The 52,250-nt window shown below is 35.6% G+C and overlaps 1 protein-coding gene across 1 annotated transcript; it reads left to right on the top strand.

Annotated features, from left to right (window-relative positions):
- Positions 1-15,303: 15,303 nt before the first annotated feature.
- LOC141629712 (uncharacterized) lies at positions 15,304-35,716 on the top strand. The gene is made up of 4 exons (XM_074442676.1): positions 15,304-16,191; positions 34,289-34,310; positions 34,462-35,141; positions 35,264-35,716. The coding sequence occupies exons 1-4, from the start codon at positions 15,304-15,306 to the stop codon at positions 35,714-35,716; spliced, it is 2,043 nt and encodes a 680-aa protein (XP_074298777.1).
- The last annotated feature ends 16,534 nt before the right edge of the window (positions 35,717-52,250 follow it).

Here is a 52,250-nt window from a genome sequence, read left to right as displayed (position 1 = left end):
CAACAAAACTTATGACTACAACACTCCCAAGGATTTTCTCAAAACACTCATGTTACTTCATCCTAATCCATTCCCTGAAACAAGGTACTCCACTATAAGTGTGACCACATCACTCCAAATCCTCAAACATCCACAAACAACTTCCACAAGATCAAGGTCAGGGTTTCCAACAAAGCTATACTCATATCCAAATAGTGTCAACCATGAGTTTCTCGAAATGGTAAAATCTTAAATCAAGGGTCCTAATTTCAAATCTCTAAATTCCCACATTCTAACACCATAAATTAAAACTATGTTCTTCAACTTAACAATTGGCGTCAAACATATCATTATCCTTTCTAGTTACTAAAACAAGCGCTAATACTTCCCAACAATGTTGCTTAGTCTCACCCTCATACCATACCTCAAGTAGTAATCAAGATCGCTCATTTAGACCAACTAATAATCCCACAATTAGCATTTATCACATGGTAACATATACATTATCAAACTCTCATATCCCAAGCGACTACGAAAGCCAATCACAAACTCGAATTACTTAGTCAATCCTAATTCCTCAAATCCACAATTCAATCTCATCCATTTTAAGTCAAGTACTAGGCACTAGCATCCCAAGACACGCCTCACTACACTTCCCAAGCCTTTCCAATCCCAAACATAAACAACAAAGCCAAGTTCTATAACCTTAGTAACATATGCAATTCCCACTTTACAACACTAAGAATTCCACTAATCAATCACACTCACTTCATGTCAAGCAACTAAGCATAAGAAACATCCGGGTATGTCCTACCACACTAGCTAAGTCTTTCTAACATCACAATCTCTCAAAAACAGGGTTAAGGGTCAAACACAAACAATCTCCTCAAAAGTCAAATTTTCCAACCAAGGTCAACATTCCTCAAAAGAAAGGGTACTATCCAAAAAGGCGTTAAGGGAGGATAAGCAACGAATAAAGGACAAGTTGGGAGAGTACAACAGTAACTTCCAAGGAAAAGAAAAGAGAGTTTAGAAGAAGAAGTAAGCATCAAGAAGTAAAGAATAAGACAAGGTACACAAAGAATGAAGAATATTTTCGAGGAAGGAGAAGCATTCTTCAAAGGTTGAACAAATCTTCAGTTTCCGGCACTAGGCACCAAGTCTTGATCGCAACACGGGTAAGCTCATGGTTTGTCGATCCAAGGCCACAAAAACAGATGACAATCAACAAACATGTTAGAACCTACCACGAAGCATGCACAAAGAGACTACCAACTTAGGTCCTTATTTCTACCCATCTCTCATTCATTATTTAAGGTCAAGTTTAAATTAAATTTTGGGGTACACGTGTGTGCGTCGGGAGCAACATAAGCTCTGATACCAACTGTGACACCCCGCGATAACGCGGAAATTATAACTTATAAAATTCAAGCGAAAATAAAGAATAAATTATACAAATGTGATAGTCAAAGGTGAGGGAAAATATATCCCTCGAATGACAATACAATAAAAGGTGAGTCTAAACAATCCTAATAAACCAACTACTAGGCCAAAGTGCTCGCTAGCTCACACATGTCTTAACCCCATGAATGCACCAACTAACACCTGTCATTCATGTAAACATGAACGCCACAGTCAGTGGGGAGTAACTCAAGGTTCTCCCAGCCACAAAATGTCAAAACGAACATAACAAAGAACTAAAACAGGTAAGTCATATAAGACACTTACGAAAGGCATGAATATCAAGTTTATATTTAAACATGGCAATTAAATGAGATAGAACAAGATAGACCAACCTTAGCATAATAAAGATTCAACTATTCATGTGAGACAATCAAATAACATGAAAGACAAGAATACGATCATTCATGCAAAAGCACGCATTTCAAAGAATTACAACATAGATATGAGATTGGAATCTGAATCATGTGAAGTAGTTAAGTAAGGGCTCAACCAATGCAAATTACAAGAATAAAAACTGTAGCCATTATTTGGAAAACCACTTAGCAAACATTGTACGGGACGTGGCTACTAATGTCACATTCATAATTATGGCTTGCATCTCACCATAAGAACGGATGGGAGCATCAATCCCAACGATCATATCGCAACTAGAGGGCTTATAGCTCACCCCTAGTATCTGATAGGACCAAGACACACAACTCAAGGCATAACTCTTGCCTTGAAAGACAAATACCAATATCTATAACCAAGCAAGACCTTTACTACTCATATATAAATATATAATTCCCCTGGTAGGACGACAATGGTACTCCCAAGACTCAGTCCTTGTCTAAATCGCCGGACTCTCGGGACAAAGACAGTTCCCGATTCGACATGCGGCGGGGACAGTCCGCATCCAAGACCCGAACCTAAATAGGAAATCGAGAACCCACAATCGGCGGGACAGATCCAAAGAGGCGGAAGATATAAGCTAAACCCACAATCGGCGGGACGGTCCAAAAAGAGGCGTAAAGATAAGTCAAGCAATACGGTATAGTATAAAGGCATTATCAAGAATACGACTCAACCAAGCGATACGAATCAACTTGGAAAGAGACTACTACATGTAATGAACCGATGATAATCCAAGTGAGACATTTCATGCCAATTCATAATCATGAATATGAATAAGTAACCCATTTCTTCAATATATGTCATTTGAATAAAAACGTAAACAAACGGAGATGAACCATTTATAATAAGCAAAACAAGCATTCAATTATAAATGACTCAATTTAATTAAACAAGTAGAATAATTCACTCATATTTGAGATACGATAAATAAATGAGAATGAACGGATTAAAAATTCATATTATAGGTAAGTGAGACATTTCATCGAATTTTGACTTGAATAAATCATAAATTCCACTTTTATGATTAATGGGAGAAAAATATATGAACGGACGATATTTAACGAATTAAGTTATATAAAAATGCGAGACGGTTATTTAATCATATTTTAAATAAACCATACTAGCGTCAAAATAATTTATAACCATGACTAGCCCAAATTACCAAATATAGCTAGCCCATTTACTAAAATCAAATGAGCCCAACAAACTAAATATGTGAAAGAATGATATTAACGAATTACGTTACATAAAGCATGAGACGGGATTTGAATAATCGTAACGAACATTCCTAAGACTACCCCATCTTATTAACTGGGCCAATATCCAAAGCAAAACTCAGCCCAACTTGGCAAGCCATAGCTCCCTATGGCCCGATGGCATCACAACAAATAGCCAAATACATTCAATCATAAAAACAAAAAAACGAAGGGGAAAAGGAAAGCAGAGGTGCGACTTGTGCACGCTCCCTGCCCCGAGACTAACCCGAGCAACCAGGTCGTGGCCACGCTACCAGCCTACGGTCGGTCACTACTCCAACTCCAACACAGCTAAATAGGGAATCCCCAAGGACCACCCAAACAACCACCAAACCCCAAGCAACCTCAACCAAAACGGGACAAGTTTAAGACGGGTTTTAAATGTATGAAAGAAACGTAAATTAAGACGATAATCCCATATGTACAAGTGACCCAGATTCCGTCTAAATATACTTATTTTTGCTATCCCGAGCTAGACCGTTACCACCTCTCATAAACCATTCAAATCAGCCTGAAAGCTGCGTTTTCCGACTCGAAATTCAGCATTAAGACCGCCTAAAACTGCCACGAGCAATCCCTAAACGATTACCATTCGCACCACCCTAATTTCCACCCCAAAACAGAATGTAACCCGTTCAAAGATCGTCCCTACAACCTCTACCACGACTGTCCCAAATCAGTCCTAAAAGGCTACACAAGACCGTACTCCCGGAGCACCAAAACAGTCCCGAATCAGGCTGTAAGCAGCACTCCATGCGACCATCATTCGACCGATCACTACCACCATTCACAACGCCCTAAATTCCGTCACAAACAGTACAAAAGTTCTCTGCTTTCACGTCTAAAGCAGCCCGGAAACGAGTCGTTATAAGACGACTCTTAAGACATGGACAATCTGAAATTTACACCACAAGATTTACGGTATCATACGAAATTAATGCGGAAATTTCATAAAGAATGAAGCTTTTCCGTAACTGAACATCCAACACACGAAAATCAGCACACAAATCGACATATTAACAAGTAAATTCGACATTTGTCGAGTAACCTATCACCGTTACCTTATAACTTTTCTCAATGAGCACGATTTCCGACTCAACTGCTCTGGGTCTTCAAATCCTTCATCAAAGGGCAAGAAAAAGAAAGGATTGAGGCAAAAATCGAAACTTTTATAAGACGACGAAAAACGAAACCGTCACAAAAATGAGACTTTATTACCTTAAAAGATGAAGGGGGAAATAAGGAGGAGAATGGAGCAAGAATTAAGGAAAAATGCTGAGAAATGAGGGAAAAATCTGAGTTTTGAAGGTCGACTAAAAATGGAGGTGAGTATGGTAAGTTGCTCTGCTGTTTGTTTTGTTTGAAAAGAAGAAGAAGACGAAATGAGGAGTGCAGGGGGTTGGGGGACACGCTACAATAACAATAACAACAACAATAAATAATAATAATAATAATAATAATAATAATAATAATAATAATAATAATAATAATAATAATAATAATAATAATAATAATAATAATAATAATAATAATAATAATAATAATAATAATAATAATAATAATAATAGCAATAATAATAATAGCAATAATAATAATAATAACAATAATAATAATAACAATAGTAATAACAACAGTAATAACAACAGTAATAATAACAGTAATAATAACCGTAATAATAACAGTAATAATAACAGTAATAATAACAGTAATAATAACAGTAATAATAACAGTAATAATAACAGTAATAATAATAATAGTAGTAATAATAATAATAATAATAATAATAATAATAATAATAATAATAATAATAATAATAATAATAATAATAATAATAATAATAATAATAATAATAATAATAATAATAATAATAATAATAATAATAATAATAATAAAAATAATAATAATAATAATAATAATAATAATAATAATAATAATAATAATAATAATAATAATAATAATAATAATAATAATAATAATAATAATAATAATAATAATAATAATAATAATAATAATAATAATAATAATAATAATAATAATAATAATAATATAAAAGAGATATTTAGAGGTAGGGTGTAAAAGTGTAGATGAGCATGTTGTCGATTTCTGGTTGGTCCGGATTAAAGCAGGTACAAAGTGAAATGTGACGGTCTATAGTTAGACGGAAACTAAGACGGGAATTATTATTATTACTGTTACTATTATTGTCCGAACAAAAATACGTATACATATATTCTTATATAAATTATGCCTTAAAAATATAATTTAATAATACGTATTTTTATATAAATGAGCTTTTATATATTACTTTTATAAAAATCATGTTCGACATAAAGTTAATTAAATTGAATAATTCAGAAATATAAAATAAAATAGTCAGATGGTTTAATAAATTTTAATTGTCAAAATGGGGAAATTCGCGGGTGTTACATAGGAGAGGACTTAGAACACTCATAGGGCAGGAGATGTTGTCCTTGGTACAAATCAGGAGGTTTTGGTTCCCTTGGAACTCCATGGGTGCTTGTTGCACTCCCTGTTTGCACATCACCTTCATACCCTTTTGTTAGAGCTTGCAACTTCACCATATCTTCTTGTAATGACTTGGAGATGTAACCAAGATCACAAGGCTTCATCTTTGAGCATGAAACATAGGGTACAACACCAATAGCTACTGATTTTCCCATAAAAAATCAGAATGACAACAACATGTAAAATCAGAATGACAACAACTTAAGTAAAACTGATTTTTCAAGAAACAAACCAAAGCTTTGATAACCTTTCTTCACTCATTGTGCTGTTTATGTATTTTTAAAGTAGTTAGGGAATGTAACGAACTCACAAAGGCTTAACCCAAGACTAACACAAGATGGAATTGTGTTAAAACCTTGCTCTGATACCAATTTGAAGTAAAACGTCAAAGACTCGATTTTGGACAGAATTAGACTCGAAAATGGGTTGTGTTTGTGAGTGAAATGGACACGAAAAACAATGAACTAAACAAGGATATGACTTAGGCGAGATCACGAAGCAAGCCTAAGCCTAGGAATCTCGTCCAAGATCACGAAGCAAGGACTAAATTCCGCCCCAAAGCACTAAGCAAATGGAGGGTTTTCCGCACTAAGCAAGAAGAATTATAAGTAGAAAAATCAGTTTTCAAACTCATAATTTTAATTCAACTCAAATCTGAATGTTTACAATAGGTATGCTTGGTTTATATAGACCAAGGCAATACAATCTCCACCATTCATTCTAGATCTAAGGGCCACGAAAGAGCCTTACAAAAGCACAAAATAACAGCTACTTTATCTTACACAAACTGAATATAAAGACTAAAAACAATAAAGCATAAAGTATAAAGTGAGTTCAGATTTGTTTGCTTGCTAAAGGTCAAATAAGATGTGTAAGCCTTAGGATAATGGCCCTTGGCAGCTGAAAATCTTCAAGCACAAGACGTTAGGAGTAGTCCCAAGTCATGCCCAGCCCTTGTTTAGCCAAAAGAAGGAAGTTGAAAGCGACATTTCACCCATTCTCTAAAACATCCCAATTTCTGATACACAAAATATGTCCTTAAGCTACTTCTTTAATCCTGCATTTTTAGGACTAATGACCCATATAAAGTTACTCCAAACTCTCTAAATTATCCATTCTAGGCTTTTGTTTCATGACTTTGGCATTTGCAAAACTCCTGGACCTCAAAACAGAAGACGGACCAAAACCGGGTTGGAGAACAACTAAGGAATTTAGATGCATCTTTTAGAACCCATATCTCTTAGCTCCAGATTAATTTTAAGGCCTATAATAGCTCATTGGAAAGCTAATGAAGTTAAATCTCACCTCAAAAAACAATCACCCTAAAATATAGATTAAATCTTGATTTATTCAACGTTTAGTTCACATAGGTCATGGGATGTCCAATAATGCGTAGTCTGTTTGCATCGGCCATAACTCAAGCTATTGACCTGATATGGAGGTGATTAAAAATCCATGGTTTTTCTAAGATCCCAAGCTTTCCAATGACATAAGAATCATCGTATTTGCATGAGTAAAACTTGTGATATAGAGCTTGGAAGTTAGGCTTGCTGTAATTGACACTTCAAAAAGCGATGAAATGCATTCAATTGTGAACCGCTCCTTGGACTGTTTCTTTTGGCTTAAAAATGAATCACAATGCAACAAATTTTGTTGCAAGTATGGTCTTGCTGCTGTTTTGTTTTGTTCTTTCGAAATGAAGAAGAAGAAGTGAGGGGGTGGGGACGGGTTGTAAGACCACAACAATAATATTAGTAATATATATAATAATATATATAATAATGAAAGGATTATAATAATATATAATAATATATAAAAGTAGAGTGTGGGGTGAGGCGGTGGTATGTGTTGTCGACATACGGTTGTTCTGAGTTTAGATAAGATTCCCAATCGAAATGCGATGGTCTATGTTTAGACGGAAATTAAGTTGGGAATTATTATTATTACTATCTCTATTATTATCCGACCAAAAATATGTATACATATATTCTTATAAATTATGCCTTAAGAATATAATTTAACAGTATGTAGTTTTATATAAATGAGCTTTTATATATTACTTTTATAAAAATCGTGTTTGAAATAAAATGAATTAAATTGAATAATTCAAAAATATAAAATAAAGTAATCAAACGGTTTAATAAATTATAATTGTTAAAATGTGAAATTCGTGGGTGTTACAATCACCCCACCTTTTAAAAAGTTTCGTCCTCGAAACTTGAAAGTAGAAATGCAAGGTTACATAAAATGAAACTAGAATTTTGAAATCGGTAACCAAAACATAAAAAGGTTACTTATCGTAAGAATTAAAATTTTTTCAAAAGTTTCAAATAAAATTTTCCGACGAAACCAGATTCTCATCATAGGAACGGAAGTGCTCTCGTTGCGTATTCAAGAACATCACATTCCAAGTCAAAGATAAGGTCAAAAGGCAAATCATTTGTTTAATAAATTATAATTGTCAAAATGGAAAATTCGCGGGTGTTACAAATTATGTGCCAAATCGCCCTATTTAAACCTTATATCGTATATAATCCAGTTTTATGAAAATGTGTGATAATAACTTATTAAAATCACAAATCAATACTTAAATCAAATTTAAGCCCAAGTTAATTATCCTTACCTTCTTAGGACTCAAAAATTAGTTTTCACTAAACATTTGACGATAATTCAACTTGGTTTTGTATTATTGCTTATTAAACTTCTTTTAATCATAACAATTATGAAATAATTCCCAATAAGTCATAAAAATTTGAAAAAAAAATTCAAAATTACATTTTTGCAAATAGTGGAATATTCCCAAGATTTCAAAAAATCAACAAAATTTGCCCACAAAATATTTATAATTTACTTCATTTATAAATCGTAAAAATCATAACTTTTACCATTTAATCCAAATTAAACATAAAAATTATGAAAAATCAAAATCAAAATTTTGAACATTCTTAAATAATTTCCAGAACCTTGAAATGGCAAAATTTCAACAAAAAATTTCAAATTAATTTTTTTTTATGACTAATAAAGTTGCCCTTTTATCGATTTTATCACATAAAAGTCAATAAACATACCAAATCAATCAACATAAATTATGCAACTTTAGATCTGATGTTCATATCATATATACAACATTAGGAAAAATTTTCATGCCATAAAATTCATTTTAGCTATTTTTGCTAAAAAATAGTCACTATTTATATCATTTTAACCATTAAAATTATAAATCATGCATAATAAATCACATTTATTTCAAATTTTACATACAACATGTAAAATATGCATGCGACATCATATTAAAATTTTATGTCCTATTTCGAAGTTTAACTATTTTTAGTCATTTAACCTCCATTTATAGCGTTTTTATCACATAAAAATCATAAATCATGCAATATTAATCACATTAATATGAAATTTTACATAAAATAAGTAAAATATGCATGTGAGGTCATACTAAAATTTCATGGTCAGTTTCAAAGTTTAACTATTTTTAGTAAATAAAAGTTCATTTTACTCATTAAAATGTAATTATTTCACTAAAAATCATTAAAATAAGCAATAATCATCCATAAATCATCAATATGACCTAAAAATAATTTAGAACCAAAATGTATAACATGCATAGAAATTTCGTGGCTTATCTTATATGTCACAAATTTTTAGTTTTTATTTTGTTATCAAATAACTCATAAAAAACAATAAAATGATATGCATGCAACACCAAAGCTCTTGATGCCAATTGTTAGGTTCATAAACCCCTATTAGACTCATCTAATAATATTATAAATTACCCATAATTTATATTTATGTGGATCTAGTTGCATGCAAGATTAAATGAACAGAAATAAAGAGAAAATCATATTTCTTACATACAATATGGACGAAATTTGGGCACAAGTGTAGGACTCCTTCCTACACTTGATCTTGAGCTAACAACATTAGGATGATCCTCCATGAACTCAAACTTTCAAATTAGAAAGTCTCCTCCTGTTGCACCCAAGATTCATCCCAAAATTCTAGTGAAATTATTAACTAGATAATGTTTACTAGAATCTTAAATAATAAGATCTAATATTATTTTACATTACTACTATAGTATTTTGAGGTTTTATTAGATCTAGAACAAATATTATACATAAAAAATTTTATGAGAGAAGGAGAGCATAAGAGTTTTTCTTCTAATGAAAAATAAGAACCAATCTCATAATAATATAGGGAAGGGGGTGCCGGTTTTGTCCCTTGGGAAGGGCAAGCCTACTCTTGCTTTTTGTCTTTTCAAAACATTAGGGTGGGTTTAGTGGAATAGATGTGATGATTATGTTTATCCCATAAAAATAATCAACTTCACAAACCCCTAACAAGCTACCCATAAAAGCGGCTCCCACACTTAAAATGGACTCCATTTTATTTTTGTCATTTTTCATTTGTAATATGTTTGTGACATGTGACATGTAATATGTCATTAGTAATGTAAATGCATATTTAACTAATTAAATATCATTATATATCTAATAAATTACAATTAACAAATAAATAAGTAATTCACAATTACATGTATATAAAATGGGTCACATTAAGTCTAGTTAATATAATCTACAACATTTTGCAATCACGATTAACTAATTACTCTTACCTCAAATGTTTCATAAACATTAATCAATTTTAGTAATATAACATATTAATTACTAAATTGAAACTTATTTAATCACATTACAATAAGATATATATAATTCTCACTCACAAATGAAATTTGTTCAATTTAAGGAATTAATTAATCTGTATCGACATACAATCAATTAACTTATCAGTTAAGGGAATTGTCCTATAGGTGTGACCTTAAGGGATCAACTGATCACCACCGTCAAACGACAGTAACGTCAAACTCTAGTTAGCCAATCATTACCGATTAATGTTGATCAGTTGACTATATAATTGAATCATCTCTTATGTATTCTTATTATGAGATTTGATAATGTGATCGCATTATTGTTGAGGATACATACTCCAACACCACATGGTTAATCAAGTTAAGTCAAGTGCCTACTTGAGAAATCAAGGAAATGGGGTCAAGAAACGGAATGAACAAGAGCTCCCATTTCGTGCTCAACTCAAGAAGTGCAAGGGAGGGCCCTTAAACCCTAAGCAAGGGATGAAATTCAGATTTTAGGACGAAGTTTGGGTCCGTTTATACAAGCTAGGAGTCCTCACAAAAGGGGACAAGCTCGTGACAAGAGAAGAGGGTCCATTCAAGGATTTGAGGGCAAATCCTTTTCAAGAAGGGGAGATAGAAGAGTGAAACGGGAGAGGAGACCGAGCTAGGCCACGAATAGGGACCTTCGTCCAATTTGAGGTCTAACTCAAATTATGTCTAAGAAGACATGGTAATTTTTGTCACGTCTCAGTTCTATAATGAATATTGAGACTTTTTGCCTGGGACTTTTATTTAAATAAGGATCCGAGCTGAGATGATTTCACAAGACAAAATCGAGTAACGAGTTTATCGGTTTTCAACAATTGAGCTTAGTTTGCTTCCAATCGGTCCCATCCTTTTTATTAAACAATTGAAGACAAGCCTAGGACAAAACCAGCTGCTTGGACCGTCCAAATCAGTCCTAGGAGGCTGTTTTATTATTTTTCAAATGAGCTCAAATGTCGCTTTCAAGGAAGGTCCAAAATATCACTTTCATTCTTACAATTGTGTAAGAGCTTTGGGGGCTGCTCTCAAGGGACTATATTAGGTGGAATATTGACTAAGGAAGCCTCCAATTGTGTGTTTTCGAGGTAGCTCTTATGTCCCTATTGTTGTAAGACCTTGAGAAGACCATTTGGATTGTTCTTATTGGGATGAGGCTCACGGCTACCTAGGAGGGATTTTTAGCATCTTTTTCTTATTTTCTTACTTGTTTAATGCTAGTCATTGGATGTAAAATAAGTGGTTAAGATTAGAAGGCTTCGTACTATATAAACCAAAGCCCTTGGTTGTAAGATTTCAGATTTGCTTAAGTTAAAAACCAAGTAAGAAACATGAGTTTTCTTCATTAAAATCTCTTCTTTACTTTGTGCTTGAAGAGCTCCTTTGCTTTGTGCTTGGAGTTTATAGTTTACTTGCTTGTGTGCTTTAAACTATCGAGTCTATTCCTATTGCTTTGTGTTCGGGTCTAGACATATCAACCAATCGTCCCTCAAGGACACGCCTAAAACTTCAGTTTGTTTCATGCAAACTTAGGCTCATTTCCTTAGTTTTCCACTTAAATTATCGAGTTAGGGGTTTCACTCCAACTTGGTTATCAGAGCTTTGGTTTAGTTTTGTGAGTTCATTTTCCTAACTACATTCAAAAACACAAAAACAACCCAATGAGTGAAACAAGTGAGGAGAGAATACTCGATCTTGAAAACAAAGTAAACCGATTAACAACAAATGTGGATTTGATCTTAGAATCCATAACAACCTTGATGTCCAATGTTCCAACACCACCAAGGCAGGGAGGACGACCACCACCACACCATGGAAGAGGGCGTGGCCGTGGGTTTGGAGCAAGAGGCCGAGAGCATGACCACATGGAGGCCGACATGCACTCGGATTCGGGGGATTCTTTGGTTGAGGCTTATCATGAGGAGCATCCTAAAGACTTAAAGGTAGAAATTCCAAACTTTCATGGTAGTTTAAATCCCGAAGATTTAATAGATTGGCTTAGAACTATTGAAAGAGTCTTTGAGTTTAAGTCATATTCGGATGCTAAGTGTTTTAAAGTTGCCATCTTAAAACTTAAAGGATATGCTTCACTTTGATATGAGAACTTAAAAAAACAGAGAAAAAGAGATGGTAAGGAACCCATTAAGTCTTGGTTAAAGTTGAGGAAGAAGTTTAATGAGAAACTTGTGCCTAAAGAATACACTCAAGACTTATTCATTAAACTCACCCAACTTAAACAAGACCAACAACCACTTGAGTTAAACATTAGAGATTTTGAGCAACTTACTTTGGAATGTGAAATGAATGAGAAACCGGAACAAAAAATTGCTAGATTTGTTGAGGGTCTAGATGACAAAATTGCTCAAAGAGTCCGATTACAACATGTGTGGTCCTTTTATGAGGCCGTTAACTTGGCTTTAAGAGTTGAGAAAGCGAGAAAGGGAAGGGCTAACCCACAAAAATACCCGACCAAAACAGGCCACTACTCAAAGCCTCACGCACCAACCGAGTCAAAACCCAAAGACACCTCAAACACACAACAAAAAACAGCCTATTTTGACAAAGGAAAAGCACCCGAAAACTCTCAAAAAAAAACCGTAGGCCTCAAGAAATGCTTCCAATGTCAAGGGTATGTGGTCATTTCATGAAAGATTGTCCAACCAAGAGGGCTCTTAGCACCCTTGAAATAGTCCATTGGGGAGAGGATGATATTTTTGTTTGTGAAAGATGAGAGTGATGAGGAACAAAAGGAGGCAGCCGAGGTAGTCATGCCGAATTCGGGACTTAGTTTGGTTACTTGGAGGGTGATGCACACACAACCACAACCATTAAAACTAGACCAAAGACAACAAATCTTTAGGACTAGATGTATCATCAAGGGAAGAGTGTGTAACTTGATAATTGATTGGGGGGGGGGGGGGGAAGTTGTACTAATGTAGCATCGAGTACTTTGATTGAAAAAATCTCCTTACCCACAATAAATCATCCTTGTCCATACAAACTAAGGTGGCTCAACAAAGGAGCCAAGGTTAGAGTTGATAAACAATGTTTGGTCTCTTTCTCTATTAGAAAGAATTATGTTGATGAGTGGTGCGTGCATTTTATATAGGCATTTTGTACTTCATTTGCACGCATTCCCATGCATATTTAGTATTGTCTAGCTTCAAATGTCCCCCGAATTGTCTACTTTGGTTTCTCTTGTCATATTTGTAGGAATGAACCGAAGAGAAGCGAAATCAAGCTTAATACATGTCCCTATGCATGCATTTAGGAGATGAGTTGAGGCAGAGCTTGGAAACTACTAATTGTGATGCACAAAGAAGTAAGATAGCTAGGCGAGCAAAGGAAGAACTTCAAATTATTAGTGCTAACTCCACCGGAAACACTCTATTTGACCAAGTAACGAAGAAATGGCGGTCGTTTGAAGTTCAGTGCGCGAAGCAGGAATTGTGCGCTGGAAAGTACTCGATCGAGTTCTATCTTATTCGATCGAGTCCTTTTTCTACTCGATCGAATGGTGCCTTCTTTATAAGTGTTCGATCGAGTACCTAAAGTCCTCGATCGAGAGGTTTTAGCTTGAATTTGTTCGATCGAGTGATATGAAAGTCCTCAATCGAGTATTTAGTTGTTGGACGCAGGCTTTTTAGCATTAATTTTGTGTTTTAGGTCAAATAACAAATCATTCTCCTATAAATAGGAGAAGGGTAATTAGTTTAGGGGGACGTCATACAGTAATTTCCCTTTTCTTTACTATGAGACGGTTGTTCTGCTCTCTTTTCAGGATCTTTTAATCTATAATTCTCCCTTTTACTCTTTCTCTTTCTTTACTCTTTCCTTAATTTGTGATGTTGATTATTCCTTTATCTTTCGCTCTTGTTCTATTTACTATTTGATACGATATTGATTGATGAGGAAGTTAACTTAGACTTGGAGCAGCTAAATGAAACAGTCCCGATGACTGTTCAGATCCATCAGCTATTTGGAACCAAGTCCGAGTCAGCGAAAGGAGTCGTGTGTTTACTTGGGCGCCAAGTATAGTCTTACGTTGGACGCCAAGCAACAAAGACCGAGTTTGAGGAAGCAAGGAAACGTGCATAGGCAAGCACAAAGTTGGTTGCCATATCTTTCCTTATTTAGGTTTTTCTAATTAGTAGTCTATCCGGTTTTAGGAAAGTTTCCAAATTTCTTAAAATCTGGTTTAGTTAATTATTCTATTGTTGTTATTTCCTATAATTATTTTTCCTAAAATTATTAGGATTATAATAAGGTAATTTAGCCATAGTTTGAGTCGTGTAAGGTTAGGGAAGTCGTTTGTTTCCTTAAGTCCTCCTAGGAGTCGGTCTAGCTTAGTATAAATATGGAGCTATTGTATCCTTATTTCAGATCCAAGAATTATTAATAAACTTGCAAAGTTTTCGTTTACATTGTGTAAGCATAGGTTCGAGGAGTTTCGTTCCGAATTTCGTTATTGTTTGAGGCGTTTTTGAACATTAACACGAGTTATAATCAATGGGTCTTGATTATAATTCACCATTGGTTGAGCTATAGGTCTAGCTCAAGCAAATATCCTTTTATTTTCTTGTTTCGTTTATATTATAAAATCACATAAAAATTACTAAATTCTCGTTCTAAATCAGACAGTTCAGTAATTCGTTCAAATCATAAAAGGTCGACAATCAGACAGTCTTCAGCACTGTCCAGTTTTATTAATTCTGCTGCAACTCTAACGAACCTTATTCTTTTGAGTAATTTTCGTATCATTTGGCATCAGAGACAGATTTGTTGATCAAGACGGTGATCATGGATTTTAATGATCCAAATTTTCTTCACAATCTCCAAGATGCTTTAAAGAACATCAACTTTACCCCAGGACAACGTATGCAACCACGGAGAGAACCGGTCAAGTACATGGATGAGTTCAAAATCAATGAACTTCCAGAGTTTGTTGGTGGCACGGATCCCGAGGAATATTTTGAATGAGAAAGACAGATAGAGAGGATGTTCGACTTCAAGGACATTGATGATGAGAAGCGTTGCAAATATGCTATCTTGAATCTATGCAAGAACGCATATTTATGGTATGAAAGTTTGAAGCCTGCTAGGGCACGTGAAGTGAATGAAAAGCTAGCTTCGTGGGAGTCTTTAAAACGTAAGCTACGAAAGAGGTTTGTTCCTAAAACTCATAAGATTGATTTATATCGTAAATTGGCTGAGTTAATGCAAGGGAGCTTGAATATTACTAATTATATTACTGAATTTGAAAGAATAACCCTTATGAGTGAAGTAGAGGAGATTGAGGAGCAAAACATGGCTCGTTTCTTTCGAGGGCTAAACCTTAATATCGCTCAGGCGGTTGAGATGCACCCTTATTCTTCTTTCGATATGTTGTATGATCTTTGTATCAAGGTGGAAGGGCAAAATAAGGCTAAACGTGCTAATGTAAGTAACTCATCTAGAGTTAATCCTTGGAGTAGACCTGATTTGTCAAAGAATACGGGAGCTAGTTCGAGTTCTAGTTCGAAACCTACTGTTCCAGCAACACCAGTCGCTCAAACAGCTTCTAAGACTGTTCAGACGCCTAAAGAAAAGAGTTTGGCTACTGTTCGTTGTTTTAAGTGTCAAGGTTTTGGACACTTTCAGAATGCTTGTCCTAACAAACGAAATTTCACATTGCGAGAGGCCGTGGATGTTCGTGATGAGATATTTGAAGAAGACAACGAAGATGGGTTGTTTCTAATGAATGAAGCCGTGGAGGGAGAGATAGATTTTGAGCCTTATGAACCACTTATATATGAAACTAATCTTGTTCTACGACGTACTTTGCAAGCTAATACAGAGCCTATTACAACGGAGCAACGAGACCAGATTTTTCATACAAAGTGTCAAGTGAAATACAAGTGGTGTAGTGTGATTATTGTGTGGGAAATATCAATATACTTCATCAAGAATTTCGGATTATAATGAAATTATAAATATGAAATTGCTAGTCATAAATGAAATTACATAAACAAAAAGAATAGAGATTTAGAATTAACCTTTAGTCCTAGCAAATTTGGCCTAAGAACAAATATCAAATCGATATTCTCCTAATTGTTGCACCCAAAATGCTTTGAGAAATGCCTCTCAATTTGCTAGAATGAGATCCCCAAAATTGATGATTTATTTTTAGGGTTTTTAGTTTTTGTGATGATAGAATTAGGTCAAAAGAATTAGGAGGAAAAATGAACTCCTTACCCTCTTAAAAACCGTGCAAATGAGAGTAAAAGGGGAAGATTTTATTCTTCCTCTTTTCTCTCTTTTTTTCGGTTTCACCAACCCAAAAATAAGGAGAAAAATCTTCTTATTTTTGGTTATTCTATAGATGTATAAAATGTGTATTTTATTTCAATTGTCATATTTATGTCGACATGTATTAATAAGTCTACACACAACAGTTTGTAGTCGATTTATTAATACCGGTCTGTCAACATTTTATTATGACAATTCCGCATAATATATACATTAACTATAAATATAACATATTTATAATTCGCTAATTAAATATAACTGGTTACATTTAATTATGAATTAACATCTTAATTCGTTTAAGCTAACATTTATATACATTAATTAAATATAACAGTTTATATTCAATTTACGAATTAACAGTTAATTTGTCTCAGCTAATATTATTTAATTGTATTAAATAATCGTCTCATCATCACATTGACTAACTGTTTAGTCAAATACATAGACTAACCTTTTAGTTAGGCATCAATGTGATTATATTTTCATATAATCACTTCTCTCAAACACATCCTTTAGGTGTGACGTTTAGGGACCAGTTGATCACCGCCATTAGTATGATAATAACGTCAAACTTCTAGCAAGCCAACCGTTATTAAGTAAACTTTAATCAACTGATAAAATACTAAGTATACCCTTGTGAACCTATAAGAGATTTATATATGTTATCACACTAACTGTGGAGGATACAAGCTCCAACAAACTCTCACTTGTCCTCACAAGTGTATGTGCGATAACTGATTCTCATATCCTAAAATTTCTCCCACTCAATGTAAAACAATTTCCAAAATCCGTATTCACAAAGGTCGTATTTTACAAGTGATTAATATCAAGAGTGGTTTTCCCGACTAGAGAGTAACTTAACTGATAAACGAATCATCATTCGAGCATGGCCATGCATTTCAGTTACAACTCCTCGAGTGGCCCTGAGAAATAACTAAACCTGATAAAGGTTGGATATTTTCTTCAACTCGAATCCTGCAGATATAAGCACAGATAAAATGACCCAGTGAAAATATGCTTAGCCTCCTGTTACGGTCGACCATGAGAAAGAAACCAAACTCGCCCAAAAACTGCCTTAATCTCAAGAGACAGTCGATAGGCAAAAGAATCGACTCTAGGAACACAATAGATGTCTAATCCACGACCTGACACCGAATGTTTTAAAACATTTAGGACTCCATTACGTTGTCACAATTTGTCCTACGAGGTATCGTTATAACTCGCATTTGTGATCGATCAGCCAACCGTTTGACTTATGGCTCGTTGAACCCACCATCAATCAACTTCACAAAATAATAGCCAGAGTTATCAGCTCATGTAGGCGATTACGGAACAAAACAAATATAATGTAATTCAGTTCACTTTGTGGCGTTCAATGTTGTCGTACAATCCACATGAAAAACAAAATTTTAAATAAAACGATGAAGTTATAAATAGCATATGAAAAAGATAATGTATCGAACCCATAATCAACTAGTACAACTCAGGAACACGTTTAATTCCCATGGAAATAACGTGCCCTTCATGCTTATCATATGACAATAGTTTAGTGAGAGGATCCGCGATGTTGTCATCCGAAGCTATCTTGTCAATCACTATCTCCTCTTGCTCCACGTAATCATGGATCAGGTGAGCCTTCTGATGTACATGTCTAGACTTGTTGCTAGACTTAGGCTCCTTAGCCTGGAAGATGGCACCTCTATTGTCACAATAGATGGTGATTGGGTCATTCGAACTAGGAACTATAGATAGTCCTTGTAAGAATTGACGCATCCATATAGCTTCCTTTGCTGCTTCTGAAGTGGCATAGTACTCGGATTCAGTATTAAAATCTGCTATAACACACTGTTTGGAACTCTTCCAACTGACCGCAGCACCATTAAGAGTGAAGACGAACCCGGACTGAGATTTTGAATCATCTCGATCCGTTTGGAAGCTAGCATCTGCGTAACCGATTGCACATAGCTTAGTATCACCTCCATAAGTCAATACCCAATCCTTAGTCCTCCGTAGGTACTTGAAAATGTTTTTAACAGCTATCCGTTGTGTTTCACCTGGATTGCCTTGGTACCGACTCGTCATACTAAATGCATATGCCACATCTGGACGTGTGCATATCATGGCATATATGATTGATCCTATTGCAGATGCATAAGGAACACGACTCATGCGTTCAACCCCTTCAGGTGTCGTGGGTGACTGAGACTTGCTCAAATGCATCCCGGACGTCATTGGAAGGTTCCCCTTCTTGGAGTTGGTCATGCTGAACCTCTCAAGAATCTTATCCAAATAAGACTCCTGACTTAGTGATAACATCCATCGTGATCTATCTCGATAGATACGGATTCCCAATATGCGTTGTGCCTCACCCAGATCTTTCATCTGGAAATGGTTCTTTAACCATCCTTTTACCGAAGATAAGAGAGGAATGTCATTCCCAATCAAGAGTATGTCATCGATATACAATATCAAGAAAGAAATCTTACTCCCACTCGACTTGACATATAAGCATGGTTCCTCGACCGATCGAGTGAAACCATACTCTTTTATCACCTAGTCGAAATGATGATTCCAACTCCGAGAAGCTTGCTTAAGTCCATAAATGGAACGCTTAAGCTTGCACACTGTCTTAGGATTTTCAGGATCTATGAAACCTTCGGGTTGCACCATGTACAACTCCTCCTCCAAATAACCGTTTAAGAAGGCGGTTTTCACATCCATTTGCCAAATTTCATAGTCCTGAAATGCGGCAATCGCTAAGATTATCCGAATGGAACGCAGCATAACTACGGGTGCAAAAATTTCATCATAATGCAATCCGTGCACTTGAGTGAAACCTTTTGCCACTATTCGTGCCTTATAGGTATCTGGTTGCCCCTCTAAAGAATGCTTTATTTTGTCAAGCCATTTACACTGAAGAGGTCGTACCTTGTTAGGTAAATCAACAAGATCCCATACGTCATTCTCATACATGGAGTCCATCTCTGATTGCATGGCTTCAAGCCATAGCTTTGAGTCAGAATAGGCCATGGCACCTTTATAAGTAGCGGGTTCATTACTCTCTAGGAGTAAAACGTCATTTTCCTCGACCATACCAATGTATCTATCTGGAGGATTAGAGACTCTACGCGACCTCCTAGGTTCCTGAGGAATATTAATCGTATCATCAGTTGAAGGAACAACTTCCTCCATCTGTTCCTCGGTTGTTGGTTCTTGAATCTCCGACAGCTCGTAGGTTCTATTACTTGACTTGTTCTCGAGAAATTCTTTCTCTAAAAACTTTGCACTAGCTGCAACAAAAACTCGATGTTCGGTAGGCCAATAGAAGTAATGACCAAACATTCCTTTTGGATAATCAATAAAGTATGTCTTGACCGATCGCGGCCTAAGCTAATCCTCGTGTCTCCACTTGACATAAGCCTCGCAGCCCCAAACCCGAATAAAGGACAAGTTAGGGACCGTTCCCTTCCACATTTCATATGAAGTCTTGTCGACAGCTTTAGACGGACTTCGGTTAAATATAAGAGCAGCTGACAAAAGAGCAAAACCTCATAATGAATCAGGTACTACCGTGTGACTCATCATGGATCGAACCTTATCAAGTAATGTTCGATTTCTCCGTTCGGACACACCATTTAATTGAGGTGTTCCAGGTGGAGTTAACTGTAAAACTATTCCACAGTCCTTGAGGTGTTGATCAAACTCATTTGAAAGATATTCGCCACCCCGATCTGAACGGAGTGCTTTAACCTTTTTTCCCAGTTGGTTCTCAACCTTATTCTGGTATTCCTTGAATTTTTCAAAAGACTTACTTTTATGCTTCATTAAGTAGACATATCCGTATCTACTCAAATCGTCCGTGAAAGTGATAAAATATATATAGCCATCTCTAGCGGTGATTGACATAGGTCCACATACATCAGTATGTATGAGTCCTAATAGGTCACTAGCGCGCATTCCAACACCTTTGAACGAAATTCGAGTCATTTTGCCGATAAGACATGATTCACACGTGCCAAATGTAGAAAAATCGAATGCGGGAATAGTCCCATTCTCGATGAGTTTCTTTACACGTTTTTCATTTATGTGTCCCATTCGACAATGCCATAGATAAGTTTGATCTTTGTCACCAACCTTTAATTTCTTATTATTCACATGTAATATCTCTGTGGTTTGATCTAAGATATAAATTTCATTCATGGAAACTGCTTTGCCATAAACCATTTCATTAAAAGAGAAAATACAGCTATTGTCCTTTATTGAAAATGAAAAACCGTCTTTATCAAGTACGGAAACATAAATAATGTTCTTAGATAAACTGGGTACATAGTAACAGTTATATAAATATAACTTAAACCCACTAGGGAGCTGGATTACGTATGTTCCCTTTGAGACTGCAGCAACTCGTGCTCCATTCTCGACTCGCAGGTCCACATCACCCTTTGCGAGAGGTGTGATTTTTTTTAGGCCCTGCAAATGATTACACAGATGAGAACCACAACCACTATCAAGCACCCAAGTTCTGAAACTTGCATGGTTAATCTCAATCATATGAATATAAGATGACATACCAACAGAAGTGACGCGGCCTGCTTTTATGTCCTCACGGTACACGGGACAGTTCCTCCTCCAATGCCCAGTCTTGTGACAATGGTGGCACTCAACGTTACCATCCTTGCTCTTTGCCTTGCCTAGTGAGCCACTAGTCTCACCAGGCCCACTCTTACCATTTCCTGACTTTTTAAACTTTGGCTTTCCTACAGTTAGGTCGCCGTGAGCCTTGCCCTTACCCTTATTCTTGTTGGAAATCATGAGAACATCTTGCTTCATGCTCCCACTCAATTTCATATCCTTCTTGGTCTGTACGAGAAGTGAGTGTAGCTCATGAGGACTTTTCTTCATGTCATTCATGTAGTAATTTGCCCTGAAAAGGGCAAAACCATCATGAAGTGAATGAAGCATACGGTCAATGACTATGCTCTCACTGATTTTGCAATCAAGTGCCTCCAATTTCTCGACATTCTCAATCATGTTAAGAATGTGTGGGCTAACCGGTTGGCCCTTCTGCAGTTTCGCATCAAAGAAGCGACAGGTATGCTCATAAGTAACGATTCTCGGCGCTTTTGAGAACTGATTAGTGAGCGTGGTGAAAATCTTGTTTGCACCTTGGGCAATGAAGCGTCTTTGCAAATTGGTTTCCATTGCAAAAATGAGTACGTTCTTTATCGCACCCGCTTCCATAACGAAGTCACTATAAGCAATTGACTCGTTAGCTCTTGCATTGGGGCCTGGGATTGGCTGTATTGGCTCAGTTAAGTACTTGAGCTTACCGTCAGCAATGGCCGCACTCCGTAATGAGGCTTCCCAGTCCGCAAAGTTGGACCCGTCATTCTTCAGTCGTGTGAACTGATTCATGTGGTCCATGAAAGCTTTTAGCCAGGACTCGCGTCCAAGTGTGGCACTTGGCATAGGGATTTCGTTATTTCCAGCCATCTGTTGTAACAGTATTATCAATATAAAACGAATTCTACACTGCGAAAGAAGGAAAAAATATAATAAGCATACTCATCGTTATGATATAAGTCTAATGCAAAACTGTTATAAGCGAAGATTCAAGCATTTATACAATTGACCTCCCTCAAGAATTATATAAATGATCCCAAGACTCAATTATCTGTAAATTGATAAGCCAACCTCTTGGCTAATTCTACTATTAGAATTCTAGGTCAATAAATTTCTGTAAATTCTATCTATAGTCCATCATAATCACGAGAAACTCTTCGGATTATAATGTTGAGGTAAACTAAGTCAACACAAACTACTTACCCAACGTAGAAGGGGTCATATGGAGAGTAAGGTCCTATATGCCTACCGACGAAGAAGGGATTCATAGCTGTTTGGCCTATAAAGACTAGTCTCAATTTCAGTTTTAGAGGAAGATCCCATCAACTTTATTTTAATTCATTTTAAGTGAACTAATATCTAGCATTCGAGAATGAATAAACTAAGATGATGGCTTAAAATTGTGTGACATCTGTATGTCTATGAAAACTAACATCCAAACTATATGAGTCAATTTTCATGCATTTTAGTAGTAGGTGGTTTGGTTTAGGCGGAAAATGATGCACTAATTATCATGCGAAGAAAAGCAATAAGAATGGAAAAACGTAAAACAAAAATAAAGTCATAGTGTGGCCTATCTACCAAAATGAACATAAATACAACTTTGGAATCCTTCCTAGGACCCGAGAAGCTTGTCTTGATGTTCCATCTTGGTCCATGTAGCGGGAGTGAGCAATCCAATCTCCATCTTTAGTCTTCTAAAAATTACAATTAATAAATTACAAAATAAACCTATTTACGTTCTAATTTCAAAACCATAATACTAAAGAAAATTAAAGGAGATTCGAGATCTCAAAATTACATTAAAATTATGTTTCCATCATTACGAAAACATAATTAACTAAGGCCACACTAGGTATTACAAATTACAACCGATTGCAAAAATACGTAAATTAAACCATTCAACAAAACATTCAACTAAATAAAAATGCATCAACTATAAATTAATCATTCAAGACATAATTCCTTAATTATGTAGAGTAATTTATCCAAACCACCTATTTAAATTATCAAATTATGTGACAATTCCTCAATTACTCACAATAATTCCAATCTTAATACATATTAACTTGTAATATGAATTAATCCAACATTATTGTAAACCTCTTTAAAATAATTAGGTATCTTAAATTTGTGAACCTTTTCACAACAAACAATCATACATTATTGAAATAATGTATAATTATTATTGGCCAAAAACTAACAAAAACCGAAACTGTTTTATATATATATATATATATATATATATATATAAAAGCTCACGGTATTTTAAAAAAAAATAAAAAAAAAACAGAATTTTCCTTTTTGTTTCCTCTCGGCATTTTGCCCAAAAAAAACAAAAACGGTTTTTTTTTATTTTTACTCGGCAATAAGCCCTAAAAACACAAAAACGGTTTTTTTTTTCTTGTTCTCGGCTGAATTACAAAACGAAAACAGCCCCCTTTTTTTTCTTATCAAAAAAAAAATAGATGAACAAATTTGTTTAAAGTTGCTATTAGAACAAGATTGGCATAATCATCAACATTTAACAATTTAACATCATGTAACACCCACCATTTTAATAAATCTCATTTATTTGATTTTCGTTAAAGAGGTTTATTTTTATTTCTTTTTATACTAATTTTGGTTTAGTGTTTTATTTAACACCATTTTTATTAATTTTAGTCCTATTTTATAAATGGACCGACTTTTAATTATATGTCACTTTTTTTTATAAAATGGGAAAACGATTCTGGTTCATCACTTTTTTTTTACCGTGTATTTTATATCTAGAAAATTTATTTTGAAAACTTTTTTTTTTTATATCTTTTACTTTAAGTCTTTGATAAATTGTTTTTATTCGACTTCTAATTATTTTACAATAAAAATTAGAAGGTATTTTCTTTGACTTATTCCCTCTTGTGGCTGGTTTTTCTAGAGCTTTTCAAGGAGATTTTATTACTTATAATTATTCTTTCCCTCTTAAACACTCTACTTTATGACTACATTCATTAGGTCATTTATCATTCACATATCTATCCCTCTTGCAAAAAAAAAATATGGAACGTAAACCCTCTTCCGCTGTTCTCTGTTTCTAAAGAATAAAATTTACGTACGTGCTTGCCTTCTTGCTTCCTTATTTACGTTTTACAAATCATTCTACGTCGTGTGCTTGCCTTCTTGCTTCTTTATTTCGATCGACCTTCCCTCATCATCCGTTCATCTTTTTCTAAGGGTTTGTAGAGGAGATATTGAAGGCTAGCATATGTGGATTCGGATTCGTAACAAGGTAACTACGACGTTACTCGGTATTGCATTGATTAATTGTTGTAGTTGTATGTATTATTGCTTTTTTTGTGGTTTTATAAAGATTTATTGATACATATGATTTTTGAAACCTTTACTTTCTGATCTCTTGATATCCATAATCTATTTTGACTATGTATAAATTTTATTTTGTCAATAGGAATTTATTTTGGTTGATTTACAAGTTTTATGATCAAATCGATTGTTTTGATATTAGGGTTTTAATATTTCATTTTTATAATTTAAACAGATGTAAATTATTTTTCTGGAATTAATAGTTGATTTTAAGATGCCATGAATTTTTGTGGTAATTATTTTGGAGTTTTAGTATTTATTTCGTAATTTAAAGTATTGACGCAGCGATTATAGCGATTCTGTTCGGTTTTAATTATGTTAAAAATACTAAATAAAATTGTAAATTTACAATATTTTAGTATATGGCAGAGACATGGAGTATTAAGTTGTGTATAAATTTGTAGGTCTTCAATCATTATTTTCGATTTATGGTGTATTTTACAAGTTTGATGAAAACCGTTGTTAAATCTGTCAAACATGTTCGTCTGTTTGTAAAATTCATATCACCTGTTTTTATTTCGAATTTGAAAAAGTGTAAAGAATAGACTCCTGTTATTTTAAAGTGTAGAGTCTGTATAAAAATTTTCATAAGATTTAGACTTACGGTTTGGTCAGAATAAATTATTTGTGAACAGCTCGTCTGTAAAACGCGTTTCTGACTTCTCTCAAAGATTCATTTTTTAAAAGATATTTTGCTTTTGATACAGTAGCTAATCTTTTTCTCAATGAAGATTTATCATGTTTAATTATGTTTAAAATTATGCCTTGCCTTAAAATGTTTTCTAAAAGTGGATTTATGAACTGAAACATTATGGGTGACGTTTTCTGACAGTTTTTAGAAATGAATTTTTAGACCCCTGATACTTTCGTAATTTAACGTTTGTCAAAAAATGAAAGTTGTAGCTAAAAGCTACAGGAAACCAGGAAAATTGGCCTTGCGTCATTTCGATTTTTCTATAATTAATTATGAATTTTACAATACTGCTGTTCAGTTTTATAAACTAATGTAGAACTCCGTCTCATTAAAGCCTAAGTAATAAGTCTTTACTAAAGTACCTTAAGTCAAAGGATGGTCTTTAAAGTTTGATTTCAGTAACTTAATTTATTTAAAGTCCTTAAATAAATTTTATACTTTTGGTTTTAAGTTTAAGTTTTCTAATTCAAGAAAATAAAAGTGTAGTTCACTTACGAACCATTTGAATAATATACTATATCACTTGGAATACTTTTAAGTTTGGAATAATGAAAGTAAAGGCAAAGAATAATAAACTAAGGCATACGGGTTCTTATACAGCTATAAGATTGGGTATCCTGCGGGCGGTACAGATTGTCGTAGAGTCATGTACATGTACTTAGACTAGGACTTCGCACTGCGTGGTAAGACGTGTCCTATTATAGCTTGTTGTCTAGTGAGCGAACTTGGAGTTGGTCACCTTTGCGTGACACCGAGTTCCCAAAACTAGTGTAAGATGTTGCGGTGTCAAGGAGTATAGCTAAAGTGAATATCTAGCCCGAACTATATTATTTCCATTCTATCATTTGAGGAATTTTGCTTTTAAGCATGCAAAGACGTTGGTTAACGTGATTTGGTAATCATATTTTGTTACTTATGTTTTATAACATTTCAATTTACTTTGATATATTAATTGCATCTCGTAACACTTATATCATGTGATATGGCTGGGAGAACGCGAGTTACTCCCCATCGATTGATTGGGTCGTTATGTTTATAACATGACAGTATTAGCTTTGCTTGGGATTTTTGTGTGAGCTAGCGAGTAGTTTGCGATCCTACTCTTTTTCCTTTCTTTTATGGTTTTTAGTTTTAACACTTTTGAGGAATTTTATTTTCGCCCTTTTTATAAAAGTGGCATTTGTTTAGACTTAACCATTTAATTTTATCCTTGAGAATTTTATACATTCTCAATTTATAACAGTTAGAACTTTTATCTTTGTGTATTTAATCCCATTCGACAGTGTTTCCGCCACTGTTTTGCACTAGATTTTATAGGGGATTACAGTTGGTATCAGAGCATCGCTGCTCCCGACGCTCACACATTGATCTTTAGGAAAATGCCTAATAAATGATTTGACTAAATAAATGATTTAGTGAGAGATGGGTAGAAACCATAAGGACTTGAATGTTAGTTTATGTGTTCCTGCAAAATCAATGACTAGCATTGAATCTATGTTTTGTTTTTATTTCCTCCGACGAAGAAGATGAAGGAAGGTGGACATGGACGTGGTGTTTTCCCGGACCAGAACGCGATCATGATGGTGATATTGAACTCGCTCCACAACCTAGGCGGCGCGTGGAGAACTTGATGGGACAATGGTAGTTTCAGCCTTCAGATTCTTTCCCGCTCAAGCCGCGAGACATGTTGGCCAAGAGTAGACTCAAGTTTCACAATGGTGCGATGAGACCAAGAGATGATTACACCGTGGATCCGTTAGACGGCGACCCAAGACTCGTGTGTTTATCTCTCTACAAGAAGATGGTGCGACCTAGTGAGCCCTCTTGCAACTCTAGAGCCTTGAAATTCCTTCTCCGGTCTCGGACCTTATTAGTCTGCGATCATTGTTCTTATTCCTTCACTCTTGTCACTTTAGTCGCTTATGTGTGCTTCTTAAAAATCTTTATCTCCCACCATGATGAATGAATCTTTGTTGCGATTCTTCTTCCTTTACTTTTTCAGTCTTAGCTGCTTTCTATGTTCTTATTATAAATTTTCATCTCCTAATCTGATGAATTAATCCTTCTTTGTGATTCCTCCTCCTTGGTATCTATTCCCTTAAGATTCCTTGGATAGACTGACTCTCCCTTGGTGAGCTTTGATGGAAGTTAAGTGTGTTTGAGGTTTAGTAAAGTCTTGTTACTTATGGTTTGAGGATAGTAAGTTTTATCTTTAATGTCTAATCTTGTAAGAGATTTCCTTCCATAAGGATTAATTTGAATGGTGGCTAGTGGATTATGGATTTAGGATTTTAGCTTAGATGTTGGCTTTGACGTATAAGCAGCTTGCATATTTTGGTCTAAATGTGATTAAGGTTTTTATAGTAACCATGTGTCATTATTGGTTGACTTAGATTAATCTCAGTTTTGATTCTTATGGATTTAGATTGTTGAGTTCTGATGTAAGGTTGTAACCTTGGAGCTTTTGGTTGTGTGACTTAACTTTACTTGAGTTGTTTAGTGTTAACCTCAAGAGTAAGGAGTGTCTTAGCCCAACTGCAGTTTGGATTGATTATATTGATTTGAAGAATTATGAACCCGGAGTTAGGAATTATGTATACGTATCATATCTTAATGTCTTAACCTTAGTACATGTATTTCTCTAAGGAATATTTTGGTCCAATTACTTTAAAGGAAATCGTTGTTTGATGACCTTATATGATCGAAATTGTTGCTTGGTTGAGTTCTTAACCCCTAGTCATTGCAAAGTGTTATGATTGAGAATTTAATGAACTGCTAAGAGACCTTTATATTCATTTGATGGACTTCTAAGAGAGCTTTATCTTCGTTAGATTGTACTTGTGGATGTTAGAGGCATTGTTGCTTTCAGTTCAGAGGAATTCTCATCAGAGCTTTGTTAGACGATGATTTATGTTTGGTGTTTTGAGGAGTCTTATGGATTTGATAACTTGAGGAATTTAATTAGTCAGTTGGATGTTGAAGTACTTGATGGATTTCTTTACCATGATGTTTTGAGAGGATGATCAGTCATGTAAGGATTTGAGATGGAAGTTGTGTTAATCGATAATTTTGGAGGATGTAGACTAGGAAGTTTGGCAATTCTGAGCTTGATAACTTAGTTGCCTGAGTTTTATAACCTTGATGTTGTTTTCGATGGAAATAGCAAAAGCTTTGGTTCCATGGAGGAGTCGTATCAAGAATCTTGAGATCTTTAACCTCTTTTGTAATCCTTGAGAGAGCTTTGTATAGCTCTTGAATCTCTCATTCTCACTTCTTCACCTGAGCATCTGTTACTACCTTAACCTTGGCTTAAGTTTGAAAATTTTTACCTTTAGCCTTTTTCCTCGAATATTTCTTTTTATACAAGGTCTGACTCCAAAGTTTTGATTATCTTGAAAACTTATGATTTCAAAGTGTTAAACTTCTATTTTCGTTTTACTCTTGGTTAGTATCTAAATTTTGTCTGTCTTCAAATGGTTTTTAAAACTCGTTTGAAAGTATTTCGGAATTGTTTCCAAAATTTTTGTTTCGATGCTTCTAAAACTTTCAAAAGTTATGTTGTATTTACAAATTCGATTTGTAAAAAGGTTTTAAGTAAAATTTGCACTCCCTCTTTTGAATCTCGAGATGTTTATCCCCTTTCATAATCCTTGAGAGAGTTATATATGACTCTTAAATCATTCTCTCCCTTGCTTTAGTTTCAAAACTTTTGTCTTGATTTACCGTTGACCTTTTTCCTCGGATATTTCCATTTTATACAAGAGTTTCTGCTTTTACAAAGTTTGGTTCTCGGAAATTTTAATTTTGAGTTATGATTTAAAATTTTAATTTTAAGTTATGATTTAAAAACATTTCATATTTAGTGTTACTCTGGATTAGTGTCTAAACTTGGTTTTGTTTCAAAATGTCTTAAAACTCGTTTGGAAATATACAGGAATTGTTTCAAATAAAGTTATTTAATGCATAAAAAAAAAACCATTCAAATGTTATGTTGTATATACGAATTTGATTTCTCGTGAACCTTTTTCTTTGAGAAATTCCATCTTACACAAAATATTTTGACTTTTATAAAGATATTTTGATTATCTTGGAAGTTCTGAATTATGACTAGCTTCAAAGTTTTGAACTTCTCTTTCTCTTTTAGTTTTGGGTTATCATTTAAATTTGGTTTTGTTTCGAAATGACTTGAAATTCGTTTGAAAATACTTCCGAATTTTGTTTTTCAAATACTTTGATGCCTTGAGAAACTTTCAAAAGTGGTGTTGTATTTTCAAAATTTGATTTGCTCAAAGGTTTTATGTTAAATTGGCACATTTACTTTTGAATTTCGACATTGGTGGATGCTAGGACTTGTCATTAAAGACGTCTAATGACTGGTTCAGTACTTGCTGATGCATGGTTGTAAGATTTGATTTTTCCAATGTTGACTTACCCTTATCTTGGACGCAGAATCCTGGTTCGCGACGTATTTCTCTTGTTCCATGAGATGAGACAAGTGATTTTAATAGTTCAATTTTGAAAACTTGTTTAAAAATTGTATGACCTCAACGATGATTTCTAATTTAAGTGTCAACAAATGATAAAAAAAAAAAATCTTGTTCTTTAAATTTTATTTTTTTTACTTTTAAGTTTCGAGGACGAAACTTTCTTTTAGTGGGGGAGATTGTAACACCCACCATTTTAATAAATCTCATTTATTTGATTTTCGTTAAAGAGGTTTATTTTTATTTCTTTTTATACTAATTTTGGTTTAGTGTTTTATTTAACACCATTTTTATTAATTTTAGTCCTATTTTATAAATGGACCGACTTTTAATTATATGTCACTTTTTTTTATAAAATGGGAAAACGATTCTGGTTCATCACTTTTTTTTTACCGTGTATTTTATATCTAGAAAATTTATTTTGAAAACTTTTTTTTTATATCTTTTACTTTAAGTCTTTGATAAATTGTTTTTATTCGACTTCTAATTATTTTACAATAAAAATTAGAAGGTATTTTCTTTGACTTATTCCCTCTTGTGGTGGTTTTTTCTAGAGCTTTTCAAGGAGATTTTATTACTTATATTTATTCTTTCCCTCTTAAACACTCTACTTTATGACTACATTCATTAGGTCATTTATCATTCACATATCTATCCCTCTTGCAAAAAAAAATATGGAACGTAAACCCTCTTCCGCCGTTCTCTGTTTCTAAAGAATAAAATTTACGTACGTGCTTGCCTTCTTGCTTCCTTATTTACGTTTTACAAATCATTCTACGTACGTGCTTGCCTTCTTGCTTCTTTATTTCGATCGACCTTCCCTCATCATCCGTTCATCTTTTTCTAAGGGTTTGTAGAGGAGATATTGAAGGCTAGCATATGTGGATTCGGATTCGTAACAAGGTAACTACGACGTTACTCGGTATTGCATTGATTAATTGTTGTAGTTGTATGTATTATTGCTTTTTTGTGGTTTTATAAAGATTTATTGATACATATGATTTTTGAAACCTTTACTTTCTGATCTCTTGATATCCATAATCTATTTTGACTATGTATAAATTTTATTTTGTCAATAGGAATTTATTTTGGTTGATTTACAAGTTTTATGATCAAATCGATTGTTTTGATATTAGGGTTTTAATATTTCATTTTTATAATTTAAACAGATGTAAATTATTTTTCTGGAATTAATAGTTGATTTTAAGATGCCATGAATTTTTGTGGTAATTATTTTGGAGTTTTAGTATTTATTTCGTAATTTAAAGTATTGACGCAGTTTCTGCGATTATAGCGTTTCTGTTCGGTTTTAATTATGTTAAAAATACTAAATAAAATTGTAAATTTACAATATTTTAGTATATGGCAGAGACATGGAGTATTAAATTGTGTATAAATTTGTAGGTCTTCAATCATTATTTTCGATTTATGGTGTATTTTACAAGTTTGATGAAAACCGTTGTTAAATCTGTCAAACATGTTCGTCTGTTTGTAAAATTCATATCACCTGTTTTTATTTCGAATTTGAAAAAGTGTAAAGAATAGACTCCTGTTATTTTAAAGTGTAGAGTCTGTATAAAAATTTTCATAAGATTTAGACTTACGGTTTGGTCAGAATAAATTATTTGTGAACAGCTCGTCTGTAAAACGCGTTTCTGACTTCTCTCAAAGATTCATTTTTTAAAAGATATTTTGCTTTTGATACAGTAGCTAATCTTTTTCTCAATGAAGATTTATCATGTTTAATTATGTTTAAAATTATGCCTTGCCTTAAAATGTTTTCTAAAAGTGGATTTATGAACTGAAACATTATGGGTGACGTTTTCTGACAGTTTTTAGAAATGAATTTTTAGACCCCTGATACTTTCGTAATTTAACGTTTGTCAAAAAATGAAAGTTGTAGCTAAAAGCTACAGGAAACCAGGAAAATTGGCCTTGCGTCATTTCGATTTTTCTATAATTAATTATGAATTTTACAATACTGCTGTTCAGTTTTATAAACTAATGTAGAACTCCGTCTCATTAAAGCCTAAGTAATAAGTCTTTACTAAAGTACCTTAAGTCAAAGGATGGTCTTTAAAGTTTGATTTCAGTAACTTAATTTATTTAAAGTCCTTAAATAAATTTTATACTTTTGGTTTTAAGTTTAAGTTTTCTAATTCGAAGAAAATAAAAGTGTAGTTCACTTACGAACCATTTGAATAATATACTATATCACTTGGAATACTTTTAAGTTTGGAATAATGAAAGTAAAGGCAAAGAATAATAAACTAAGGCATACGGGTTCTTATACAGCTATAAGATTGGGTATCCTGCGGGCGGTACAGATTGTCGTAGAGTCATGTACATGTACTTAGACTAGGACTTCGCACTGCGTGGTAAGACGTGTCCTATTATAGCTTGTTGTCTAGTGAGCGAACTTGGAGTTGGTCACCTTTGCGTGACACTGAGTTCCCGAAACTAGTGTAAGATGCTGCGGTGTCAAGGAGTATAGCTAAAGTGAATATCTAGCCTGAACTATATTATTTCCATTCTATCATTTGAGGAATTTTGCTTTTAAGCATGCAGCACGTTGGTTAACGTGATTTGGTAATCATATTTTGTTACTTATGTTTTATAACATTTCAATTTACTTTGATATATTAATTGCATCTGTAACACTTATATCATGTGATATGGCTGGGAGAACGTCGAGTTACTCCCCACTGATTGTGGCTGTTATGTTTATAACATGACAATGTATTAGCTTTCTTAGGGGATTTTTGTGTGAGCTAGCGAGTAGTTTGCGATCCTACTCATTTTCTCGCTTTCTTTTATGGTTTTTAGTTTTAACACTTTTGAGGAATTTTATTTTCGCCCTTTTTATAAAAGTGGCATTTGTTTAGACTTAACCATTTAATTTTATCCTTGAGAATTTTATACATTCTCAATTTATAACAGTTAGAACTTTTATCTTTGTGTATTTAATCCCATTCGACAGTGTTTCCGCCACTGTTTTGCACTAGATTTTATAGGGGATTACACATCATGTGGCCAAAAACTATATAGCAAAAACAAATAATCATCATAAATCAAAACAATTCCATATACATTTCAAATTAATTTTATATTAAATCAAAACATCTACAAATTTATCATATCATCATCTTAACAAATTAAAACAACAATATGAATAAATCAAATGGAACAAAAAACATCAAAAACCAAAAAAGGTCTCGGCATAAAAAAAAATGCTCACGGCAAGAAAAAATTAATTCGGCCGAAATGTTTTTTTTTTCATCAAATTTTTTGTTTAAATCCATTTATTAAAATCATATAAAATAATTTTGTGGCCTATGCTCTGATACCACTTGTCGGAAATATCAGTATACTTCATCAAGAATTTCGGATTATAACGAAATTATAAATATGAAATTGCTAGTCATAAATGAAATTACATAAACAAAAAGAATAGAGATTTAGAATTAACCTTTAGTCCTAGAAAATTTGGCCTAAGAACAAATATCAAATCGATATTCTCCTAATTGTTGCACCCAAAATGCTTTGAGAAATGCCTCATAATTTGCTAGAATGAGATCCCCAAAATTGATGATATATTTTTAGGGTTTTTAGTTTTTGTGATGATAGAATTAGGTCAAAAGAATTAGGAGGAAAAATGAACTCCTTCCCTTCTTAAAAACCGTGCAAATGAGAGTAAAAGGGGAAGATTTTATTCTTCCTCTTTTCTCTCTTTTTTTCGGTTTCACCAACCAAAAAATAAGGAGAAAAATCTTCTTATTTTTGGTTATTCTCTAAATGTATAAAATGTGTATTTTATTTCAATTGTCATATTTATGTCGACATGTATTAATAAGTCTACACACAACAGTTTGTAGTCGATTTATTAATACCGGTCTGTCAACATTTTATTATGACGATTCCGCATAATATATACATTAACTATAAATATAACATATTTATATTTCGCTAATTAAATATAATTGGTTACTATTAATTACGAATTAACATCTTAATTCGTTTAAGCTAACATTTATATACATTAATTAAATATAACAGTTTATATTCAATTTACGAATTAACAGTTAATTCGTCTCAGCTAATATTATTTAATTGTATTAAATAATCGTCTCATCATCACATGGACTAACTGTTTAGTCAAATACATAGACTAACCTTTTAGTCAGGCATCAATGTGATTATATTTTCATATAATCACATCTCTCAAACACATTCTTTAGGTGTGACTTTTAGGGACTAGTTGATCACCGCCATCAGTAAGATAATAACGTCAAACTTCTAGTAAGCCAACCGTTATTAAGTAACCGTTAATCAACTGATAAAATACTAAGTATACCCTTGTGAACCTATAAGAGATTTATATATGTTATCACACTAACTGTGGAGGACACAAGCTCCAACATATTGACGGAGGAAGTTGCACGAATGTAGCTTCAACGGAGTTGGTAGAAAAATTGGCACTCGTTACTATGGCACATCCTAAACCTTATAATTTACATTGGCTTGATGATGGTAGCAAGGTGAAGGTTACAAGGCAGGTACGTGTTGGTTTTACAATGGGTTCTTACAAGGATGAGGTGCTTTGTGATGTTATCCCTATGGATGCTTGTCACATTCTCTTAGGGCGTCCTTGGCAATTTGATCGTAATGTTAATCACAATGGAAGAAGTAATTAATATTCTTTATTAGTGAACGGCAAGAAGATAGTTTTGCGTCCTATGTCCCCGGAGGTAATTCGAGCTATGCATGCAAAGAAGGGTAAAATACAAAGTTTATCTATGTTTGCTAGTGAAAGAGAGGTGGAGCAAGATATTGATGATGGTGAAACAGTATATGCATTGGCCTCAAGTGAGAGTCCTACAAAGACCATCACAACGAGTCATGAAGATGGAATACTTAAAGAACTATTGCACGAGTTTAAGGATTTTTTCCCCGAAGATGTACCACCGGGTTTGCCTCCTATTCGTGAAATTGAGCATCAAATTAATCTCGTACCAGGTGCGCCACTTCCTAACAAGGCCGCTTATCGTAGTAATCCCGAGGAAACCAAGGAGTTACAACGTCAAATTGAGGAACTCATGGAGCGTGGCTATATTCGTGAGAGTATGAGTCCTTGTGCCGTTCCCGCATTGCTTGTACCAAAAAAGGATGGAACGTGGAGGATGTGCATCGATAGTAGAGCGGTAAATAATATCACCATCAAATATCGTTTTCCTATTCCAAGACTTGATGATATGTTAGATGAGCTTCATGGTTCGGTCATATTTTCAAAAATCGATTTGAGAAGTGGTTATCATCTGATTCGAATGTGTGAAGGTGATGAATGGAAGACCGCGTTCAAAACGAAGCATGGTTTGTATGAGTTGTTGGTAATGCCATTCGGTCTCACTAATGCCCCAAGTACCTTTATGAGATTAATGAATAAAGTTTTGAAACCGTTCTTGGGACATTTTGTTGTCGTATACTTGGACGATATTCTAATTTATGTAAGAGCATCCAGGAGCATTTTGAACACTTGCGGACAGTGTTTGAAACACTTCGAAAACAGCAGCTATATGGTAAGGCCGAGAAGTGTACATTCTTGGTAGATTACGTGGTGCTCTTGGGTTATGTTGTCTCGAAATATGGAGTATCGGTTGATCAAACAAAGATAGAAGCTATTCGTTCTTGGACGAGTCCTAAAACAGTAACTGAGGTTAGATCTTTTCATGGACTTGCTTCCTTCTATCGATGTTTTATTCGTGATTTTAGTACCATTACTAGTCCTATTACGGAGTGTATGAAGAAAGGCACATTCCATTGGAGCGAGGCTGCCCAAAGGGCGTTTGAAATAATTAAGAGGAAGATATGTGAAGCCCCCGTGTTAGCATTACCCGACTTCTCGCAACCTTTCGAAGTCGAATACGATGCTAGTGGTGTAGGGATTGGAGCTGTTCTTGTTTAAAATAAGCAACCCATTGCTTATTTCTCAGAGAAGTTAGGAGGAGCTCGACTTAATTATTCAACCTATGACAGAATTCTGTGCTATGGAGAGAGCTCTTGATCATTGGAGTCATTATCTTCGTCCTAGTTACTTTATTTTACACTCGGATCATGAATCATTAAAACATATACATGGGCAACAAAAGTTGAATCCGAGGCATGCTAAGTGGGTTGAATTCCTACAATCGTTTCATTTTTCATCGAAATATAAGGATGGTAAGAGTAACGTTGTGGCAGATGCTCTTTCACGCCATTATTCATTGTTATCTACACTTGGAGTTCGTTTGCTAGGTTTTGAGACCTTAAAAGATTACTATATTGAAGATATTGATTTTGGAGAGATATACAAGGAATGTCAAGATGGTCCATTCAAAGAATTCGTGATTCAAGACGGATTCCTCTTCAAAGGTAATCTTCTTTGTGTACCTAAGCATTCGGTTGGTGAATTATTGGTGCGTGAAGCACATGGAGGTGGGTTAGCTGGTCATTTTGGTGTGCAAAATATGTTGGATGTATTGAAGGAACATTTTTATTGGCCAAAGATGCAAGGAGATGTATACAACATTGTGAGCAAGTGTGTGACTTGTCATCTTATGAAAAGCAAGTTCAAGCCCGGAGAATACACCCCATTGCCGGTTCCAATTAGACCATGGGAAGATGTGTCGATGGATTTCATTGTTGCTTTGCCTCGCACTCAACGAGGTAAGGATGCTATCATGGTAGTAGTTGATCGCTTCTCCAAGATGGCTCATTTTGTGGCTTGTAACAAGACGGATGACGCAAGTAATGTGGCTGATTTGTATTACAAGGAGATCGTTCGTCTACATGGAATACCAAAGACAATAGTTTCTGATCGTGATTCGAAATTTTTGAGTTACTTTTGGAACACATTATGGAGGAAGGTTGGAAGAAAGCTCTTGTTTAGTACTTCACACCATCCACAAACAGATGGGCAAACTAAAGTTACTAATCGTATTCTTGGAACTATTTTGCGAGGATTGGTAAGCAAGACTCAAAAGGATTGGGATTTGAAATTAGCACATGCCGAGTTCGTTTACAATCGTTCTCCTACGTTTGCAAAAACTCACTCTCCATTTGAAGTTGTTTATGGTTTAAATCCTTACTTATCGTTAGACTTGATACCGTTACCTAAAGATGAATTGGTGCATAAGGATGCGGAGTCAAAGTTGAAGTCTATGATCAAGCTACATGAACAGGTAAGAGAACGGATCAAAATCGTTAATGAGGCTTACAAGAAGAAATCAAAAATACATAGGAAGCCAAGGCTTTTCAATCCAGGAGATTTGGTATGGTTACATTTGAGGAAAGAAAGGTTCCCTAGCAAGAGGAAGAACAAATTAATGCCAAGGGCCGAGGGACGTTACAAAGTGATCGAGAAAGTGAATGATAATGCATACAAAATCGAACTTCCAGGAGACTATGGAGTACATGCTACATTTAATATCGGGGATCTATCTCCATACCATGATGATGATGGGATTTCTGAATTGAGGACAATTCCTTTCAAAGGGGGAGGGGATGATACGATATTAATTGATGAGGAAGTTAACTTATACTTGGAGCAGCTAAATGAAACAGTCCCGAGGACTGTTCAGATCCATCGGCTATTTGGTACCTAGTCTGAGTCAGCCAAAGGAGTCGTGTGTTTACTTGGGCGCCAAGTATAGTCTTACCTTGGATGCCAAGCAACAAAGACCGAGTTTGAGGAAGCAAGGAAACGTGCATAGGCAAGCACAAAGTCGGTTGCCATATCTTTCCTTATTTAGGTTTTCCTAATTAGTAGTCTATCCGGTTTTAGGAAAGTTTCCAATTTTCTTAAAATCTGGTTTAGTTAATTATTCTATTGTTCTTATTTCCTATAATTATTTTTCCTAAAAGTATTAGGATTATAATAAGGCAATTTAGCCATAGTTTGAGTCGTGTAAGGTTAGGGAAGTCGTTTGTTTCCTTAAGTCCTCCTAGGAGTTGGTCTAGCTTAGTATAAATAGGGAGCTATTGTATCCTTATTTCACATCCAAGAATTATTAATAAACTTGCAAAGTTTTCGTTTACATTGTGTAAGCATAGGTTCGACGAGTTTCGTTCCGAATTTCGTTATTGTTTGACTCGTTTTCGAACATTAACACGAGTTATAATCAATAGGTCTTGATTATAATTCAGCATTGGTTGAGCTATAGGTCTAGCTCAAGCAAATATCCTTTTATTTTATTGTTTCGTTTATATTATAAAATCACATAAAAATTACTAAATTATCGTTCTAAATCAGACAGTTCAGTAAATCGTTCAAATCATAAAAGGTCGACAATCAGACAGTCTTCAGCGCTGTCCAGTTTTATTAATTCCGCTGCAACTATAACGAATCTTATTCTTTTGAGTAATTTTCGTATCACTATTATGTCTAGCTAATTCCCTTGCTAGGATTTAGGAGATTCAATGAATTATTGCTAGTTGCTAATTAGGTTTACAGATCTTTCATTGCTATCATGTCTTTGTTGTTAATCACTACAATTAATTTTTATTAGCTGCTTGAATCGATGCATTTAGCTAATTTATTTGGTAAGCCTTTGACCTAGACCGGAAGGTTGGAAGGGGTGAGACCCGCAGTGAACATTAGGATGCTTTAGTGAGGGCGGAAGCTAAGCTAATAGTGTCTTAGGGCGAATAGAGACCGGAAGGAGATATTCGTTGCCCCTTAGACCGATACAAGCGACCGATCTGTGACCTTAGCTGCAATTATCTGACATTCATTGATGACCCGACAATCCAAGTTCTCTCTCTCTTTTGTTAAATCTCTCTTATTCTTTTCTCTTGCTTTAATCTCATTTAGTTTACTTTAAACAACTCAAACCCCCATCTTGTGACCTTAGGCAGACTGAATTGACAAGTATATAGTGACCGCCTCCCTGTGGAGATGGACCCTACTTACCGCCGACTTCTGTTAGTAGTACTTAGGTGTTTATTTTTGGTATTAAACGACGGTATCAAATTTTGGCGGCGTTGCCGGGGAGGCAACTATTTTATTTACTTGTTTATTTTTGTCTGTCTTTAGCCTCAAGGGATTTATTCCTTGAGGCAGTTCTCATCTTTTTCTCTAGTGTTGTTTTGATAGGTCCTACAGGTCCTACCTAGACAGTTCTAGGTAAAAGATCATCAAAGGGAAGGCTTGAGTACCTTTGATCTTCCACCTATGTTCCATCCTATAGCGCAACAGGTGGTTTATTGTGAGAGATGTGGTGCTACTGGGCACAATGTCGTTATTTGGTGACAGGGAGCGACGAAGTCTATGCGTTTAGGCAGCGTAGATAAGCCAGTCATTCCTTTGCATATGTGCCGCCACATCCAATTTAACAACGAGGCTATCAAAAGCCTCCATTCGTTTGGCCGCAGCAACAACAAGCTCCTCTTGATAAACAAAAAGAAGAGATTGCTGAACTGAAATCTTTGGTGAAGGCACTTGTACTTCAATTGCAAGAACATGATAGATTTAATGAAGCTCAAATCAATGAGCTTGAGTCTCAAATAGCCCGTTAGCCGTTGGGACGAACTTTAGGCACGCAGAGAGTGGTCTTTCCCATGAAGGACCCGAGTTGTCTATCGATACTGATGGTTTGTATAACTCAGAGTACGAAGGTCTATCTGAAAACGAAGCAAGCTACGAAGATTTCTGCGCTGCACAGCAACAAACACTCGATGGAATTAGTCACAGTGTTTGATCGAGTGGATTATCTGAGAAAGTGTTCGATCGAATAGAAACTACATCTCGATCGAACAGCTATTATGAGGAAGACCTCGATCGAGCAGATCTCTATGTTCGATCGAGTGATATTCAAGAGGAAAGCTTTCGATCGAGTTCCATCTTTCCTCGACCGACCATAATGGCCACGGAGAGCAATGATATGTCACTTTGGTCCGTGTTGGATGACAATTTTGAAGAAGACAATGGTTACGGTGAATCTCCCCTTTTCAAAGCCGAGTTGTATGCTTTAGAGGATGCGATTTATGGGATAGAACCCACGGAGGAGGGGAATGAGAAGACAGCTGAGTCAGTGATTGTTTCTAGCACGGAAGAGGTAATATACTCTATTGTCAATGATTCCGCCGTTCGGCACAACCAACCCGAGGTAGTTAACGATAATTTCATTATTTTTGGTATTAATAGTACGCTATCTCACATGACTCCTACTTTTTCTTTCGATGCTCGACCCCCTCCCGGACGGATGAATAAGTTAATAAATTTTCACCATATTTGTCATCAGAAATTCGTTAAGTTAAAACGATACCTTAGATTGTTTTTAAATGCTCCTGAGCTCCTATATTCTCCACCGACAGTCAATTTGAGCTTTTATATTCCGCCCGAAGCTGGAGGGCAGAATTATTTTGTGGATAATTTTGGGAGCTGTCATAGGAAATTCGTTAGGTTTAAACGATTGTACATTTTATTTTCCTATGTTACTATTATATGATGGTGCTACTTACAGTTTTGTGTAGCACATGCGCAGTTATTTGATCGGCTACTGCGTGCTTTGTGTAACACCCCCATACTCCAAGTGCCTTACCAGGACCACTCAGGTATGAAGACATTACCATCTCGGTTACCCGAGGCAATGATAAACAAACAACAATGAAGAAACAACATTTATTATAAATAATTTAGCGAATAGATACAATCCTCAAAACCAAACCAAAAGTACGATACATGTTCTCAAACTGACTGTTCTAACTGAAATGTAAATAACTAATAAGCTACAGCGGAAGACTCCTATCATCATGTCGTGGCATCCCAGCTATCCCAGTACTCATCTCAATACCTGCTCAATATCTGCTCACCATCCCCGAATGGATCACCGCAAGTTTACAAAACAACACCGGGGTCAGTACTAATCACACAATCAATATAAACAACAATGATAAGATAAACAGACAGCTTAACTGTCACACACACAACCAACCAATTCCCATCATCTCAATCTTGACCCACTTTGGACCCATTACCGCCGATGAGGGACCGACCGTACCCACCAAATCCCCGCTCCACATAGTGAGCGATAACCCTGTCCATTAATGTGCACATCCCTTCTGTGGCGGGTTCCACAGAAGGCGAAACTAGGGCGTGAAGCCACTCCCGCAAGTGACTCCACTTAGCCGAGAACGCATCTCGAGAACTACAGACAAACAATCACAATCACAATATCAACAACCGTCTGAACCAGTCAACAGTGTATAAGCACAACCGTCTGAATCAATCAATCACACTAATTACAGCACAATCACCACACATTATGTAAGTAATACTGAGTAGGGAAACCCTACCCGGAACAAAGAACACAATCGACGGTCTCAACAAATTTTGTATCAAAATTCCTCTCCTACGAATCCTCCTCCTAACATATAATCATGCAATTGCTACCAATCAAGAAACATAACAAAAACCCCCAATCCTAAAATTAGGGTTTAACGAAACTTAACGAAATACTATAAAATTGGTATGTAGATCTTACCCTCGACGCAAGGATCACAAAGGTATAAAGAAAGATAAAATCCGACATTCCAAGCTCCGGGATTTGCCAACAATGCGATTGATGCGAAGAACGTAGTTTGTTTTCTTTTTTTGAAAGCAATTAGGTTTATAAAAGTGTTTAAAGAAAGTGACGGAAGTAATTATATACCAAATCGCACTATTAACAAAACCCGACAATTCATCACCCCAGAAATCGGCGGCTACTCGATCGAGTAGCCGAGTTACTCGATCGAGTGCTTTTACGCTACTCTATCGAGTACCTAAGGCTACTCGATAGAGTACCCCGCTACTCTATCGAGTACCTAAGGCTACTCGATAGAGTACCCTACAGAAACTATTTTAAAAAAAAACAAAACACCCTTACTCGACGAGTAAGGCCTACTCGATAGAGTACCCGAGAGCTCATAAAACCGTAGTAGTATTACGGTCTTCCCTCCTTAAAACGAACTTCGTCCCCGAAGTTCAACCCATACATAAAAACAAACATACTAACTCAGTTAAGACGCAACAAAGCTACTAAGAACTCAAAACAACACCCCAACTTATAAAACATGAAACCATGAACTCTTAACACAAACTCCACCAACTATTCCTACCTCCACATATCGCTCACGATGTCGTATCAACTACATCATAAACTCTCCCAACACTAACTTCATACACTACCAACTACCATCCACTAACGCTGCTAGCTCCATAATATATCATCCACTACCAAATCCAATATCAAGACACTCATAGACATTAAACGGAATGTTACATTCTACCACCCTTAAAAGGAACTTCGTCCTCGAAGTTTATTCACACTCATAACCTCATCATTCAACTGTCAACACTAGTGAAATATTCTCACACTCCTAAACATCACGCTACTACAAGCACGGCCATGGACTTTTAACAACATCAACCACAATATATACAACTCTACTTAGAATTATACTACGACATGCACAATCATCAAATTCTCTTTTATCGCATCCTACTCCTCTTGAGATAAATGTTACGTCCTCGTAACTCACTAATACTATATCCTTAGTTATATCTTCTCATTATTTTCATCACCATCACATGTCATAGATAACCGCCTATAAACCCAACACTCACCATTCCTATATCCAAGGCTCCCATACATAAACATTTCTCATACCTCAACTCATTCGGCATACCACCTAACCTATACCATAAAACTCGTAGCAAAATCACCATACCAACTCTTCATTATTACTGCAAAACAACATACCTCTCTATGTAGGGCACTTATCTCCTAGAAGCATAACTCACGATCCACACTCGTTACGTACACGCACACTAGATCCTCAAGTTCTTTCTTCCACTACCGCAAAACTCATACACAACTTAACATGACACTAATTCCCAATACCCTACACTCACTGTCTCAACAAAAGATTATGAACCACCTGCCGCTTTCAGATCGTTACTACACATGTTCCACGAATCACTTGCCATGACTATGACTACCGATGCCTCATCTTAAAACAACTATGTCCCATCAACAGAATATCACTATATCATGACAACAACGAAAACATATACAACTCTCTTTCATATCATACTCTACCCTCACACCCAAGTCGAAATCGGTAAGAAACATCAAAAACAAAACAACAAATCTACATGTTCAACCAAAACTCACAAGGAATAGCAGCAAACAAAACAACAATCTATGTTTAACTGGTATGTACTTTCGAAAACTCGCATCGTAATCATCTCGCCTACTCCACCACAACCGGTGACGGCATCGCAACACCGCCACCAACAGCCACACCGCAGTGCGAAAATACCCGCATCACATCACTAGGTACCGTGCCCGGATCATCACCCGAGGCACCACAACTACACCGAGAAACATCACAACAGACACAATCCCATAAACACTGACCCAACATAACTTCTCGGACAAGAAAAACTTACTCAAATCCACTTTACTAAATCACAATGCAACATGTTATATGAATTAAACAGATAATAATCTCATGAACATCATCCTTACCATTTCACGGAATAAACAAGTATCATCCATACACATACAATTTTAACTATCCATGCCAGATTAATCACATTATTACCTTTTGAACCTCATTCCATTAGTATACCGTACCCAACATAAATTACAAAACAATCATATAACAACTTTATAATTACCACACCATACCACTTCTTGTGAGGTCAGAACCTCACACAAACATTTACACGTATCATAGACCCGTAATCACATCCACCTAGTCAATCTTGATCACGTAAGTTACCACTCAACAAAGGTTACCTGTCGCCCGAGCTTAACTCATATGCCCCTCATAACAAATTCTCCCATTCGCATATCCATCATTCCCCTGCCAAATGTAACCATACTATTAATACTCACTACTAACAACCGCCTCATATAACCACATCTTACACTCTCTCACAACCATACATATCAACCTGGTCTCTGCAAAATCAACCGCTTCAGAATTGTTACCTTTCTAATATACCATCACCCTTAACCACTAGTCACAGACCATAACACTACCACTGTCCGGACATCAAATCCTTACACTCATCTCTAAATATCACGATTTCTTTCCTATCTTTGGTTAACATCCCAAATAACGAACATCAAATCCATCAACAAAATTACTTCAACATTCTTCCCAATACCATTCTTAACTGTAACCTCATCTAAATCTCCACCAAAATCTCATATCATGCAGATATTCTACCAACTTCTTACTTTCCTGAATTCCTCAAAACTCAAGACTAATCATGTTGTCCCAAAACTCCTCTATAACCATTAACTAACATCCTCATGATTGGTAGCACACATCTCGACGACTCCTTACCTCTATATCACATAACTCCGGTCAACATTTTCTTAGTTTTATTCCCCTCATTCTTTTCCTTTACATCTACAGAATCAATTAACCATTCAACTCCTTATCACTTCTACCTAACTCTTTAGTGTTCCGGTTACGTTCTCACTGCTCCAAAACTCACATCTAATTATTTCATATCGATATCATCTCACTCTTTCTTACCACAAATATTCTCTTATTATGTCATCATTCACCCTTGCCACTAATCCATCCATAGAATCAACGTTTACTGTTCAACAATTACATCTCTAGAAATCAAAATTCCTTTCATACCGCTAATTGCCCAAAGAAATCCCACAGTAGTTTCATCTCTTAATAAACCAAATCTCCCAAACTCATTCACTGTCTACAAATCCACCTCGCGACATGTCTCCACAAAGTTCACTATTAACTACTCTTCTCAACCCTTTTAAAACGAACTTTCACTATGTATATTCTTAACCCACACGACTCCTAACCATCCCCCTCCATGATTATTTACACATCTCAAGGTGCCACCATTTGCATCCCTCATTTCAATCTTTTCATTCCCACGTTCCATAAACTCACATCATCCCTTGCCCACATTTAATTACTTTTGCATTACTCAACGTACAAATATATCGCTCATTTTATCTCACAAAACATGCTCTATGTCTCAATAAACCATAACGATCTTTCTTTTCTTTTTCCACTATCTATCACAACCACGTATAACTCATGTCCTCCCACCGAACTCATACTCACCACAGGTGCCACTCACTACACCACAAGATTGGGTAACTTACGCGTCAAGACCAACGTACATGTAAAACAATGCATAAAGAAGCAAAGTAACAACTTTGAATCAAACATAATATGCAACGAATTCAAAAGATAAGCATGACCCAAAACAGGGGTCACTAGATCGAGTACAGGACACTCGATCGAGTAAGTGACTTACTCGATCGAGTAGCTGAAGATCAGAACCACGTAAAATAAATTACCAGGGCTACTCGATCGAGTAACTAACGTACTCGATCGAGTACCCCCTACTCGATCGAGTACCAAGGCTACTCGATCGAGTACCTACACGTAGTTTGTTTTCTTTTTTTGAAAGCAATTAGGTTTATAAAAGTGTTTAAAGAAAGTGACGGAAGTAATTATATACCAAATCGCACTATTAACAAAACCCGACAATTCATCACCCCGTAAACTGGCTACTCGATCGAGTAGCCGAGGTACTCGATCGAGTGCCGGCTACTCTATCGAGTACCTAAGGCTACTCGATAGAGTACCCTGCTACTCTATCGAGTACCTAAGGCTACTCGATAGAGTACCCTACAGGTCAGAAACTATTTTAAAAAAAAACAAAACACCCTTACTCGACAGAGTAAGGCCTACTCGATAGAGTACCCAGAGGCTCATAAAACCGTAGTATTACACTTTGAGCTGTTTTGACTGGGCTCAATTAGAATGGCTGATGAACAAAAGAAGGTCGAGCTGGGACCTGTCTGAAACTAGTGCTACCCGGGAGGCAAACCGGAGTTTAAATTTTTAGTTGATTTACTTTTCAGTTTTTGTTGTGTGTGTAATAAATGGTTTTTGCAACCATAGACTCTGAACGATCTAGGCTTGGTTTTTGGTCGTATTTGTAGTTGCTATTTGCGTCTTTGCAGGTGTTTCCTTGACGCATAAGAAATGCGCAATAAGGAGTTCTCGATCGAGCAATCTTCTACCCGATCGAGTGACTTACTCCCTCGATCGAATGTTTTCCATCTTCGATCGAGCATCCACAGACACAACCATTTCGATCGAGCATTTTCCTTTTCTCGATCGAGCTCTTCCACAACCCATTTCACTCGATCGAGTTATCTACCCTCTCGATCAAGTTGGCTTGCTTTGATTCGCTTCCTGTGACGCTGTTCTAGGGCTATTTAGCGACCTCCCATGTTGCTGGCTGGTTTAGGGAGGTCTCTACTTCACGTTATGTTGTGAGTTTTCCTCTCCACTCTCTCCTTTTTAGTTTCCGTTTCTCTTCCCTATTTTTGAGTACAATGAGGGCATTGTACGGTTTTGTTTGGCGAGGTTATGCATCCATATCTGTGTCTGCATTTATGTTTTTATTGCATTTCTGTTATCACGTTTAATTTATGTATGCATTGTTGTTTATTTTTATAAAAATTCAAAAAAATCTCATAAAAATTAAAAATTCAAAAAAAATAAAAAAAAATTACATTTATTTTTGCATATAGGTTTACTCGAAACGGTGGATTTCTATGATGAAATTGCACTATAATTTGTCCTTTGCTTAAGCCTTGCACAAACTAATATCTTTTAGCATTGTCTTATTGCATAATCTACGAGTTAATGTTTAAATACAGCTGAACAAATAGACTTGACTTAAAAATTTTGGCAAACTACTTATAATTTCTAAGACTTAGAGCCTTATAAACTGGTGTCATTTATGATCAGTTTCATGTAGGATTGTGAGTAGTTACTCCTTGCATAACATGTTCATTAATTTGCACGTTTATGAAATTCAATTGCTTTTTGCCTGCATACATTCGGGTTAGTGGTTGGTGTCACATGCAGGGAGGTGCTTACATTTCTCCTTTCTTTCATTTTTACCCATTTAACTCCACTTTAGCCAAATTTGCCTTTTGACCCTTAACTACATCCAAATTTAGCCTGCCTTGTCAAGCTAGTTAATGTATGTTTTGCGGTATATAGTTTATTGTGCCAAGTTTAGTCTGTATTGCAATACTTGGAGTTGGTAATTTGTGAAAAGGAAGGAGGATGATGAAAAAAAAGAAAAAAAAAAAGAATTCAAAAACAAAAAACGTGAATCAAAAGAAAAAAAAGAAACCGAGAAAAGAAGAAAGAGAAAAAAAAAAGATGTTTGATTGTTGACGGTTTCACTCCTATGCTTTATTTATGTCTATTGAGGAGCATTTTTGGTTTGGTTTGGTGAGTTTGAATGCCAAATATGGGCGTTGTGCTTAATTTTAATGGATTAGAAATGGATATGTTCCATTTAGTTCTGTTCAGGTACTAGCTTGGCCGCCTATACCCTCCAATTTCCAAAAATGTTTTGCCTTTTATTATCCATTGCCTCACTTTATCATACTTTTGTAAGCCCTCAGCTGTGACGGACCTTGTTTGGTTGGAATGTATGTGTACGGTAGTTAGAATTGTCAATCATATTAGCTGCATGCATGCTTATGTGGGTCGTAGTTTAGGTGAGCGACTATATTTCCTTCTTCTCTTACATTCATATGCTTACCCTTTACTTCATGAGAGAAGAGTGACCCGTGAGAGTCCATTATCAAAGGTTTTGCAAGGTCGACAGTTCAGCTTTGTTATAGACATCTTATAACTCGTTTGCACTTGACTGTTTTGCTATAAGTGTTAGTTTGCTGCATTAAATTGATTTAAGTGGACAATTTGTAGCAAGCTCTGAGTTTTCTTTTCTGTTCCATTAGTTTTGCATATAGTTTGCTTGGGACAAGCAAAGATTTGGTTTGGGGAGATTTGATGCGTGCATTTTATATAGGCATTTTGTACTTCATTTGCACGCATTCCAATGCATATTTAGTAATTTTTAGCTACAAATGTCCCTCGAATTGTCTACTTTGGTTTCTCTTGTCTTATTTGCAGGAATGAACCGAAGAGAAGCGAAATCAAGCTTAATACATGTCCATATGCATGCATTTAGGAGATGAATTGAGTCAGAGCTTGGAAACTACTAATTGTGATGCGCAAAGAAGTAAGATAGCTAGGTGAGCAAAGGAAGAACTTCAAATTATTAGTGCCAACTCCACCGGAAACACTCTGTTTGACCAAGTAACGAAGAAATGGCGGCCGTTTGAAGTTCAGTGCGCGAAGCAGGAATTCTGCGCTGGAAAGTACTCAATCGAGTTCTATCTTGTTCGATCGAGTCCTTTTTCTACTCGATTGAATGGTGCCTTTTTTATAAGTGTTCGATCGAGTACCTAAAGTCCTCGATCGAGAGGTTTTAGCTTGAATTTGTTCGATCGAGTGATATGAAAGTCCTCGATCGAGTACCTAAAGTCCTCGATCGAGAGGTTTTAGCTTGAATTTGTTCGATCGAGTGATATGAAAGTCCTTGATCAAGTATTTAGTTGTTGGACGCGGGCTTTTTAGCATTAATATTGTGTTTTAGGTCAAATAACAAATCCTTCTCCTATAAATAGGAGAAGGGTAATTAGTTTAGGGGGATGTCATACATTAATTTCCCTTTTCTTTATGATGAGACGGTTGTTCTGCTCTCTTTTCAGGATCTTTTAATCTGTAATTATCCTTTTTACTCTTTCTCTTTCTTTACTCTTTCCTTAATTTGTGATGTTTATTATTCCTTTATCTTTCGCTCTTATTCTATTTACTATTATGTCTAGCTAATTTCCTTACTAGGATTTAGGGGATTCAATGAATTATTGTTATTTGCTAATTAGGTTTACAGATCTTTCGTTGCTATCATGTCTTTGTTGTTAATCACTGCAATTAACTGTTATTAGCTGCTTGAATCGATGCATTTAGCTAATTTATTTGGTAAGCCTTGACCTAGACCGGAAGGTTGGAAGGGGTGAGACCCACAGTGAACATTAGGATGCTTTAGTGAGGGCGGAAGCTAAGCTAATAGTGTTTTAGGGTGAATTGAGACCGGAAGGAGATATTCGTTGCCCCTTAGACCGATACAAGCGACCGATCTGTGACCTTAGCTGTAATTATCTGACATTCATTGATGACCCGACAATCCTAGTTCTCTCTCTCTTTTGTTAAATCCCTCTTATCCTTTTCTCTTGCTTTAATCTCATTTAGTTTAGTTTAAACAACTCAAACCCCCATATTGTGACCTTATGCAGACTGAATTGACAAGTAGATAGTGACCGCCTCCCTGTGGAGATCGACCCTACTTACCGCTGACTTCTGTTAGTAGTACTTAGGTATTTATTTTTGGTACTAAACGACGGTATCAATGAGGTCCTTTGTGATGTCTTACCCGTGGATGCTTGTCATTTGTTACTTGGGAGACCTTGGGAATTTGATCGGGATTCGTTCAGCATGGGAAAGAGAACACCTATTCCTTCAAATTTGCTTCAAAAAGAGGCATATTGTCACCCTTACCACCCACCATCAAACCTACAACACCACCTTCAATGGTTGAACCTTCTAAGGAAATCCTATTAATCAATAGGGCTGAAATGTTACAAGAGTTAGAAGGGGAGGGGGACATGTATGCTCTAGTGGTTACTGGGTTGGTTAAGGGGGCAGGAGGTGGCGGAGAGGGTCACGGGCACCAGGTCACGGCCAAGGAGGGAGTGTCTAGGGAGGTTCAAAATTTACTCGATTCTTATGAGGATGTCTTCCCTAATGAACTTCCAAGTGGATTGCCTCCTCTTAGAGGCATTGAGCACCAAATTGATCTTATTCCTGGAGCCTCTTTACCAAACAAAGCGGCTTATAGAAGTGATCCAATAGCCACCAAAGAGTTGCAGAAACAGATTGAGGAGCTAGTGAGTAAGGGATTTGTGAGGGAGTCACTTAGTCCTTGTGCGGTTCCGGCTTTACTTGTTCCAAAAAAGGATGGGCCATGGAGAATGTGCACCGATAGTAATGTATCACTTTTATATATAATTTTATAGCTCCCTTTATACCATTTTACATACCGTTTTCGTGCCTTTATATCATTTATATGCCTTATTTCAATGAATTGTCGATACTGCCGCTATTTTGTGTTTTGATGCAGAAATGACTCGTTATGAGTATGATCAAGCTAAGATTAGCGTGGCGGAGACGGCATAGTGGAATACACGAAGCATGGCACGAGGAACGAGGAAGCACGAAGGCTAGAAGTGAAAGAAAGGAGGAAGCCGTCTGTGAAGCAGGATCCTCGATCGAGTCAGGGAGGACTCGATCGAGCAACTGTCCTCGATCGAGTCACCTCTGGCTCGATCGAGGAACCTTTGTGCGGATTATTTTCCGAATTTTCCAAAAACGATTTATCTTTTGTTATAAATTAGAAACTCGTACTTTATGTTAGGTTACGTTATTATTCACCTTCATACTGTTGAATACTCTCTTAGAACCCTAATCTTTCCTTGCTACGGTACTAATCTTTCCTCAATAATTAATCATTCATTGTTTTATGTTAATTGATCATTGTTATTTCATGTTTTTAATTATGTCTTCAATCTTAATTATTGTTGTTGTTATTATCATCATGAGTAGCTAATTCCCTCATCTAGGATGAAGGGGATCTAGGTTAATTAAAAGGGAAAATTGATTAATTGCTAGTGATATCGCACAAGTTGTTGTTTGATTATTGTCCTTCTTCTAGTTAATTGACTTAAGGCCTGAGTTATTAATTAGTATAGCGAATTAATCTTTTCGCCGACCGGGTTAGAATTAATATAGGCTACAATAATCAAATAGTTTGTATCTAATTATAGCGACCGCATGTTGGAATCGATCTAAAGGGCATAATTGAGTCGACCGATCTTATGACCTTAAACAGCATGATAGATCTAGCAATTGATTAATAATCCCCAAATAATTGACCTAGTGAACCGGAAATCCTAGACCTTTCATATTATTGTTTAAACCTCCTTTTAATTACTTGCAACTAGTTGATTAGATCAAAACAAAACAAACCCCCCAGAAAACGGTTACCTTTAGACAATTTAAATATTTACAGACTTAGCTTTTACCGGCTCCCTGTGGATTCGATACCTGTCTTACTGCTAGCTATTCTTGTTAGTCCTGAGATAGTTTTACTTTGATTTGGTGATACGACTTTAGCCACATCAAATTTGGCGCCGTTGCCGGGGAGGCAACAATTGTTTAGTTTGTTTGTGTTTATTTTGTCTTTATGTCTCAGGGAACCTAGTTCCTTGAGACCGTTCTCACACTTCTCTTGTTAGTTCCGTGTATACCCAGGTCTAATAGGTCCGAGATTATCTCTTTTGATCCTGAACCAAAGAAGACTTTTCGCTACAGACGGAAATTTAATCAAGAAGTGGGTCAAGTAGAAGACTTGAAAATACTTGACGTCGAGACGGCGAGCTCAGCAGAGTCAGCCGATCGGTCCTACGAAGAGGAAGAGGACGATGTTCCTATTCCTGAAATTCCAGTCACAACTGCTATTCCCGAAACTACTATCATGCCTACTCTAGCCAGTTGACACGGCTATCGTGTACCCTGTCAAAGATAAAACCTAACGGTCCCAACTAAAATGTAGTAGAGGCAGTCGAGTATCGAATCCACAGGGAGGCGGTGCAATTATCAGTTGCCTAATTCTAATCTTAAGGTAACAAATGGGGGTTGTTTGAATTGGTTGCTAAACTACGAGATTTAAAAGAAGAGGAATAAAGTAAAGAGCAGTAAAAGCAAGGAAATAAGTTTAAACTATCAAGAGAGAAGGGACATGTCGGGAATTCGGTTCACTACGGTAGTCTAGTGATTCACCAAATGACTCGAGATTTAATTAATGTAAGACGGATGTTGAAAGGTCCTTTCGATCCACTTTCTATCCTAAATTACCACTAACTTAACTTTCATTCTCATTAGGGTAGTCTACTGTTCATAGCAGGCCTATTTAGTCCAATCTTTCGATCTAGGATTAATTTTAGCCAGATTAAAGGATGGCATAGAAGCGTGCACTCAACTAAGTCGAATAAATACAATTAAATTGCTATGGTGACAGGGTCTCACAATTAATTCATCTAATTCATTCACTACATCGTCATTTCTACTGCAGATCCCCTAATCCCAACATGAAAGGGGTTTAGCTACTCATATCGCTAATTAAACTAACAGCAATTAAATTTCCAGCAATAAACATTATGAAATAAACAATAAATTGCATAAAAGAGAAATTAGGGCAAAAGAAATAATGAGACAAATAAAGAATTAAAGCAAACAAAAGGTTAATTATTATTAAAGGAAGAGAAGGAATTACAATCAATGAGAATCCGGCGTAGAGAACAATCGAATCCGAGCAATAATAATCCCACAACAAGGTTACAGTGGAGAAGGATGAAGTACGCAGTAAAAGTTTTATGTAAACTGACTAAGATAAAAGCTAGATAGTCCTAATGACCTAG

This window comes from Silene latifolia, chromosome Y, assembly GCF_048544455.1.
Source record: "Silene latifolia isolate original U9 population chromosome Y, ASM4854445v1, whole genome shotgun sequence".
NCBI classification, from domain to species: Eukaryota; Viridiplantae; Streptophyta; class Magnoliopsida; order Caryophyllales; family Caryophyllaceae; genus Silene; species Silene latifolia.
Note: the sequence above shows the minus strand (reverse complement) of the source record. Positions and strands in the feature narration are given on the sequence as shown.

Coding starts and splice junctions, on each gene's coding strand:
- LOC141629712 (XM_074442676.1), top strand. CDS start 15,304: ATGTTCGACTTCAAGGACATTGATGATGAGAAGCGTTGCAAATATGCT. Junction 16,192..34,288: donor TTTTTCATACAAAGTGTCAA/GTGAAATACAAG, acceptor TGATGATGGTAG/CAAGGTGAAGGTTACAAGGC. Junction 35,142..35,263: donor ATGGTTTGTATGAGTTGTTG/GTAATGCCATTC, acceptor AATTTATGTAAG/AGCATCCAGGAGCATTTTGA.